At 38.2% G+C, this 72,089-nt stretch overlaps 1 long non-coding RNA gene across 2 annotated transcripts; it reads left to right on the top strand.

Moving 5' to 3' along the window:
* The first annotated feature begins 6,912 nt into the window (after positions 1-6,912).
* On the top strand, positions 6,913-42,412 carry LOC107321589. Of its 2 annotated transcripts, XR_001558604.1 has the most exons (4): positions 6,913-6,960; positions 22,364-22,478; positions 35,737-35,939; positions 41,943-42,412. It is a non-coding gene; the product is annotated as an uncharacterized LOC107321589 (long non-coding RNA). The 2 variants fall into 2 exon arrangements; XR_001558605.1 differs by lacking the exon at positions 35,737-35,939.
* The last annotated feature ends 29,677 nt before the right edge of the window (positions 42,413-72,089 follow it).

Genomic DNA, 72,089 nt, shown 5'->3' on the forward strand with positions numbered 1-72,089 from the left:
ATCATTTCAGTAAGCCAGTGTACCTAAGATATAAGCTGTTATTTTAAATTAGGTATTCTGAAGTGTGAAATTTTCATTCTATAATACTTGCTTGAAAGTCTCTGTTGGAGAAATTCATTTAACATTAGAACCAAAATTTTTCCACCACTTAAACATTGTTTCATCATGAGTGATTTCTCTATCACAGCACAGCCTTTAAGACATAATTCTCTCAAATTATGGGGTACGTTATCAGCCCTGTAAGTCAGGAACTGGGTATACAGATCTTCTGCTTTCATTAATAGCAGTTGCATGCCTAATTCACTGAGCAGCACAGAGAAAATGTAGCCCCAACGGGTCAACATCAGTGCATTCAGTGAGATCTTCACCCTCTAAAAGTGCCATTAGTGGGAGTAATAGCTGGGCGTGGGCAATAGTGTTCATACCAGCTGCAGCAAACTGTCTCTCTGAAGAACAAAAGTCTGACACAGAGGTGCTCAAGCTCATTTGGGGCAAGTTCCATCCATTATTTACTGATAGCCAGTTGATTTGGAGTCTCAGTAAGGCTGAAAACCTTTTGGAGGGCTAGACCTTCAGCCTAGGCAGACTGTAGACTATATTTGACAAGATACGAGTCAAATCTACCCCCTTTCTTCTTCCTCTTGTTCTGTATCACCAGCTTTTCTGAATGCATTGATAGAACCTAATCCATTGCCATGTACTTCCATCCCTCTCAGAACTAGATTTTCGTGCTAAGCCAATCTAGGTCTCAAGCTCTGTGTGTGTGTGTGTATGTGTGAAGAGTAGGTGGACAGGAATTTGTTCAGCAGTATTCCATTAGCAGGTGCCTTATAGAGGTTTTCATGCCTAGTTCAGTTGCAAGGCTGAAAAGTCTACTGGCAGGTTGGGCTGTGGACACTAGTCAAGGACTGAGGTGTGTTGTACGGTCAGGTCTAAGGCAAAGACTGAGTAACATTTTTGCCTAGAGGTGGTGAAGTGTGAGATCAGTTATGTCCATTTTCTGAGTCAAAATTGGAATCAGACCTTTTTCTTCTCATAGTGTGTCTATATTAAAATCTAATGTCTATATTAAAATCTAGCTTCCTGTAGAAGATGTAATAAACTACCCACAGAAGATTATTTCCATGGAAATTTTAAGGTACTATGGCTATAAATATGGTTGCTCTTGTTCTGCATTTCAATACAAAGAAAACCTGAGAACCTTTTTGCAGTATGTAACAGTTGTTAGTATTTCAACCCATGCAAGAACCTGAATGTGAGATTAAGGAGGGGTGGATGACCTACAAAAACACTGCATAGTCTTAATTCTTTTACAACAAATAATTCCAAGTTCCAAACATTGATATTGGTAACTATATATTATTTTATTCATAATGCATAAATTCAAGGTAGATTTTTATTACATTTATACGTTTGCCTAACTTTGCTGTCTCTTTTGATTTTGTAGTTGTTTGGGTTTTTTCTGTAATTATTTTCCACTTCTAAGTCATTTGATCTGTATTTACCTTTAGACCTCTGCCTCTTTGTATAGATTACTAGAAAGGAGTTCAATTACAATTTTGTCTCTGATGTGGGTATTTCCTTTCTGAAGACTGCACAAAGACACCTCTTTCTTAAGGCTCCATCTCAAACAGAACTTCACATGCTAAATAAAAATAAAATTAAAAAATAAAATTAAGATAACCGCCCTAAGCTAAACAGTTCAGGATTATATTTCAGCTTTCCTCAGCTCATGCTTGATACAGAAACATCAACAACAAATGCTTCACATTCTTCGTTACTCCATAGATTCAAGTAGTGCCAAGTCTACTAATTCTCTGTTTGTGAATTTTGCAAATGCTTCTCTAAAAAACACAGTAACCTCTTCAAAAAATGAAGGATATTACAAAATTCAGTACTAATTTTAGGATACAAAATTTCTTGGCTAAATATACTTTGTTTGTTTGTTTGGATGTAAAATTTCCTGTTAGGTTTTTGTTGTTTGTTTGTTTGTTTTTATTTATAACATATAGATCATTACAGTAATATTGAGAGAATATGTATATGTGAAACATATTTTCATAAACTGAACATATATAGTCTTAGTTAAAATTTTTGGTTAAAGTATTTTAAGCCTCATTGTCAGATCTGACTTATGGAAGGACTGTTCATCCTACACTTACAGCACTTACTTTGATTGCTGACTGTGTTTTGTAAGAATTTATGAGGAACGGTATTAATTAGTTTGAGTTATATGTTTTATTAGATATGATATTTCAGCAATATAATTCTTGAAATTTGAAAAATGAACATTAACCTACCTGGAATTTATACTAAAGTCAAAGCTATAGATTTTTCTCTTTTTTTATATGTATATTTTTAAATTTTAAATGTCATAATTTGTATCCCTTTCCATTCTATGTTGTAATATAATATTTTCTTTATATTACTTTTCCTTCAAATCCTTGAGAGTAGAGAGGCCATGCAGACAAATTAGAGGGCAAATATCAACCCCATGAAGTTTAACAAGAGCAAATGCTGAATTCTGCACCTGTGATGGGACAGCCCTGGGTATATGTACAGACTGCAGGATGAAAAGCCGGAGAGAAGCCCTGCAGAGTGTTACATGGGGTTCTGGCTGATGGCAAGTTGAATGAGAGAAAAGAAGATGGTGAAGGGTTTAGGCTGGAGGGGAAGATATATGAGGAGCATCTTAGGTCCCCTGGTTGGTTCAGTGCAGAGCAGAGGAGCAGAGGGGAGGCCTGATGGTGGCTGCAGCCCCTTGCTGAGCTCTGCTCTGTGTGACAGCAACAGGGCCGGAGGGAACAGCATGGAGCTGTGCCAGGGGAAGGGTAGCTGGGGGTCAGGGACAGGGTCTGCACCAGAGGGCAGTGGGGCCCTGGAACAGGCTCCCAGGGCTGTGGGGACAGCCCTGAGCTGCCAATGGGCATTGTTTGTACAATGCTCTTAGACAGAGGGCTTGGTTTTTGGGTGGTTAAATGTGGGGCCAAATGTTGGACTTGTTGATCCTCTTGGGTCCCTTCCAACTTGGGTTATCCTGAGATAGCATCCAACTGTGCTTGTTACTTGGGAAGAGAGGGATACACAACTCCACTTTCCCCAGTTGACTTAAGAATAAAAACTAAGAATATATTTTTCTTAAATAAAACTTGGCAATCCCTCATAGTAGCTAAACATTGCTTGACATGATGTTAAGCAGTGATTTCAGAGAGGGTTCCTCTTTGTGTTTGAAGCTGTTGACTACCCTGCATACTCAGAGCCAATTGACTAGTCTTCTAACTTAGAAAGGACAATCTTACTGCTAATCTGTTTTCAAGCAACTCACAGCTGTATCAGCTAGGCTGAATGCAAAACAAAACACTTGCTCTTCACAGCCATTCAATGGTGATGGGAGCTAAGCTGCGCTTGCATTTTGTGGGAACAGGAATTGCCATGCTTCCCAGAAAAGGTCACCTTTTTTCAAAATATCTGAATGCAAATCTGATTGAAAACAACAATATGCTAAATGACTACTGGGATGGGAGAGAGAATGCTTTAATATAAAATAGATTAAAGAGGAATGAAGTGGCATTTGCAAGCTGAAGACTAAATCCCAGCTGCCTGGTTAGCCCAAAATCCCTGGAAGCCAGGGGGCTCTGTGTACCTCTGGGCAGGACTTGGATTTCCTCAGCTTCTGCCAAGCAGCAATCTCCCCAGGTATCACCTCATGTTCCTGCTTCTTCTGCAGGTTATACCTTCGTGTGTAGTGACAGGATGTGGGGAAATGGCTTTAAACTGGAAGAGGGTAGATTTAGGCTATGTATTGGGAAGAAATTCTTTACTGCAAAGGTGGTGAGACACTGGAACAGATTGCCTAGTGAGGCTGTGGATGCTCCCTCCCTGGAAGCATTCAAGGCCCAGCTGGATGAGACTTTGAGCAACCAGGTCTAGAGGGAGGTGTCCATGCCTATTGCAGGGTGTGGGTGGAACTAGGTGATCTTAAAGATCCCTTCTATCCCAAACCATTCTATGATCCTGCGTGTTTTAGTAGTATAATTTAGAAGTCTAGGCAGTTATAGAAACAAATTGGTTTATATGTCTAAATTCTAAATTTGCTAATAAGATGTGAGTCTCTCTCTGTAGCTTTTGTATTTTGGAGCTGGTGTACCTGAACATTCAACTATGTGTGTAACTAAAAAACAGGGCAGAGGGGAAGAGCAGCAGCCATCAGAACTTGTTTCTGGAAGCTTCTTCAAGATATACATAGATCATAAAGCAGAGGTAAGCCTTTATACACAGGCTACTTACTCAAATGTTTACATCCTTTTTTTCTTTCAAAGAAACACATCATGCTGGACTTTGCAATATATTTTGAAATACATATTTCATATCTTTGTCTACATCCCTGTACATACTATTCATGCTGTAGAACTCACAGGTAAGTAGTTAATGAGGACATTTCATCATCTGTTACTGTCTTTCTAAAATAGATTTTAAGTTGAATGTTTGAAAGACATCTAATCACAGGTATTTTATGCTGTAATTCAGGCACATATTAGATCAAAACTGCCACCAGAAGAAACAAAGTTAGTTTACTTTCTCTTCTATTCCCACAAAGTACTTATGACATTGTGTATTGATTTTTTCAGTCTTGCTATGGTCTTTCTGCAAAATGCCCAAGCCCAGAGCCTTCAAACAGTCCTGTTGATAGTGAAGATTTATTTTTTTTTCCCTTTTGACACAGTTTACCATGAACTTCAGCCAGAACAGTTCTACTATTGCAAATTGCCATATGGAGATTGATTATAATGTATGAACAAACACTTTTTTCAGATTAGCATTTGGGAAGGCAGTGGCAAAAATTCATTATATACACCAGTCCTTGGATATTTATTGCAAATGTCTAATAATGAAGCTTGATTTTTATGTGCAGTTTCCAGAAATAAATGAGAATATTTACTCTATTTATACAAGCAGATTTTCAAGGATTTTCAAGCTGTCAGTTAAAAAAAGCCAGAAAGAAGGAAGTAACATGTTTGAGATCTGCTGGGGTTGCAACTTGTAAAACTGATTTTTGAAGGGATCAGCTGTAAGGGATATTCTCCAAAGCACACTCTTTTTCCAGAGGCAGCCCACAGGCTTTTATGTTCCACCTTTGCTGACAAAGGTGGCTAGGACAACAGTGAAACCCTTCGTATCTTCCAGTATTTTTTTTTCTTTTAGATAGTACCTGAGGTGGTAAAGTAAGAGGACAGTGAAGTGTGAATTTTGTGTGATAGAGCACGAAGCTGGCATAGTGCCACCCTTACTGGACTAAAACTCTGCTGTTTAAGGGCCTCTGTTTGTGGGAGACCAAACCTATCCAGTAAATCTCTTCTTATCTTATGTCATGGTCATAGAGAAGTGAACATTTGTCATAGCTGCCATTTTGTTAACTACAGGTACATTGTTTCCTCTTGTAGTCTTAGTAATTTTCTCCCACAAGATTATTATCTTATATATGATTATGTGACACTTCCACCTTCAGCACACGCACCTTTTATTTTTGGGTCTGGAATTGGAGATTTGCTAATTGTTTGGTCTTTATGAATATGCAAGAAGCCTTTTCTTTCCTTATCATCACCTTTCCAGCAACCCATAGCAAATGAGCATAGACCTCAGGCGTGCATTTTGCATGAAAGCATTGCTAATAGTATTCAGTTTATCTCGGACAATGGGGTCCTGCAGGATCATGACATTTTGCAAAGAAGATTCTCTACTCAGGGCATTCCTCAGTTTGTAAGCACCACTACAAAACTATTTCAAGTGTTTGACATCTTCTGCATTAGGGGCTGAGATAATATGGATAACGAACATTAGAGAAGTAAATGTAGAAAACAATAATAACAAATGACATTGAATTATTTACATGTAAAATATATTTTACTGGGTACTGTCCACTGTTTCACTGGTTAAATGTGCTCTTGATTCCTATGATAGTATACCGGGGCTGATGAAATAACAACAAATAGACATTTGCTGTGTGTTCATCAGATCGGTTTTGTTTCTCATCTGTGCCATAAGAACCAACTATTAAAACCTTTTCACATCACTTCTGCATATACAAGATGAGTTACACTGATAGTATAGGCAGAAAAACATCTAATGTAAGTTATGCCATATATTCCATTTTGGGAGACAAATTGAAGTGTATTGGCCTTATAAATATACACTTGTGCAAAACTGTCTCGATTAATTGTACAGAACCCACTCCGTTGAAATATAAGATTACTGGCCCTACTCTTACTTCATCTCTGCTGAGCTAACAAATCTTGTGAATGATATCAGATCCAAACAAGCCCAAGGTCTACAAGTATTTGCATGATCAGGTTGTCACTGATTTAATGCAGTTTCTTTAATTTTTGCAGCAATTTTCTATTAAAACCTATTAAGATTGGCTAAGCATCTGATAGAACTTTGCTTTGGCATACAGCTGCTCTTATATTCTGTAATGGCATCAAGTTGTTATTTTTCTCTCACAAACAGATGAAGATCCTAAATCCCTCACATGTTCCTTCGAAATTTTACTGAAATTATTTAAATTGATTTAACTCATTCAGTGTTTTAATGCTTACCTGCTAAGATTTTGGATGTGGCTACATGCATCATTACTACAAACACTTCAGAATGCTATTTTTACTATTTTATCTTAATCTTTTTTCTTTCTTTTTTTATTTTTTCTTATTATTTTTTATTATCCACCGTGTAAAGGAAGCTGCTGATCACAGCCTGAACCTCTGATTAACCATCTGAGGCAAGCCACGAGTCAGCTGTGGGAGCACAGATAAAGGTAATTCAGCTGTGCTACTGGAAGGGGTGGAGTTCAACTCCACCTCTCCTAGATCCCATTTAAGGACCACCACTAAGATAGAATCTTTTTCTGGAGATTGTTCCTTTGTGGAGTTCTTGTGGCAAGCCCCTGCCTTGAAGGCCTCAGAGTTGGTGAGTCCTTTTCCTTAGTTACCCTCTGGCTATTTATTTCCAACTATATTTGTACTATTCCAACTGTACATTATACTTGTATTATTTCAACTGTATAATACTATACTTGTGTTATTTCTATTGTATGCACCAGCAGCACTTGATATGGTGAGACTTTCTTTTAGTGTAATATCAGAAGTATTTAAGTAGATGACATGAACTTATTTCCAAGATAACGTGTTGAGCGCTTTCTACTCTTGTAATGTTTTCCATACAGTGTAGATTTGGAATAAATGAGTTGACACATACAAGGTAACATTCAAAAACTAGAACTAAATTATATTGCTTCTGGAAAAATGTGAGCCAAAAAGAATTCATCTTGATATTCTGATCATAAGGAGCGAATGCATAGTTTGCTGCTAAGAAAAATCTAAAAGCAAAAAGCTGAATTTATACTGCTTAAGGATACATGATGCTTTTGAGAGATGACCAGTGCATTTGTAAAGTAGGACTTTTGGTACAATGTAAACTTTATAATCTGTTTGAATGCATATAAGCAGGACGGTTTTTTTTGCTTTCTTTAAAAAAAAAAAAAATAATTGCTGATAGCTCTTTAATTTTATTGTATATGTGAAATGCTTGTACATGTGTCTGATAACAATGTCAGGATGAAAGCAGCTCGTGACATGTCACTATAATTTGAACTGGAGATAATAAGGGTTATGCTTACTTGCCGTAGAGATGCATTTGGCCTGGTGTTTTTGTAATCATTGTATAGACAAGTCTGAAGAGGGAAATTATCCTAATTGCTTTCTTTACTGTTTGATTTACAAGTGTTCTAAATCAGGGAGTAGGTTAAGTTTTCTTTCTTCCCCCACCCAAGATCTTCATAATGTCTGCTTTTTTTTTTTTTTTTCTTTTTTCCTACTCGTTAATGCAGAATTATTGTTACTGTTGTTATTACTACTGTTATTTTTATTACTGTAATCATTATTATTATTATTATTAAAATAAGAAATACTTTCCAGCACCTCAGCTTTAAGACAGCTTGTGGATTTTTTTCCTTTTGATTTTCACTCTTTTTCTTTTACCCTTATGTAAACTTGGGTTTACACTCCATCTCATGTTGGCAATCTGCCATGTCCTTCTGTGTTCTCATTTACTTGTCTCTTTGTTTTGCTGCTATCTTCTGGTGCATTTTCCAGTAAAATTAACAAGCTCTTACTACCCTATGACTGAATTTGGTCCACAGCCTGATATAAATATGCTGTTTGTGTCTGAATGTCCTTTGTGTCTGGAACGGGATCTGCTTTAATATTGCAATTACTATTAGAGCTGGTTGGGAAATCAATTTTTTTTTTTCCTTAGAGCATTTTCACAAAAAGGAACTTCTGTTGAACACTGTTCAACATCATTGTCTCCTTGAAAGACTGCAAGCAAGTTTTTGCTTGTGAATATCTTGTTGACATTTTGATATAAAAAATTGAAATTACATTAAGTTGTGGCTTTTTAAAAATCATAATGGTTACACAAATGTGAAAAAATATTCTTCTATGCTAAAATCTTGGGTCTTTATTCATGTGTATGATATAGGAGGATGCTAGCAAAGTATAAAATTCAGCATTGTATTTATTCTCACTAGCATATCTGCATATTGTGAACTAGTTTTGTGTCTCCTAAGGAAATACATAATAAAAATAGCTTGAAGATGAACTGTATAGTTTACTTTTATTTTTCAAGTTTGGGTAAGTAATTTTATTTAAAAGCTTAAAATATTTGAGTTTTACTACTGTCTAAAATATTCTTGTGGCAGAGTGCTCTATTAATTGCAGAGCACTCAGGGAATTAAATTGCAAACACAGGAGTTGTGCATGATGTAGTCACTTCATTTTATAGTTTATTATTAGAAATCTGGAAAATGCAACCTAAATTTAATAAAACAGATAATGAATCAGAGGGTGTATATCATCATTTTGCGTGGTGCTTTGAATATATAAAATATATTGCATTCTTATATTTCATCTTTCCACTCTGAAAAATGGGACCTCTCAGATTTTTAGTTTAATGTGCTGAAACAAGAGTAATTATTGAGAACGCTGACTTCAAAAATTGACTGTGAAAATTGAAATGTTTTTGGTGACTTTGATCCATTTGGTGGTTTATCTGAAAGCATGAAAATCAACTGGTGGTCTGGCAGAGGGAATATCTTCTTTGAGGGGGAGCATGGCATCACTTCAGCCTGGTGGTACCTCAGCACTGTCTGATGGGGAGGGTCTCAGAGATTCCATTCATGTTATATGTAAGCATATTCGTCCAGTTCTTGGAAGGGAGGATGGCAGCTCTTAAGTTCAAGAACCATTCCAGCATTTTCACTATCTGCAGAGGATAATGCAGTGTATTGTTTCTTCAGCTGAAGGAAAAAAATGTCCCTATGGGTTGTGCTTGCTGTGTGATGTGATTGTAAGGGTGTTATGACAAACTGTGTATGCCTTCTGTGGAAACTAAGCTCGAAAACATTGCACCCAGCTTTACTTAACTTTGAGGGATGAAAGCACTGATCTCCATCATTAACCCAGTCCTGATGTGTAGATACAATGTGAGAGCTAAAAAAAGAACAGTGGATGCTTTGTTCACTTTTGCTTTCTGTCTCTGATTCAAGTTTACATGGAGCACATTTATGTACATATTACATGATTTGTAACAGAGAAGCTGACAATACAGCCTTACAGATGCTGTTACTGAAGCTAGTGTTTGCCATTCTCCTGTTTATTCACCATAAAATGTATAACTCACAGGAGTCATCATAACGTAAACCCAAGCATTGTCAATCTTTGTTTCTTTCTAGCCTTTATCATGCTCAAAAATAGCCTGTCAATATCCATCAGCTCTCACAGCAAAGCTATGTGAAAGCATATGGAGGAATTTTTGGCCGGCTTCACAGATGGGAAAACGAGGCAGTACAAGAAAGGACCTGCTGGAGGTCATATGTCCTGCGTGTGACAGAAACAGGATCAGAACTCAACACTTGGTTACTATATTTGCTTTCTCTTTTTATCCTCCTCAGTATCAGTGTGTCTTCGGGTGGGGTAGATTGTAGTGACCAATTTATTTTTAGAATAACTCAGGGAGACTTGTCATTCATCGTTCAGTACTGATTCTTGTTGGATCATCCTGCTTTGTATACTTTTTAGAGAAATTTAATAGCATATAACTGGTATTTATACTGAAACAGAGTTTTGTTGCCAGGTAGGTAGGAAGCCCATTATATTGAACTCTGTGTCTGAAGTGTAGCGAGTAAATAGTCTAAGCCATAAAATATTACTGCTTCAGCTGTAGTGACTTCCCCAAGAAAGATACCACAGTAATTCTTGAGGTTCTGGTCTGGAGCCAGGGAGCTCAATGTGCCATCATCAGCACTTCTTGTGCTATCTTAGGGAATTCATTTTCTGCTTTTCTATCTAATTTCTCCACGAGTAATAAGGGCAGTAATGGTTCTCTTACTTTCAGGACCTGGATGAGGGTCTCAGATGTTGTGAGGAGTAGCTGAGTAATTTGATAAATTTGTCAGAGTTCTTCAAGGAAAATTAACCAGTGATGAAGGAACATGCTGTGCAAGAAGTAATGCCAGCTTATAGACGGACTAGCTGTTTCTTTTTCACTTCTATATCATCCCATAGAGAGTGCGCAATGGGAAGACTTACTTCTACTTCATCCACCTGGACATTCCAGACCTCTAAAGATGTCCTACTGATGCGTGACTGTTTAATGTTGCTGTTAATATTTAGTTTAGAACTAAATTCCAGGATTTTATTTTATTTTTTTACTCAGATTGGTTAAATCTGCTTCTGTTGTTCAGCAACAAAAGCAAGGAGATCTGCCAAATTATTCAAAAATAATTAGAACAGATGGCAAAGTATGGCAGCTCTAACCTTCCAGAAACACCTAACATCCTGATTGCATTTCACGGATTACACATTGACTGAGATACACACAGTAGGGCACTTCTTATAAACTTTTACTGACAGTTATTATTGCTCACAGACAGAATTTTGATCTAGTTAGATTGTTAAACACAATCTAAGGTAACTTTAAGGGGAATTTCACAAACATAATAAGACGGTGTGACTGAGTGAATTCTTTGAGAGTTTTTGCATGACTAAGAGAGAAATAATTAGCAGTGTTTTTCTGCTTACTGTACTTTTTTCTTTTCCACTGGAATAACTTTTAGTTCTGTCAGCCCCAAACCTCACAGCAATGTCTGGTGGAGTGAGTTGGCATGTTATGAGAAGACTTGTGAGGAGTGAATCATACCCTGGAATCTGAAGTAGCTCTTTGGACCCTTTCAGCTTGTCAGAACTTCCCAATCTCCCACTGTGAGGTAAAAGTAGATCAGCACCTGTGAAGAGGCTCTCCATCACCTCATGGCCAAAAATGGCCTCTTTAATCACAACTTGGAAGGTATTTCAGTCCCAGAAAAGCCAAAAGTTTAAAGCTATAAAATAGCAGAATGAAGGAAAGAAAAAGAAGTTTTTCTGTCATTCTAATGGCTTTCAATCTCATTTGAGGACCACTTTCTGGCTTATATAGTGAGATGGAGAGATTTCCAAAGATGAGCGATAAGTGAGAAGGAGGAAGGTGAGGTTTTTACTCCATCACTAACTTTCAGAAGCTGTAGTTTTAAGAAAAGTAGCAAGTAAGTGCTGACAGTGTCAGCAATAGACAGATTCCATTGGTTCCAGTATACTTTCAATCAGGTAGTGCAGAAGAAAACCCATTTTATCTGTAGGATAGATGTAGGTGAAAAGATAAATTCTGCTTACAGATGAAGCTTTTTTAACTTGTAGAACTAAGAATATCAGGCCATCACCAGCACTTGTACCCTAGGGGCAAGATTTTAGCTAGCAAGCCCTGGAGTATTCTCTCAAGGTATAGAAAGTGCAAATAGGAAAAAAGCTGACAGTTCTAAACCAGATGGGGACAAGGGACACCCTTGTTTTCTGCGTGCAGAGTTCTGGATACTATTACATTGTAGAAGTTGCACTGAAGGAAGCTGTGTCTCCATGGGAGGGAGCAGTGTGGGAAACACTGAAAATGGAGGTTATAGTAGGGTTTTTGGAAGGAGGAGTTTCCAGAAGCATTAATGTTTGCAGACAAGCTGAATTTGTAAGCTTAGTAAACTGTTAATTGAATTTACTGTCTTGTAGTGAATAAGTTTACTGTCTTGTAGGGTCAGAATGGGCTGAAGTTTTTGAGTGGATATTATCAGCATGTACCTTCACTGATGAGAGAGGAGAAGGCAAGCACCCACTGCAGGTGCTGTAGGAGAGAAAGAGCAGTAGATGCAAATTCCAACCAACTTCTAGTGTTTCTCTAATTCTGGTGGTACTTATAGCTCATTAAGGTGGATTAGTAAGATAGAGTGCAACTGCCTGAGCTACTACCAAAGCCAGCTTGTCAGAATGGATTCTGTTGCAGGAACATGTTTCTTGGAGTGATATTTTCAGAAATAATAATAATTTATGTCTTGAACAGAACAGGCGGTGAAAAGGGGAAAAAGGAGAGTTGAACCTGTCACGTGGGAAAGCAGTTTCAAGGACCTGCTTTGAACTAAATGTAACATCCTGGGAACTTCATAGTGAGCACATAGTATATACTGTACTATATAAAGATGCCCTCTGAGGGGAAGAGCTGCTTACAGAAAATGGAGCAGCAAAGATGACTTCTTGGCAGGGCAGTATGAACACATTTTCGAGGTACATTTTAGGCCCTTATGTTCCAGGTTTCTTTGTATCAAGCACAGCTGGAAACATAACCCGGATCACAGACAGAGGCTTTAGCTCCAGAAACTCAAAAGCATCTGTATTGGCATAAAATGACCCCTAAATCAAATGTCAAAACTTTGAAGTATTTTCTGAAAATGGCTTTTTTTTTTTTTTTCCCTCTCCCTTTCTTTTGATACTCTGCAAGACATTCAGAAATGATTTGCTTCAGGTTGATTGCCTCACCTGTTGACAGGCTTGGACTCAAGCTGAGATACAGTGAACAGCTCAGGGAATGAACTGGTTTCAGAAGAAAATGCTTAAATTGAGTGTGTGCAATAACACTTTGTCCTGATTTCTCATCTGTTCTTAGGGTACTCATTTGCTTGAAGAGGGTTAAATCCTGGGGAAGAAGGGGTTGGGAAGTACAGTCTGTTTGGGGTCTCAGTCCCACATACCTATGGAAGTAGAGGGAAAAGACCATGAGTTCAGGCTTGGACATGGGAAAAGGTCAGGAGATAACACAAAATGGCCGGAGTCATCTGGAACTACAGAAGGAGGGAGCCCCGGAAGAGATGCAGAAGGTTTTGCATCTTTCCTGTCTAAAGCAAGAAGTAAAGCATCTGGGACAGAAGCAAGTCCCTGGGAGGGAGAAAGGAAGCATTGCTCATTTTCTCTGGCATACAAACAGGGAGGGGACCAATGGGAATAAGGGAAGACTGATGTCCCCAGGTGAAATAGTCCTGAGGCATGGTTTTCTGAAACCTTGAACTGTTTCTGTAAAGCTGTAGGGAAATCAGAGTTGATGTACAAATACCTGTGACTACCAAACTGACAGAAGAATTCATACAGGATATGCAGAAGGGGCTGTGAGCCAGAGGCTTTGGGAATCTTCCTACTAACTCCAAGGAATGTATCTTAATTTCTTACCTCACTTCTTAATGTTCTGCAGAGCCTCTTGCTTTTGCTCTACATGAGCAACTCCATGAGCCTTGTGCTGAGGAGACCCAGGAAATATTTTGGGCTTGCTAGTGAAGTCTCATTGCTATTGCTTGGAGGGTGGAAGGGGAGGACACCATGCTGAGAGTCTTCATCAGTAAAGAGCCTTGCTTTGTATTTATTTCTTGGGTTGGTAAAGGTACCTTGGCTAATGCTAGGTGAGACTCAGGGCTAGTTGCAGCAATGAGACTGGGGTGTCACTGACGTTGCCGAAAGGTTCAGAAGAGCTGCAGGATCTGATGGGTACAAAGTCTGCGTTTATTTCTGGAGGTGGCATAGTTTTATCTGTGTGAACTAGGTATCATCAGACTGTCCTTAGGCTTAGCAGCAGATGCTCTTATCTAAGCCTTGCATATGCTGTGGCATTAGACCAGCTAAAACCCTGCTTTATTTTTATGACTTAGACTGGAAGAATCTCAGGTAGAGAGAGGCCTTAGGAGCATTACCTGTGCAAAATTTAAAGCTGACTGTGCCTGGGCCTGAGATACAGAGAGAAAAAAATTACAAACCCAAGAGAGTTGGAGCAAGATGAATCTGACTGCATTTTATCTCTGTGTTATTTAACTCTAGATGAATAAATTGGTGCTGAAATAATGGTACATGCGGCATAGGAGTGCTGATACCACTAACCGCACTTCCACTTTTCAGTGTAGCAGCTTATCTAAGCTTGGTCCCAGTGGTTAGTTTTGGGCTCAGGAGATAGCATGGTAAATGGTGTGTGGTATACACAAAGCATGCTGCCAGCTTGAGTTTCTTTTTTGTGGTGTTTAATTTTTGTATTACCATAATTGAAAACTGCCTGCATTGTTTCCTGAAGCCTAGGGAGAAGCAAGACAGTTGCCAAAGTAACATCATCTTTACATTTCACCAAGTCACTGTAATGCAATTGCCTTGCCCTTAACATCTTAAAAGAGTAGCAAAATGGAATTTTACTTCAGAGGAGAAAATAAGTGCAAGTTGCAAATAGAACAGGATTCCATGCCGTTAAGTGGATTATACTCCTGTCAGGGTACTGCAGATTTTACAGACACAAATCTAAATTTAACATATGGCCCCAGCCCTAGGCCAGGGTCCTGTTTGAATTATTCCAGGCTTGTATGTAGAAAGCTGTGCTCCAAACATGAATCCAATTACCAGCTGTAGTCAGGCAATTGAACGGCCACAGAAGAAATACTCTAATAGATGGGGGGGAAGGAAGCAGGGGGAGGAGAGGGGAGAGGACTATGATTTGTGTGGTAATCAAGAAGAGAAGGTCAGTTGTAATAGAACAGGCTGGTTTAGAAGACAAAGCAAATGCAGGATGCCTTCCACTGCGTTGAGGGACGCTAACAATAGATCTACTGCTTCCATTACAAAAAATGTCACTAACTGGCGAGTGGAATATAGGTGGGGTAAGAAAGGCTTTTGATGGATCAGGTGATTAAAATCTAGACTGCAGATGAGCAATTAACAAACACCATACTGATGACCTGTACAGGAACTTAAGACTATAAAGGGAGGAATGGAGAAGGTATAGCGGTGTGCACACATGCAGCTGTTTTTGATTGATGACACTGGAGAAGCATTTAAGCATGTTTCAAACTACTGTAAAGTACTGAACAGAAAGACCAAAAATGCCTATTGTCCCCTGTAAGTATATGGTTTTGTTAACTGTGTTACTGAAACTTGAACAGCTAGCATTCTGCTCTTCTACAGGCAGCAGGACCACAAATGAATACCTATTGATCACTCTTTGCATGATGACTGTGCAGAATAGCTGCTCAGAGCCTGGCTTTGAAGCATCTGCTATGTCAGTGCACAAATTATACGTTTCAACTGCTCATTTACTGACAGCAGCCAGGGCAGCTGACACTCTGACTCCTAGAAAATATATGTATTTTTTCCTCCCCATCTCAAAAGATCAGGATTTCTGAAGAGATCTGAAGATGTACTTTCTGCTAAGTTTGAGAAACATCAGCTAAATGTTCTGTGCCCTCCCCTATGCTACAGATCAACCAATAAATCAGAAGGACAGTGTTCTTGGTTACTTATATTTTGTTTACTGCTGTTTACATAATGTTATATGTGATTCTTGAGATATGGTAAATGAGCTAAGGCTTTCATCAGGTTTAAGATGTTGGCTTTGATCAATGAGAAGAATTGATGGTCAGAAAGCTTCTAGAGCAGCGAACTCTGAATTTATGGTTGAAAGAAATGCTATGGATTCCTTGAAATATTTCTGGGGTTTTAATTAAATTTTTAATAGCATGAAGTGCTTAACTACGACATTTAGGGGGAACATAAGGAAACCTAAATGCTTTGTTGGAAACATCTGCATTTTCCTTTCTGGAGAAAACAGCTTTTTTAAAAAGTGGGGCATCAGAAGTTTTAATGAAATGTCGAAAGCTATTTATTCTATAAAAGCATATGGTGTTAATGTATCCATCAGTGCTGATAAATCCATCATGGCTTAATCTGTTGTGCTCAGTGAGGTAACAGGACAAGAAACAGCCATCTGCTTACCATATTTGATTGCTGTTTCTTTGCAGAAATACAGTCCTGCTTTCAGCACTTAAGAGTGATTAGCTGTAACTTATGGAGCTTGCTGTGGCTTACCCACTGAGTAATTACTGGAGAAAGCAATCGCAAGAGCATCTGAACATGGGGGCAAATTGTTAGCAACTACATTTGTGACAAGTTTAAGGTCTAAAAAAAATCTTCCTACAAGTGTGCCATAAGGGAAAGAAAAAAAAGGGCAGAGCACCGTCTGTAGAGGATAGGGGCGCCTATTACAGATATTTTCCAAAGCCTAGCCCGCAAAAGCTTGAAAAGCCCGATTTCCTTCCTCTCCAAGCCCCCAAGGCAAAACAGTCCTTGATTAAAAAAAGGGGAAAGATTTTAATTGCTCTTTCTCTTGTGTTCCGAGCTTGCTAATTTATTTTTCCAGTAGCTGCGCTGCTTCAGGGATGGGGCTTCATGCTACATCTCCCTCCCTATGCAAACTTGGGGCTGGGATGGAGACAGGGGCCAAAACAAAAGCTTCTGTCCCACTGCTTTAATAGGTCATTTTATTTAGCACATACAAAGAAGCTAGTCTTTCTCTTTTTTTAGGATGGTCATTTTGGAGAGACCTACTCCCCAAACCCAACCTCCGTGAATCCCCATCCTGTCCTGGCATTTCATCAACCAAACATTTATTTACACAGCACCAAATAAAATGTATGGCAAAAGAGAATTCATTTAGAAGAATAGCCTAAGATACTCAGAACAAGCCCAGGGTGCCTTTTCAAACACTGATTTTTGTCCTATTTTAAGTTCTTAAGTAGCCTTTGAGGTCTTCTTATAACTACTTACGACACTTAAGGCAATTTTCTTTTTGATTGCCTATAGCCCTTCTCCTTCTGCAGCATTTTACTACTACTTCTCCCTGCCACTAACAACCCCAAATGTCCTCCTTTCTGCCCTCCCACTATAGAACTAAGGAAAAATTAATACTAAACTTTCTTGCCTGACACTGGGCTTTCCTCCAAAAAACGTCTTAACGGTGACTTCAGAATTGCAATTGACCTGACACAAAAAAATAATTTCTCTTAAATGCATGATGTAGCTCACTGAAGTGCTTTGGGATACATGCAAGATTTTAGTTGTCATGCAAATAATTTGTGTGTATTTTACCTCTCTGATAAGAGTCATCTCAAGGTAGTGCTCTCTTTGATCACTGAAATAGACTTCCTTCTGAAACAAGGGTAACCTTCATCAACCAAACAAAGCTGTTAGAACTGCTGCCATGTTTGAGGGAGCTGCCTTGAGGGGGTTTCCAGAGATAAGACAGGTCTTTTGCAGTGCAAGGTGAGGCTGAGATCCTGTCTTTTTGTGTAGTTCTGCCCACAGAAAGTCCCTTAGAGCTTAGTGAGTTTAATCCCCTTTACATATCTAGTGACAAAATTCTTGTGCAATCTAGAAGAAATGAGAAGACATTTTCTCCAACTAGTCCTCACTTTGCCTCATGATAAGTCCTTTTCATTCAAAACACCTGAATTTTCTTTCCATGCCATAACATGCTGCAGTACTAATTCCGTCTTTGCTTTAATAGCTGGAGTCACCAACAAAAAGCGATTGTGTTGTTGCTCTTTACCATCACTATTGGTGACTTTTGTTTGCTGCCGTTGTTGACTGGATTTGTGCCAGAGCCATACAGCAAATTAAATATTTTCCATCACCCATATAACCCCTGGCTAATTTAGATCCAAAGTAATTGCTTTTAGAGTAATTGTTTTACATCTATAGCTGATACTTCTGCGTGTCTTTTGTCGTTTTAATTATCTAATGATCTGATTGTGCAAGCAATACGGGAAAAAAAATCTTCATGTTTATTTGCTTTTGCATGAGAGAAAGTCAACAATTTGAAAAGCAGAGATTTACAGACGAAATTACACAGAACCTTTAACCTGGCCATCAATTTTACCTGCACAAATCAACATGCATTTTTAAGTACATACACTGTACTTAAGTGATATCCTCTACTGTGCTGCAAGATCATAGGATTTGCTCTTAGACAAAGAATGATTCTATGTTCCATTTTATTAAGGAAAATGGATGATTGAGGAAAAGCTGGTGTTTTTTGAAGGTATTATGATTTGATATTTGAAGGTGGGGATTATTTGATGTATCATCATTACATCTGAGAATGTAGGATGCAATCAGATCTTAGCTGATTACATCCACTCATTCATTATTATTAATTTGCAATTTGGCTTCTTCCAGTGCAACAAGTTAAGGTCTCAGACATGACTACAACAGTGAAAAATAATGTAACAAAAGAGCATAGGATTTCTGGAAGGATGGAAGGTAATATTGCTTCATTCCATCACTGCTGACTGCAGAATCTGCTTGTGACAACAGGTAGAAAGCCTGTCATCAGCAGGGGCTGGAAGCTGGGAATCCATTTGCAGGCCAGACTCCAGTAATTATGTGAGTCTGAAAATGAGGAGGCAAAAAGTTGATGCTTTTGTGGAAATTAGAGCTGAATGGACTAAAATCCACAGGAAAACTGAAGTTGTGAAAGAGGACTGTTAGAATGAGAGAAGGAGTAAAGGCGATACCAAAAAAATTCTATAAAGTACGTGAACCACACAGAATGCAAACTGTTTTGACATTCTGGGATATCAAAAGCATTCAAAAAGGAATGTTCCTTCAAGCACCTTGTCAGTAATCATATCTGAAATAAGCTAAACTTTCACTACATTTGAATTCATTGTAATCATGATTCAACAAGCATTTCTGGAGGAGAATGGCAAGACATTTTCTCTGGCAATATTCTAAGTCATATTTTTTTGTTGTTGTTGCTGGGACATGGGATGTATGTGAGCAAAATAAGGCCGATCATTGTCAGAGCCTCTGAATTTGGTCAGAATCTTGCAGATTATGTTCCTGCTATAAAAGAGATCTGATAGTATTTCCTCTCTTCTTGCAGTTTTCTGTTATTTGCACAGAAATAAGGGTGCAATTGTAATTTACACCACTATTGGACCTTTCACAACAATCTAGTGCAGATTTTCAAGAGATGCTTTTCTGCCATACTGCTATTTAATCTCTTTGGCCTTTTAAGGAGCTGCAAGTAGCTTTGTAACCACCAGAAACTTCTCTATCCTCTACAGTGTCCCTTCCAGAAAATTTTATGCATATTGCCACCAACTTTATTGTTAAATTTTCTGTAGCTTATATTTATATTATTATCTTTGTAAATACTTTTTTTTCCCTTGCTACTTCCCACTGATGTGTGCTGTGTATATTGTTTTACAAGGTTTTACGAACTGCTTCCATAACTGTAAAATCCATGAAACGAAGGGTTTAAAATAGAGTCACATAGTGCTTTGAAATAGTTGCTCTCATTTTTTAGTAGTTTGTCAGGTAATCAATTTAAAGGTCTTGTATACTGCCTTTTCAATGTGTAGGTATAACTCCTGTAAGCATTTATAGGAGTTACATTTCCTAGTCACCGGAGACCGTATTTAATTTGCTTTTCATTCTTTCATCATATGGATTACAGCAACCTGATGCAGGTTAAAAAACTACAGTGTATTTGCAAGTATTTTCAATATTCCATTGTAGCAACCTTGTCTTAAAACTTATTCTAGCTTGAGAAGTGAAGAGTATTGATTTTATCACATCTGTTTCCTAGTAACATGTTCAAAGATAACATGGCACCCTCTCTGGGTTTTATTTCATAACTAATATATTTAGAGGAACATAAATCTGACTCTCTGCATTGATTACCCACCCCAGGGAAAAAGACTCAGTGGATTAAAATTCTGACACAGGAAGCTCCTGAGGGAGCTGCTGTCAAAGCAACTGTCCGGGCAAATTAGAGGTGGGCCCAAAGCATGGTGAGCAAGCGGAGAGCTCAGAGGTCTGTGGGCATACCAAAAGCAACACTCCAGCAGTTTTAAGAAGAAAAATGATTTTGAACACAGTCTTGAAAACCCTGGATTAAAGAGATTGAATTTAGCCCTGCAGCAAGTGGGCATGTTGTATGTCTCCCTGCTGTCTTGCATCAGTGCTGAAATTGGCATAGACATTTGGAGGCTTCTAGGTTATCCAGATTTTCCTAAATTTTACATATATAGAGAGACTTTTAGATGGACAACCTTGTTCTTTCATAGTTAGGAAAATCTTTTTGCATAAACAGGTTTCTTTAGGGAGACTGAGATTTAGACAGATAGTTTTGGTATAAGAATATGGAAGAAGACAGCCAAGTGAGTTCAGTTGCTGTTAAAATTGTAAAGAGCCGGTATTAAGACTTCAGCAAATCTGCCACATAAGTAATGCTAATAATTTTAGATCATTCTACAGACTCCATTTAAGACAATATGCTTGTTAAGATTGTCAGATCTTACCAGTGGAAATTCAATGAAAGCCATAACAGTTTTACAGCTTAACAATTCCACAGTCATTTTTAGGCATTTGATATCTCATGTGGTTATTTAAGAGTATCTTACTTTTCTTTTGGTTCACAAAGAAAAAATATGCATTTGCTAGCTAACTTTCCATCCCTGCCTCAGAGCTTGACTGATCATTTCTTTCATCAGAGGTCATCTGTGCTTCTAAAAATGAAACCTGTGTGGCCATTGTTTGTTCAGTTGTTGCATATTAGCTCCTCAGTGGTTAAAAAGATCTGAACAAATAAGAGGGCTTACCCTACATTATATTACCCTTTATTAGTAGGAAATTGAAGTCTAGAGATTATTATTAAGCCTCAGCCACTGAAGGCTACCCATAGTCTGATAAAGACCCCTCAAACTGACCCTTGATCAGTCTGCATTAGGAGGATTTTACCCTTGTTACTAATTAAACAAACAGATCTGATGGTATTATTCTTTTCCATAGCCATTTCATGACATCAGCTCTCCCTTGTACCCATGGACAAAGAGAATCATGTTCCTCTTTGAGATGCAGCGGTATATTAGGGGCCTGACACTGGGCCATCCAGTGCTCAGTTGCCCTTTTTTGTTTAACATAGTGGTGTATCAGGTGTCAAAGGGCTTCTCATTGAAGTTCTGGGGAATAAAGACAAAGTTTCCATTAAAATAGAAACTTCACAGACTTCATTTTTCAGATGGAAGAAAAGCAACTAAATACCTGCCAGAGAATGCAGGAAAGGATATCTTGCTAAGTGAGAAGCGTAGGCATAATGAAATAGGGCGTTTGGATTATTTGGGTGTCTTTCTGTTACTTTACTTGTCTTTTTATTAAGGCTGCATCTTTGCAGATGAGTTTATTCACTTCCAGGTACGTATAACGTTAAGGTAATGAACTCTTCAAATTCTGCATTATTGCAGATAGAAATTTAATTTTGAAGGTTACAATCTCTGCGCCAATGTGAGTTAAAAGTAAATAAATTCCAAGCAGAGTATTTATTATTTTGTGGGTAAAGTCACCTCTACTTTATACAAATAGAGTTCACTGGAAACAAAATAGGAATGGGTCTGAGGCTTATTTTGTTCCTCTGATTTTGACTGCGGGATGGAAACCCAACGATTTATACAGAGCTACGGTCAGATCAGAAGGTCCAGCCTGGATAACAGAAATCTGTGTTGCTCATTGGATGACACGACAAATCATTCTGTCACCCTGCTACAGATGCCACCAGCTTCTAGTTCGTATGATGGAAAAGATGTTAACAGGAGACAAAAAATCATATGTGCATATAATTAAATAAACAATCAGCTTTTCTACTCAGCATTATTGGTTTTATTTTTTTTTCTTTGTTATGATGTGCTCCTAGAGAAAACCTGTAGGCCAGGGGGCCAGGGGCTTGGTCCTCCATGCATGGGGAGCTTGACTTCAGCTTTGATTTACAGAAAAATAGTATCATAAGTAAGAAGGAACTGTATTATATTTTTCTCTTTAGTTATTTTTATTTCAGATAACAGAAGTATTATGACTTAAATAACGTAATAATGACTTGAATTCAGATGAATTAGAAAACTTTTTTTTTTTAATATCAATTGAAATGTTAACATTTCTAGCCAAGAAAAGAATGTATTCACAATTGTTGACATCTTGCTCTAGTTGCTATTTTTCCTCTCTGTTGGAAAGAAAAATTGATTGCATCTTACCTTTTTTTAAATCCTAATTTCTTGCATTAAGTTTTATCAATAATTCTCCTTATTCTTTTTGTGTTCCAGACTGCAAGCAAGCTGCACAGCCAAACTTCTGATCCTAAAGAATGTCTTTCCTTCTTATCCATTTTCATGACTGTGTGCATTGTAAGCCCCTGTAGCAGAAAGTCAACACTTGGAGGTCAGTGAAATCCTGTGTTGGTGTCGCCTGCCTTAATGCCTCCTTTACACTAACTGAGGTTATCTCCATTTGCTCTCTCACTTCCAGCTTACCCATCTTAGCCATCACATTTACCACATCACAAGATGTGTTCTTCAAAGCAGTGTGCCCTGCATATGAGTCACAACATAAATTTCTCTGGGAAAGAAGGATTTGCCAAAAAATCACTAACAATCTATACATCTTTATAAAAACAGGATCAATTCTGAAGAAACTCCATTTATTTTATTGCTCTGATGACATAGGAACTTGAATTTCAAGAGAAATATTTTTTGTCAAACACTATAAATTGTCATTAGTGCAGCTCAAAATTTTTTCTTTGAAGTGTCTTCTATGAGGAAATTAAATCTTCCGGAGAGCAAAACATTTTGTAGAGAAGTTAACTTGGGTCAATCTCTTCTGTAGAGGAATTGATGAAAAGAGTAAATGGTTGAAGATTATGATTTCATTATTTCTGTAATATGTTTTTTCTTTGGGTTTTGGATAACATTTATAGTTTTATTAAGACTTCAAAACTGAAAAAGGAAAATTTAATTTTGTAAAAAGAATTTTTTTTATTAACCTTAAATGAATTTTAGGTTTCTTTTGTTTGTTTAGGCTTCCATATTGCAACAGGAAGTTCTAAAAATCACAGAAAATGTTATTTTGGGAAGTTTGTATTTGCTTACACTGTTGAGATTTTAACATGTGCTTTTGCTTGAAGCTATGGTGAGGCTGAGAAACTTGTTTTCACAATCTGCTAACTTGGGAAAATTAGATACAGGAAGGGAGTTATCTTCAGTTTGTGCAGTGAGGACATCAGAGAGAAGAGTCGCATGAGCCTCAGGGCACGGTGAAACTGAACCTAAGCTCACCCATGGATGGCACTGACATTGTTATGGACCTTCTGCAAGGGCTTGTGTGTGATACAGTGTATGTATATAATTGCTTTCTCATGGTTTTCAAGAGACCAAAAGTCTTCAGGTAAGAGAAAAGCAATTACTTCCTATGGATGTGATATAGAGAAATTAAGGTTATACTTCATGTCACAGGAAATCTATGGATAGATTCATGATTAACCTGTTTTTCACTTTATTATGGTTCCATTTTTAAGTTGATTTTCACCTTCTTCAAGGCATATATACCTACACGTCTTCTGAGGCAAGCTTACTGTTCTCAGTTTTTGTTCATTTATGATCTCTCCCTTGTTCTGCTAGGATAATGATTTTATGTAGAAGAATCGGCACCCATTCATTCATAATTATAAAACTGTGGTACCTGAGATACTGCTGTAATTATTTTTCTGAATATAAGCTGTCCTTTGAATAGCAACAGTCATAATTACATACTAATGAAAGTGACAAAAGTCTTGAAAATACCTTCTTTAGAGGCATCCCATTTTAATAAGGACCATGAGTGTGTATTTTTCCCTAGCTTAAAACTGAGCACATAGATTACATCAGAATAGTATATAAATTCTTTCTTTGTGTTTCTCAGTATCATAGTATGATGTTTATACTTACACCTGATAAATTACAGAGTCACAGAATCAAGTGACTCTGTCCCAAGACAGCCTGTACTTTTTTGTTTGATTGTTTTCCTTCCTCTTTCATGGAGAAGAACATCCCCTGAAGCTGGTGGCCTACCAGCCCCAGTGTTATGCACATGTATAATACAGCCTATAAGCTGTTACCGTGACATTAGGTGCCCTCTATGTAAATCTCTTGAAATGCAGATGTGCTGTGAGCAGATGTAAAGGATGAAATGTTGTGAAGCTGGAACAAATCATACCTGTTGAGCTGTATCCAGAGCAGGGCCTCAAGAATGATCCATAGAATGGAACCCCTCTGAGGACAGGCTTTTCAACCTGGAGAAGAGAAGGCTCCAGGAGAGAGAGACCTGATGGCAGCCTTTTAGTATCTAAAGGAGGGCTATAAGTCAGAAAGGGGCAGACACTTTAACAGGGTCTCTTGTGATAGGACAAGGGGAAATGGTTTCAGACCAAAAGAGAGGAGATTTAGATTGGATAAGGAATATTACAGTAAGGGTGGTGAGCCATTGGAGCAGGTTGCCCAGAGAACTGGTGGATGCCCCATGCCTGGAGACATTCTGGATTGGAGCAGATGGGGCTTTGAGCACCCTTATCTAGCTGTAGTGTCCCTGTTCATTGCAGGGGAATTGGGCTAGATGACCCGTAAGGGTTCCTTTCTAACTAGAGCAAAATCTATGATTCCTGTGTAATAAGATAGTTGTAAGGGATGGGAGAAAGTAAATAAACCAAAGCAGGTATGTTAAAGTATTCTTTTATCCATAGCATTCCCAGAAAGTGAATGATGGAGGGAATATTGTTGGCATTATTTTATTTTTAATATTCTGTGTGTCAGTTGTGAAACTGTTCTTCAGAAATAACCTGGGCATTAGGATGTTGTGTTTGAGAGAGATCAGCAATGCACTTCTATATCCCTCTTTTTTGTTATGTTCGAACACTCAATTTAGAGACAATTCTCTGTGTATCCGAGGAGGGGGAGAAATCTTTGTTCTTTACCGAAGACTTGCTCTTAGGGATGGCATCTACTGGAAGGAAAAATTAATCCTATCTGTGTAATTACAGACATTATCAGTAGTGTGAGGAAATGGGTTGTTTGGATCTGAATTCTTCAATTTGAGCCAATCTGTAATTCAGGAGGAAGTCGCCTGCAACTCCTGGGAAGTGTTTGCTTTGCAATTTTATAATGTTTTGTATCAAAGTCTTCCTTAACTGCAGCCCTTCAGAAAGAACAAAGTATGGAAAGAATGTTGGGCATGAAATTGTCCATGTATAGCAGTTTCCCAAACATGCTATTTATTTTACTTGCACATCTAGAAAGTGTGAACAATTCTAAGTCTACAGACTTGTGTCTCCTTCTTGCTTTGGTAGATCAGTAGCTGTCTTAAATTTTCTCTTTTTGTTGTTTTTTGTTTGTTCTTTGTGGTTTGTTTGAGGTTCAAATTCAGCAGAAAAAAAATAAAATTACAGGAGTTTGCTATGCAAGTATGTGTTTGTATGTGCAGGTGTGTGTGTATAGGTATATATACTTATATGCATGCAAATATAGGTAAAGGTATATGTTTCGTGTGTGTCTATGGTATATATAAATATATACATGTAGATAAGCATACAGATATGTGTACATGTCTCCAGGTAGCTTGTAGTAGGTGGTTGGAAATGATGTTTCCATCATTGGACTCAATCATTGCTTTCTCTTTATCTTCAGATAGTAAACATTTTGCTCTTGTCTGTTTCCTTGTATAATTGTATTGGCTTTTGCCATGTGTTGATTTGAGTCTGTTCCCAACTAAATCATTTGGGAAATGAGTTTGGATCTTCTCGTGTTACTTGGATTGGATAAATTCAAGGAATTCATACTTACAGGGTAAATTCAAAGAAAGAGAAATTGCACTAGTGGCCTTGCTGTTTACTTCCCTGCATAACTCTTTTTGGCTTCCTTATAGGAAGTTTTCAGTGATTCTATTTTTTGGTTTTAGCTCTTTGGAACAGTGGTGAAATAAAATTTTATATTTTGTGAATACAAATAGTAGTCTTTACAGAGAAAATTGCTTAGATTTTCTTTCCAGTATCAAATGTTGGTTTTAGGCCATGATGTTTAAAAGGCCTGTGAATTTTATCTGACGTTTTTAGCTACCGAGGTTGGATTAACAAGTTGCTTGAGGAATAGGAAAGGGAAAATATCTTTGTCTCAGATTTTTGTATAGTATATGTAAGTTAAGTCTGTGATTAAAAAGGAGGTTGTATGTTTTGAATTACTTCATATGTGGTGCTTCGTCCTTTGTTTCAATAATTCACTGTATTGGCCTTAGTGCATTGGATACTTCATAAACACATATAGTAATTGATAACTGGCTGATGTTTTAAAGCTGTGATTCAAGAACATATTTTGGCACATGCTGATTCCTGATCAGGTAATAATATGGTAAATTAAAGCACCACCTTGAATGTAGTGAAGTGTGAGCTCATATGCCTTCCTGAGTCATGATCAAGGTAATACTCTCTCAAGTTAAACCAATTGCATTCCTCATTATTTTAGCACTGAAAAATGTAGATCTCTAGTCTTAGCCATTTTGTTTCTAAATGACTTCATTTTATTCACATCAACAAAACTTTCCCCAAACTTATCACCACTGGAAGGAGGACAAGGGATTGGTACCAAGACTTTGATCCATCTGGAACAAAACATGATCAGCAGCATAAAGAAAATGACTTTTCCAATGTTGTTGCTATGGAAATGTCAATAAGTAGGGAAGTAAATTAAATGATCTTGTTGCACCCTTTTTCTTTCTGTTGTTCTTTCCTAGCTGGGTATGCAAAGGAAGATACTCAGAACAGTGACTGTTGCTTGAATGTCATACAAAATGGCCATTAGATCAGTAGGTCTGACATGGAAGAAGCAATCTGCCTCTGTTTCTGAAATGAGAGATTGAAAATCAGCAGTGTCCCTTCAGAAGCTATGCCAGAGCAGAGGCCTCCCTGCCCAAAGGCAAACAGTGTTGCAGGATGCTCGGCAGAAGCCCTTAGGTCTGGACTCACCGCTGTGGCAGCAGGCCACTATTTGGGCCTGCCAGCAATGCCCAGCCTGAAGGATCTTAATTGCTGGCACTGACTGCCCTTTTGTTTTTATGTATTCCCCCTCTCAGTGTGCCTTCCATTATGGTTTGTTGGCAGCTCTGAAATGCTCATAGTTCCAGCCGTGATTGCTTTCATAAGAGTCATGAGAGAGTGCACCTTTAATATTATCTGCACTGTAGGTAGAAAGCAATAGTTATCGTTGGCAGCATGCCAGTGAATAGAAAGTGACATTTTAAATGGACACTACTGGTGCATCAAGCAGATGAAATTAAAGGGAGGCTGTGACAGCTAATGAAAGGCTGGTATGGGAAATGTCCAGGGTGAATGTGTTGTTTACCAGCAAGTGTACCTGATTGGATGGGGATACAGCTGATTGCAATTCACAGTGGGAATAAGGAGCTATTGCGTGACAAATGCAGCTCTCCCAGGATGGAGTTAGTTGGTCCTTGCCTGTGGAGATTCATAGGTTAAGCAACATCATCTGAAGTGCCATCAGCAGCAACTGGGGTTTCTTTGGCTGAGAAAGAACTTTTTGCTGCTTCACGTGGGGAAAGCAGCCTCTTGCAGCTCATTTCCATAGAAAATGCACAAGCACACAGAGAACAGGTTTTAAAAACAAAAAAAGCAACCCTGTATCTTGCCTTCTCTGAAAAGGTTTAAAAACTATGAAAATTAAAATCCACCATAATAATTGTTAATATCACATAATAAGAATAGTTAATTGTATTTGCATAACTCATATCACTTGCCAACAACAGCAGAAACTGACTTACAAAAAAAATGTTTGTGTAAAAGCATAATGGAATCTACATAGGCTTAATAAAGCCTGTGTGCCAATGTCTAGTCTCTGTGAAGTGAGGAAGGCCTTAAGTGACAAGGAGTAAGGCCTCAGTGTGACAAGGAGTTGCATCACATTGGCTATCCAATGATACGCCACTGCTTTCATCAATGTATTGGATAGCATAGTCAGTTTTGAATACAGCTGTTTCTACAGGCATTTATAAAATACTGATTTTGAGAAAGGTTACAAAAATTGGAAATGAAACTTATCTATTGTGGCCTTTCTGCATTTATTTTTAAGATCTTTAAAAAAGTGATCCCATTTTCATTTATATACAATCACAGTTCAGTGTTAAAATTACAACAAAAGAAAGGCTATATCTTGAAAAAAATCAAGCACTGCTGGCATCCAATAATTGATTTCAAGCCAGAGTTCCCAACACAGAGATCCAAGCTAGATTTGCAAAGGTATTTAGCAAATGTTAGGAATGAAGACTACATGTGTCCTAGTATTTTTGCATGCTAAAATAAATGTCATCACACTTCCTGAGCTTTCTGAGTACCTGCTAAGAAAGAAGGTACAATTTAAAAATTTCTCTGCTTGTAAGTATTTCAGTGTATATATATGTATGTGTTTGCTTGTGCATGTATATATGAAAAATATAAATTATATGTTATCAGTAGCAAAATCCAAAATAATTTATTTCTAGATGCACAGCTTTGTCATTCCTTTACACAGAGGATTAAGCCAGGTATTTGATGAAACAGTGGATTTTTTTGTTGGCTTAAGGTTTTTTCCTCCTTTGTGGAGTTGAATAGCTGGCAGATATTGAACCGCTGGATTCTGTGAGTTCCTAAATAATATTTATCAAAGAAGACCCATGTCCGTGTCTTCCCAAGAATCATGCATGGTTGTATCTGCCAGTGTTTCAGTATTCAACTAATCGGTGGCAACTACAGGAAACTACATAAAAAGAGACAGTGATGTTATAATCTCATAAAATATAGCTTTAACTAGTAGATAGCACTGTTTCAAAGCATAATGTGAAAGGAATTTGCAGGTATGTTCTTTGGTTTTTTTTTTTTCTCTCAAGCAGCTTTATTCTTCTCATCAAGGGCCTTTTACTAGTCAGTTATTTAGGATCAAGTTGTTAGTTGTTATTGAACAGAGTTCAGATTTAGAAACCAGCAGGCTAGTGAAAATGAGAAACTGGGACGTAGAAGAAATAAGGATTTCAATCTACAATTGAGTTCTCATTCTTCTCGTTTTCTTTGGTTGCAAAACCCATGAGCATGTCTGGCATTCAGAAGGCACGGCTAAGACCAACTGTATGGATTTTCCAGCATTACAGCTGGCTCACCCTGCAAAGGGCAGATGCTGAGACTTATAGTTCCCACATACTGCTTATCTGGAACAGTAAGAAGAAATCTGCTTTTGATTTCTTGTAACTTCATCTGTTCCTGACTTGGTAGGTTGGTTGGATATGATGGTCTTAAAGGTCTTTTCCAGCTTAAGAGATGTGATGATTCCATGATTCAGCTTGGTCCCTTAAGTGAAACGGGAACAAACAGAAAAGACCAGGCTGATTTCCAGGCCTGGAAAAGGCAAAGACTTAGATAAGTAAGGGTCATAGGGCTAAGGGTATTATAATAGATCTGCTCTGAAGGCTGGGAAATCCTCACTCTTTGGGAAGGGAAGGCTACAGCAGCAGAGATGGACTGGAAGACTTGATTTTCTCTTAGTGTTCATTGACCATAGGGCCAGATAAATCTGAAGATGCAGCAATTCAAATCCAAGTTATCTTAACAACTGTTGCTGCAGCATAGACATTAAAACACCCTTAAAAAGGATCAGTGCCCTTTTCTAAGAAATGGACACACAAATGGGTCACACAGATGAGGAGCTCTGGATGTATTTGGGTTCCCATCACTGTGTAGAGTATAGCTCTGTTGAGTGAAATTTTTGCTTCGGTCACAAACTGTTGATTTATTCTCAAATACACATTGGTTTCTGGGAGTAATTTCTAGTTGTTTGACATTTCTAACAGAGAACTAAAAGATTCCATTCTTATTAAAGGCAAACAGAATTCTCCCTGATGTGTGGCTTGGGATTTGGGAGCAATGTAGGGTGTTGAAGTGTCACTTGTCTACAGTATTTCTTCCTGAAATACTGTATGTATAAGCTGATGAAAAATTTGAATGCAAGTATTTTAACTGGTACAGAAATTTATTTTTTCATTTTCTGAAAAACATGAGCTGTGTCTGGAAATTGCCAACTGTATGTATGAGTCCAAATGTTTGCAACATAGTGCTTCAAACTGAAATTTTAATAGATATAGCTATGTTCCCTAAGGATGTAGGAAACCATAGGCAACAGAATGGTATAGAAAATTCACAAATTGAAAACTTATCTTTTGCACAGAGATTGTTCAAAGTCAAGTCCATTTATTGTAGAAGACAAGGAGCATAAACAATGAACTGAATATATAAATTTGTTTTCCGGCAAGACAGGTAAATGTTGTTTTCCTTTGTTTGCATTTTATAGAAACCAGAGATCCTTTCTTAGTATACACAGCAAATTGAAAATATACGTGCTTATTTACCATCTGAAAAGATTTATGTTACTATTGTAAGTGCATTAAATGTTTAGGTTGGATGTTGCAATTGGCAAATATCTGAGTTGCAGTAGGCAGGTGAAGAATTATTTGGGAAAAGTAACTTGAACCATCTACTCAGAGCACGTGAATTGCATTTCCTGTGTTTTCCAGATGTGTGTATTTCCCTGTGCATGTTCACTTCTCATCAGTTCAGAAATCATTTAGTTCAGAAACAGTGTGGCTTTTTTTTCTAAATCTGTATTTAAAGCAAGACAACAACAACTAAAATCTCTTCTCCAAACCAAAGTTTTAGGAATTTCCAACTCAGAAGCAAGTAGAAATATCATCTCAAAAAAAATCAGAGCACCTTCATAAGCTTGGATATATGGTTCCTAAGTGATATCTTTGAGTTATAGAAGTCAAATGGAAACATTTGAACAATTTGAATTTGAAAGCTCATATGGACCCTAAAGTATTTATGCTGACTTATTCCTAATTCATCCCATGTCAATGTGCAAACCAAAATAAGCATGCTGGGTAGGTTCAAGAGTTGGGGAGGGAGGAGGAGGAGAGTGGACACAGTAGAGATCTCCTGCAATGTGCCATGCGAACATGGCAGCATGTCTCAGTGGACTTGTGGCAAACAGGTGACCTGTTATTGTTTAACGAAAAGCATGGAATTAGCTATTATAGGATAGTTGGCAGTAAAAATAATCAAACAAGAAACAAGACCCAAATAGAGCAGTTTGTATTTCTCTTCATTTGTCATTCCTTGGTAGCGTCTTAGATTCATGTGCAGTTTCTATACTTTCGTGACTGGAGAAGGCAGTAGGAGAATGTCACTCATAGCCTGATTAGCATGAACTCCTTAAACTAAGGCTTCGTCTTTGACAACTGTGATATAAACTTATTCTTCTAAGAGTAAAAAGAGGACAGGTACCTATAGATGCCATCCATCACCTTCACATCTACTGATTCACTTGCAACTGCCTTTGCAGACTTGCTTTGAATTCCATGACCTTGGTTAGTTTTTCCTTTTAAATTTGAACTCTGTGCTGGTCAAGTTCTGGCCTGAATAAAATTTTCACATCTTAACAGGAAGCTGCACAGACATAATATTTGAGATAAAATCTTCACCTAAATTTACTGCATGAGTACTTTAAAAAAAATTGCAGTCAAAATAGAGAAGTGCTGATGAACTTCCAAGAGATCTTCAAATCCCTGAGTATGGCATCAATTTTTTTTGCTTGCTCTGGCCAGGTAATGGGCCTCCTTGAAAGTTGAACAGGGCCGTGCTGAGAATGCAGAACAAGCAATACTGAAGACAAGGATGTTTGTGAAGCAAGAAGCAAGGCATACCATAATATTACTCCTGTTCTCCTTGGACCACAGATTTCAAGGATGCTTAAAGCAAGATACAGCTGCCTCTCCATAGTCTGTGTACATATCTGATAATAATCTTATCTCAGACATAGATGCTGTTTTGCAATTGGGAAATGGCCAATACTATATTCTACTGGTTTGTGTTGTTTGCCTACTTTGTATTCAGTGACTTGGATTTTGTTTCAGACTGTCTTTGTTTCATCTTAGGAGCACATGGTGCTTCTGAAGATCTGGTGATCCACTTTCGGGCTGAAACTGAAAATGTAAGATATCACAATGACACTGTAGAAATTTGAGCTCAAGTAACTAATCTAAATCTCTGAATCAAAGTAGGAATCAGAAACAAAACCACAGTTCTGGGATATCCCAGTTTCCTTGTTCAGGACCTGGTCTTGTTCTCAGCAAAGTGAATAATGGGAATATTCGCATCTCATTTGTAAAGGGCTGAGATGGGACCTGTTATGCAGAGCCATAACATGTCTCTCGGCACAGTGGTCTCTGAATTTGTCTTCTAGTGTAAGATCTCTGGCTCTGAATCCAGACTCATAATATTCAATCCCTCAACATTTCCATAAGTTAGTGTGACAAGAAGGTGCAATGCAGAAATGTTGCCAAATACCAGGACATGGATTTGGCTGCTTCCTGCCCAAACTCTGCCAGCTGTTGCTGTGAGCAGTGCTCAGCACAGCCATACATGTTCATCTGAATTTCAGAAATTGTTTATCTCGTTGATGAAACAAATGTACAGTCAAAAGTAAAATTATTCATTAACAGCAAGGTGGGACATGAAGACCCCTGCACCAGCATGGTATTGAAATCCAAGCTCTGTCAGCTGCTCAGATGACTGGTTCCTAAGTCAGTGACAGGCACAGAGCCTCCCTAGGTATGTAAATAGGACGAGGCAATTGTGTCTGCTTTGTGAACAGTAAATTACTGTCTTTGTGAATGTTTATTTCACATACAGGCAATGTAATTCCTTCCCAAACCCCATGCTTGTGAGTTTATTTCACCTCTCAACCCCTCCTTTACTTTAAACAGCAAAAAAAAGGTCTGAATAGAAGGAAGGAAAAATCAGTTGGAAAATGAAAATAAGCATCTGCACACAATCATATCCTCCATCAGTGTGAATATAAGGCACTTGAGTCTTATACAAAGCTGTGAACATTATGTGCCAAATTTGTTGCAGGTGTGGGCACAAACTAGAAAATATTCAGAGTCAGATAAAAGAGGGTTAAAATGCAGGCATACAAACATTTGTGAAGAAAAGAATAATTCTGAACATGTTCCTTAATATTAAACCTGTTACAGCTCTTTGAGACAGGCTAACAGCTCTTTTTTTTTTTTTTTTTTTTCTTTTTCTCTCTGATTATGAAAAATTTTGCAGCCAATAGATATTTAATGGAAAAGTAACACAAAGACAGATGGTGCAGATGCCTCCAACAGTACAGCTTTTATCCAGATGTAGTTTTTTAGAAGCATATTTACACTCATGAAAAGTCTTAGGGACAAATTTTAAGATAAATTAATTTACCAGCATATTTCAGTTTAATATGAATTTCCCCTACGGCTACCATTAATGTGTTGCTTTATCTAAAGTGTACTGTATATTATATCATCACGTAGATAAATTTACAGTGATTTCGAAGCTGCTTTTGCAGTGTTCCGAATAACATGTCTCCTTTATTTTCTTTTAAATTAAAAAATTTAAAAAGCAGGTCATACTTTTTTTGGACCTTAGCCTAATAAAAACCAAATTCAGGAAAAACAAGATTTCCCCCAGTTTGTTTGTTTGTTTGTTTTTCTTCAATTAAACATTTTTTATTTTTCTTTCAACAAAGAAGTTTATTAGAGTTGAGTGCCAAAAAGCAAGGAACTGGATTTAAAATATCAGATCCTGATCCTACAGTTGATTTTTATTTGTAACAGACTTCAGCAAATAATTTTAATGATAAAAGCCTCTAGAAGAGATTAAAATCAAGCATCTTTTACATTTAGAAATTTTCAAAGGCAGCCTTAGTCATCTTTATATCCAAAAGGGATATTTTCTAACACTTTTTCTTCTTTTTCTTTTTTTTTCTTTTTTTTTTTTTGAGACAAAAATTAAAAAAAAAAAAATCCTTTGGAAAGAAAGAGCTCTGCTTTTGCCATGGGAAATGTTAAACATTTTGCCTAACAGTTGAGTATGGAATGGCTTATGTCCAAAAACCTGCTAATTATTTAATGCCTGGTGTGATTTGTACTTTGGTACTTCATGAATTCATCTTCTTCTCTGGATCAGGCTTTGCATGTCATTCCACAAGAAAGGAGGTGACATTGGAAATACAGCCTGACCTAGTTTTCCAGCACTGAAGGGAAAATGGGAACTCTTCAAGCTCTAAGTTCTATAAATTGCCATGTTAATATTCACTAAAAAAACCTTTGAGATCTGATTATTTCCATCAAAATGTACATGCTGGTGCATGGAATACTGGGAATGCATGCATAAGATTCTTTGGGGTTTATTTCTCCCTCTATTTTTTTTTCTTCAGTATATACCATTCATCTAAAAAATGGAATAAGAATTGATGGGGATGGCTGATAAGTTCTGACTGCAGCTTTCTGCAGATTCCCCTAAGAGGGCTGAGTATATTGTTCTCTTAGTAAACTATCTAACGTTATCATTGTTGTTTCAGATTCATGAGCTAGCTCATGATTTCCCCTTCATAATAAACTTATCAGTTGTCTTTTTTTTCTGCTGGTTAATTAACACATGTAGCTAATTGGCTTCAACAATATTAGGCACAGTTGCCTTTATCCAGGGCCATTGCTAAAGCAAGTTGTTTTCAGAAAATGTGTATCTAAACTAAGAAAAAAAAAGTAACAGCTTCTTTTACCTCCCTCTTAATAGGAGCAGCCTCTAGAGGACAGACAAGTGTGCTTTGTGAGCGTGATTATTTCAGTGGAGTTTGTACATTTGCAGCCTTCATTGTTTTGATTAGGAATATAACCTCATTTGTTTCATTATTGTGAAGTATGTTGTATGGTTTGGTTTGTAGCTGCTCACATCTACGTAGGCTCACACATATGCAAATCTGCTTTCCAGAATTTCATTTAAATGACTACATATGTTTGAAGTGGAATGTCTACACAAGTAACACAGTAAATCCACTATATTATTAGGATATTTGGTGGTATTATGTTTTCTAAAGGCTAGTATCTCTTTATGAGATGCTATTTGTGAAGTAGCTTTCTCTATTCACAGCAGTCAGCTGATTTCAATGGGTACTGCTTCTGAACTAGAGAAATGCTCACTGTAATGGATTACTGCATCTGAAGCAGTAATAATCATCCATATGTCTGCGTTCCACTCATTTGCTCACATGCTATTAGAGAAGAATATTATCAAATAGCAATAGAGGGGATTGAATCAATTAGAAATGCCAGTATTTGACTGTTGTGTAATGTATGTATTTCAGCCTGAGCCTTAGACTGACCATGTTTTCCTGTAGCCCTTGACTGTACTGAAGTACATACTGTTTTGCTTCCCTGTTACCTTTGGGCTAAAGATGCTCAAAAGACAGCAATGCAATATTTTATCCTCTTCTCTGTGTTATGAATGTAGGTAGTCATACCTCCTTATAGTGTAGTCTTCTGGATGGGGAGAAGGCGACCTTTTTCTCTGGACACTTCACCTGAGTTTTTTGACAGAAGAATTATAATGTATCCAGTCTACAGTTTAGACCCTGCAGAAACCTGAGGAGTTTGCAGCTACATCTGATAGAAAAAGACATACTCAGCTTCCCTAGCTTTGGAGACCTAAGCTGTAGACTGTGCATGTAGTGGTAGTTTTGTTTTCAAAGTCTTATTTCTTATTCAGTCTACAGGCATTTAGAAGAAATGGAAAAAAAAAGGAGTTCTCCTGAGATGGAGGTCATCTCTGGAAGGTCACATTTACCTGCTCTGACTCATTCTTAGGAGGAGCACTGCCAAAGAGAAGGTACCTGCTCATACAGACCTTGCTGGATACAACTGGATCAATTGAATTTACATTTGAGAGAGGTACAAAGGAAGTAAGTGGAGGTATGTAGTTTATTTACAGGAAAGTTTTAGCCAAAGTAGCAAGTTTTTACTAACGTATAATTAGCCAAAAGTGATAGATTTTCTTCAAGTGTTGGGTAACTTACTAGTTAATAGGCTGGACTGTTTTTCCTGAATCTGTTCAGACTTGAGTAGGTTTTTGAGTCTTCTGTTTCTAACAACAGACAGAGCAAATTTTAAAGAAGAAGGAAAAAAGCAAAGCGAAGTACATGCACATGCATACAAAATATGCAAAAACAAAAACAGCAAGCAACAAAAACCTCCATTGGTGGGTTTTGGAATCTCTTAATCCTATTTTTGCTTGTCTCAATACGATGTGCATTTCCTGAAGGGGCTTGTGTGCTGATCTGCACTATTGCCATATGTTTCACATGTGAAAATAATTCAGTGAGAGTAGTTGTCTATGTTTGTATGCGGTGCATATACACAACATACAAACACGCACACACACATTCTTATTTATACTCATAAATCATTTCTTTCAAGAACAGATGCTCTTCTACTGCTCTGTACCTTGGTGTTTCTACACTCAAGAGTGCCTTAATTTGGAAAAAATTGCAACTGTCACAGCTCTGCTGCAGTAATGGTTTTGTGAGAACCAACTTAATAAAAACATCAAGCCTCTCTGTTCCAAACAATTTTATTATAGTTAACAACTCAGCCAGTTATCAAATATTTTGTCGCCAGTGCACTCTGTCTCTGTGAATGATGACATGGATGAGCTCTGGATTTCTGTAGTGTTTTATACATACAGAGTTCCTTACAGCTGTGTAGAAGTGTTTCCTTAAGGAATAAAACTGCACAGGAAGTAAAGATAGATGTACCCTGTGATAGCTATTTTTTGATGAAAAGCTTCTACAGACATCAAACTGGTTTACCTGAACTAATTTAAACAATGGTAGGCGAAAAAAAAGAAAAAGAAAAAAAAAATTGACTGGATCTTGACTTTTCTAAAATAAGTATATAATTTTTAATAATTTTGACCTTCACCTTCAGCTCTGATCTTTGCCTCTCCAAAACATACCCCTTTGCTGTATATGCATGGATGTCTTAACATGAGTATCACAGAATCACAGAATTGTAGGGGTTGGAAGGGACCTCTAGAGATCATCGAGTCCAACCCCCCTGCCAAAGCAGGCTCCCTACACCATGTTGCACAGGTAGGCATCCATGAGGGTCTTGAATATCTCCAGAGAAGGAGACTCCACCACCTCCCTGGGCAGCCTGTTCCAGTGCTCCATCACTGTAAGGAGTAACATCCTTAATGTAGATATTTCTATATCTAAACTTCACAGAGACTTTTATTTACCTCGAGTATAATTTCTATGTAAAGTGTGTGCTCATATAAGAGCCATAGTCTTTCACTTAATACTTTTTTTTTCTTTAAAAATATGTTGATGTCACCTGCACTTTGCCCACTGGTAAATCTCTGTTTGAAACTTGTTGCCTTTTTATTGTTATTTTTCAAGAATATGCTACAGAAATGTTCTCTGTGCATCAGATAAATGTGAAGCTCAGTATTATGCTACTCAGCCTTGAACTGATTTGCAGTTTTCCTCTGCTGCTTAAATATTTGATATTTCAGGGACAAGTTAGTTTAGAAATTGAAGCTAAGAAACATTGAATTGAGAGCTGTGACAAGATGTCCTGTAGAGTTTTACCTGTAGAAAAATACAACTGTGTTTGACTCACTATGGTTTCTGGTAACCAGCATATAGAAAATACGTTCTTACTGATTTGATATTTTTTTTCCTGTCTCCAGAGACACATTCAGTGTATGGTAAACTAAAGCCATTATATTATTCCAGAAAACAGATGTGATAATTAGGAACAGGAATAAGTTTCAAAATTCAATGGAAAAAATAGTTGTCAAGTTTATTTCTGAAGTGAAGCACAAACAAAATGCATGCCAATGTGTGGATGATTAATGGGGGGAATGCCAAAGTCTTTCTATTAGTTCCTTTATACTGCTGTACACAATCACGCATGCTTTGTATGGCCATCAGAATTTTACTCAATATACTTGACCATAATGCTAATCAACAGTTTCTCCTGGCAAATGGAAAGTGATAATAACTCCAATAGAAGAAGACTTTTTCTGCTTCAGATTGAATGGTAGAGTCTGTTTGTCGTTATTCACTTCCTCCTCAACCTACTCAGTGTGCATCTAAATTAATTCCTGTCACTTACGTGCTCTCCTGATAAATACCTGATCTATATTTAATGTCTCTTTATTCTCATTTTATTATGCTTGTATGCAGTAGTGAAAGAAGATAACTGGCAGAGCAGTGTACCACAGCAGAGAATTTGCTATTGCTTCTTTTCACTTTTTGGTGGAACAGCTATATTTAGAAACACAGACGGTCAGCCACAAATTGCCTACCTATGTGCTTACTTTTTCCAATCCTTGATATAGAATTCTCTGTACTACTTTGATAAATATTGCCACGTTTCACCCATACAGCCATAGTAATTGTTTCCATAGTAACTGATTAATTTACAAATGTTCTGAACTTGAAGATTAATTGGAAGAGGAGCAGAGGCGTAAATCCAGTATAGTGGGTGCTGTAAGGCTTTTGGTGCCTGTACCATAGGCAGTGCTTTAGTTAAGGAAAATTAGAGGTTGAAACTCAATATTTTAGGTGAGGTGTGATTTACAGTTTTAAACATATAGGGCTGCAGAAATCAAAATAATAAACCTTTGGTAAATTTGCACACTTCTCACACACTTTGCTATATATAATTGTTTCCTGTCTGTGGTATCAATGCCTTGGAAGTAAAAGTTTCTCATAACAAGTTCTGCTGCAGTGTTGCTAAGTTCACTTATTGGATACAGTTGGTTGTGTGGTGTTAGTTGTTTTTCTTTGTTTGTTTATGTATGTACTTTGTCTGAAAAACCATTGAGTTTTTCTGTTATGGGCAAGGAAATTTAAAAGTACCCATTGTTTTTCAGTGCAGTAAAAATATATTGAGAACTTCCAGTGCATGCACTCTCCATTTAGCATAAACAGGAATCACAACACTTGCTCTTTGTGAATGACAAATTACTTGAATTTACAGCATTGTTTTTTGTTGTTTCTTTTCACAAAGGGGAAGACATTGCTGAGGCTATGATCACGGATTTCCTTGCAAGACTGTCTTTCAGGCTCTTTGTTTTCTTCAGCTGGTGCGAAGTAGTTGTAGTAACTTACAATGCAATAATCATGTGTCTCACAAAGTTTATTTGTTTGCTAAAAACAAACTACCTTTTTCCTTCCAGTACTTTGAATCTCTTCTTGGATACATCATTAGTGAAGTGCTTTCTTTCCAAATCTGAAAAAAGAAAACCCACAAAACACCATCAAGTATAGGCTTTTAATTTTAAGCTATTTCTGTACAGAAGTAATGATGAGAATATAAATGTTTCACTACATTGTGAAACATATGATTAACCTGGATTTCAAAACCTGTCTTTACAGCCTGTGCTTTCTATGTTTACGTGCTCAGGTCTTGTAGCAGCAAAGGACCACTTTGCGAAACTGCAGGTGCTACAAATGAACAATGCAGTCTGGCCAAATCTCAGCAACCCCTTCCTGTGGATCTCAGGCTGAGCACTGTGAATTAAAAAAAAAAGTACATCTCTGTGTGATATTTTGGTGCTCCAAGAGGATTTCCAAAATCCTTTTTCCTGGATTGGGAGCTTTACTGATGTCAAAAGACAATCAATAGAATAGATACATGAGAAAAAGAGGTAGGCATTGTGGTCTCGGTTTCAGGTGTTCTGAGATTCATAGAAAAAGATTCATTCTGAAAAGTGCATGCAAAACATGATTATTTGGAAAATCAATTATTTGGATTCATTGATGTTTAACTATTCAGAGGGCATCACTTTAGTTTGTGAAAAGTCAGAAAAAGTGCAGGAGATAGTAGGATGGATAAAAGTTTGAGGCAAGTATCTTTGTTTATATTCTGTGAGATGGGAAAATGTTATCTCTATTGAAGTTTCTGCTTTGGGCCAATGTTAATAGCCAGATCATTATGTTGCATAAAACCTTTTTACATCAATATGCTATTTATAACTTTTTTTAAATATTGTACAGGCATAAGGACTAAACGCCACAGTGGTTTGTTAATAAAATTGCCACTTTGCCTGATTCAAGACTAACATAAATAATGTGGAAAACAAGATTTCAAAGTCTTTCAAATGCTCCTTGCTGAAGTATACATGTAATTAAGGCTGACCGATCTTGCAGTCAGTTATAGTAGGTGCTGAAGTTATTTTCTTCCATGACAAAAGGCAGAATGGATGAAATCCTCTCAGAGATTTCCTGATAATGGGGCAGATTGTGTCTTTGAATGGGAGACCCTGAAGTTATACAGCACTGATACTCCAGCTGTTCACCTTCTAATCCTCCAGGTCAGGAATCATTCTGTGATTCACAGGCTTCTGCTGTCCAGGCATGCACAAAACATACAGTCTCTCCCCATTTTGACACGAGGCTGCTTTTGTACTTGTGAGCTCAGCCTGGTTTTATGCTGCATCTCTTTGCAGAACACCTGCAACTCCTTTAGGTTGTTGTAATTCCACAGCACATCGCTCTATTTTGCCAGCAAAAATATTGAGTTCAGGCACAGCTGCATCAATTAGCTCCTCAAATCTGCAAATAGTGATACTGGTGACATTTTTTTGGATGAATGAGGGACCTACTGGCAAGTACATAAATGAAATGATCAACCTTCTCTTTCATATTTCTTTGTGTTTAAACATTCTTTTCCCATCGTGTACTTTGAAAGTGACGGTCTTCTGCCCTTAGCTCATAAAACACTAACAAATATTTTGCATCTGTCACAACCGTGCTTCATATGTGCATGGATGTGCATGCTGATTAAGTATACAAGATCTGCTCTGAAAATAATGCCTCTTACTTTATTTTATTGGCCATGACATCAGAAATAGATGTTGGTAGCATGGCAGTAAAGGCTGAACCCTCCCAACATTTTGCTGCCATGCAACAGATAGCAGCAGAGGGGTAGTCTGATGCAATGGCATCTGACATGGAAGTGCATGTGAAAAAAGAGGTGTTATTGAAGTCCTCTGTATAGAAAAAATGGCATCCACTGACAATCATAAATACTTGCTGAATGTCAGTGGAGACCAAACAGTGGAAGTGAACACAGTGAGGCAGTGGGTGGTTCATTTTAACAGTGGTGACAGTTACATGAAAGATAAGTATGGCATGCAAGCTCTTGACAAAAAATGCATAGCTAATGGTGGTGACTATCCTAAAAACAGTGTTTTGCAGCTGAGAATTTTCTCCACCAAATAGTGTTAATGTGCTCTTTGTATCTCTTGTTTCCATGTAAATTAATAGGAGGCATTACTTTCAGAGTGACCTACATGTATTCATATGTATTTGCCTTGGTCAGAGATACCAACTGCTGATACAACTAGTATCTTATGATCACTGAATTTCATAATGTTATTCTGTGCTGTTCCAGATTAAGTTTCTCATCTTGTCTATCCATAGATACCCAGTCAAAGCTAAAGGAACTGAAACTCACCATATCATTAGGAGGATCAATCTCTCCTCTTGCATTATTTCTTTTTCATTTGCTTGGTTTTATATTTTTTGTTGTTGTTGTTTGTTTTATTTTTGATTTTGTCTTTTCTCTTTTTGGTAACCCAAACCCATATCTCCTAGGGCACATTTTGAAGAATAATCTGTTGGGATGATGGGGAATATATCCATAAACAAGATGAGGAAAATAGGACCAGAGCCCAGGAAAGTGGAAATCATGTGGGTGGATTGCGCAGGTGGATTAGAACTGCAATAGTAGTAAACACTACACATTAAGGTTTATGACTGACCTCACGGGCCAGTCACTGGGGCTGACAGTTGGAGAATAGTACCTATTTTCAGATGAGTATAAGGTTTTGATGTGTCTTCCTTCCTTTCTCCCTTCTTTCCTCTCTCCCTCCCTCCTTCCCTTTTTCTTTTTATCCAGGTTAATGCAGAAATAAAGCAAATCTTCTGAACGTTTGCCCCTAGCTGAAGCCCTGGGAGACTGGAGAGCATACATGCATTAGGCATCTACTCTACCCGGCTGATTTCAGGCAATGATTTGGAACAGAAGATATGAAGATATGAGCTCTGCCCTGCTTGGCGTGACACAGAAAAGAGATTTTCTGTTGATATCACTGTTGTGTAGAACTGGAGCTTGACGTTTTCATTAAAATAACAGATACAGCTCTACTTGCTGCAGTAGCTGCAGACTCCCTTGTTTATACTGCCTCTGTTTTACTTTCAGGGCAGGAACTTCCCCTTGGTTCTCAGACTGTTTAGATTCAGGGAAGCAGTGCATGTCAGTGTGTGTGTATGTATTCAGTTCCCTCTCTGTACATTTAGAAATTGTAAAGGGAAAATTATTGTGAAGAGGAAAAAAATAGAGGACTGGTTTCTGTCCCTTTGCTGATATTATGGTATTAACATAGATGATTTGCTGATGGTTGATATGAGCCTAGGTTCCAAGAGGACATCCTTCTAGCACCTTGAATGCCTGGGCCACCCCTCCAAGCAGGCTCAGCAGGCAGCCCTGGCCTTTCTTGTTTGCTGTTTTGTTGTTTCAACTCTCAGCTGGAGATTATTTCTCCTTTCTGCTTCCTCTTTCCATGATACATGAATGTGCTGTGTCAGGCTCCCCTTCTGGTCAGTGTCCTGGGTAGGCTTTGCCATGGTGTCAGCAGTAAGCAGATCTGAGAAGGCCAAAGTCAGGGCATCAATGGAAAATGTGCCTAACAAATGAGAAGCCAGTCCAAATGGCCACACGTTATGTCTTTTCTCTCACGAAACATGACAGGAAGGCACAACAGAAAAAGCTGCTTTTCCTTATCTTTAGCCTTTCACCTGGGTTTGTTTTTTCCTCTGTCCTAATGGTTCCTTGTCAGCTTTTTCTGTGTCCTGACTTCCTTTCCCCTGAGCTTCTCTTGAGAGGCAGAGGAACAGGGTCTGATCAAGGAAACAGCGGGCAGCAGGCTATAAATTTGACAGATTATGAACATGCTTCAGTGTGCTGTGTAATCTGTAAATCGAAACACCCAATTTGAGATAGCAATGAATACCTGTGTATCAAAAAGCAGGAGATGTAAGAGACAGCAACTGCCTATTCTAACAATAGCTCCTCCAGAAACACACTGTGCAAAGGTTCTTGTATTCATCATAAAAATTGTTTTCTTTCTTCCCTTAGCTGCTATGCAGCGTGTATGTATTAGAAGTTATTGCTAGTATGACTTCACTGATAAAGCTCCATTGTATCCAACGTGAAAAGAGAATAAAAGAGGTAATATTCTCTGGCATATCATGTGGATTCCCTTTGTACAGCATGGACTTCAAGGTACAGAAATATCTTGTTAGGTTTTCTTCTCTGCTACTGAAATCCTGATGAAATCCAAGCTCACAACCTGAACTTAAAACTGAAAGGGAGTTGAGCACGTCAAAATGCTTCATAAGCCAATGACACAGCGAAGTTTCAGAGATACCTTTAAAATATGTGCATCTCTTTGATATTTTATAGTGGGAAACTGTCACTTTGGGCAGACAAAAATCACCCTTCTCTGCTTCAGCAGACAAACACACATCCTGCCTGGTTGCCTTCCTCAGCAAGAGATGTGGATGGGGACTGCTTCTAGCTGCAAGGAGGGAAGGCAGCGGTCTGCATTTCCCCACCTCCCTTCTGCTCTCCAGACTAAGAATGAACACCGAAGTACAGGACATGAGGTAAATAGAATCACTATGAAACAAAACTTCAGCTCCTTAAGTACTTTTAGTATCACTTGGTCATCTATTTATTTTCCCAAGAAAGCTAAACTGTCCAGAGGATGCTCTGAAAAGAACAACTACCCAGAACTGAACTACCTGATGGGCCTGATCTTGAAGCCAAGAGAAACTTGGACTGGCTGTTTTATCTGACCAGAGGAGAACCATTTAAGAAACAGAAACACTCACCATGGAGACTTAAACTACCTAAAAATGCCAGATGCAGACTTGAATACTTGAAATCATAAGACAAGAAGCCAATTTCTGCTTTATTGACTCACTGACTACCTAAGAGTGCTGTATTAGTGCAGTAGCCATCAGAATGGCAGACATAAGAAACACTGTAATTCATCCAAGTTTAAATGCTGGAGCTATGCTGAAGGGCATCTAAGCCATCTGCAAAAGAAGACTTCAGTCACTGCAAAGCAGGTTGCAGAAAATAACCATTTCCAGAAACCAGAAGGTTTTTTTTTTCATGGAAAGACTTCAGTATGTCATGATATCAGAGCTGTCTCGTAGATTCCAGGCCACCAGCATCAAGAAGATTGAAGATACCAGACTAATATGTCAATACGATAGTTTGGGCTTTGATATGTGCTTGCCAAATCAGTAAACTATGAGGAAAATAGAAAAATATTCAGATATTCTGAAAATTGTTACCTCTGAACTGTATCCCAAACAACTGCTCACTCAGGTACCTCTGTGAAGTCTTCCATTAAAAAGAACTCAAGAAACACGAGGGTCTTAACAGCCTCCTCAGGATGGACACAGAAAGACAACTTCCTATTAACAGCTGCCAGGCAAGTGTTGTGTCATATTCTCCTCTTTTTAAGCAGTGCTTATGTACTTCAGGGAAGTTAGGGATCTATTTCAGACATCAGATAAGTCTGTAGTTATTGTCTTCCTTGCTTTCTGGAGGACATTGTTGCAGGACTTAATTGTGTTTTCCATATGACATTGCTGCAGTGGCAGGCAGACCGTGGCCTGTGTGGGATGGAAAAGTATCTTGTACACAACAATTCCTTTGGGCTCGTACTGTCTAGAAGATGGAAGAGGGTGAGGGGAGATCAAAGGCGCAGTATCTGCTAAAAAATAGTGATTACAGCTGTGCATATATATGTTTGTGGGGGTATTCTGTTTTCTGTTTTGATTTACTTATTAAGCTGTTAGGAAATATCATTTCAATTTCAAAACAATTTTTTAAATTAAAAATATTCTTTCTTACTCAAACATAAATGTCTTTCTGTGTGCGTTTACATTGTTGCAGATGCCCTTCCATTTTAAGGGTAAACTCAGGTTCGTATGCATTTACATTATGAAAATTTGTGTAAACATGAAATGGTTTATGAAAGGGAAACAAAAAGATTTGTATAAAGATTCACAATCTCTTACTGGTCTTATTTTAACAAGAAACTATAAAAGGAAACATTTATTTTCCATGTTAAAAGTAAAGGTCACTGAGTACCTTTAGGTTTTCTTTCCTTTTCTTTTTTCATCCTCTTCTTGGCACTAAAGTTGGTTTCTGAAAATATTTCATTCTTTTTTCTTTCATTTCTCTCCTTTCAAGCTCAACATCTTTCACTCTAACAGCTTCTTTCTACTGTACTGTTATTTCCCAGCGAACTAATATCCTTAGGGGTTCTCCTGCCTTTTATTGCAAAGAGTTCATATAATCTGGCCTTATGAACTGGAGGGCAGACAAGAAACTATTTTCAGCACTGTAATGTTCTGGAAAGAATCTGCAAACCAATCCAAACAAGATTCGTTCTTCAGTTATTGCTAAACTTTCTTTTCTGTAGAGCTTCTGGCGCATCTCTGACAGATGGCAGAGAACCAGTGGCCACTTCCACAAAATGACTTGCAAGCATCAAATATTACATACCCTTGAAGGAACAGATGCTACAGGCACTTCACTATTTTATTGAAACATTGGGTCAGCCACCACTTATTTTTAAGAGGTCAGCTTCTCTAACTTTGAAGTAGTCAGAGAATCTATAGAATAAAGCTCTCTAACCCTTTGGGTCTCTCATAGGTCTTTAAAAATCCAAGAGCATAAAATATATTAAGTGGCTACTTTTAAACAGAGTTGCTTCTGCTTTTCTGGCCAAAATCTATGCAGTCAAGTCCAGGACCAACTAAATAACTTCTCCTTTTAAAGTATTAAAATTTCTGACAAATGGAAGTCATGGCATATGCACTGCCTTTTCAAAGTGCAAGAGCTGACTTTATTGCAAATGTCCGTCCAAAGCACTCTGTATTTTTAATGTATTTTGTGCCTTGAAATTCCCATTCAGTTTTCAGCACTTAGATTTTTGCTATACAAGCAGTTCATAGGCTTGAGAATTTAATGAGATTATTGATTGATTAGACGCTACAAAATCTTGTGTGAGATTTTTTCTCTCTCTGAAGATAGGCTTGTTGTTTTTTGGTTTTTGTTTTTGTTTTTGTTTTTTTCCTGCTTGTGTTCTATTCTTTATGTTTATTGTTCCTAAATATTCTCAATGAAGAAAAAAGCACATTTCCCAGTCCAGTTCTGGTTCCAAAGTTTGTATTTTCAGTAAAAAGTCTTTACTTTAAAACAATATCAAATTGAGCTTTCAAAGTTTCCTTTCCTGTTCTAGCAATGCTAGTGTAGTTTGTAGCTGGTGTGTCAGCTTCATTTTACAAAATATGTACTGTGCTCTTGTAAAGCTGCAAACTTCTAGAACTACTACGTGTAAACATTTGTATGACTTGAGGGTATTTGTGCAGTAGTTTATATGTAATTTAGTTTTTAAGAAAATGTTTTTTAAAAAAATTGTGGTGAACTTCCTGGTTTTCTGGGAAATATAGAGGAAGTGAAAATTGGTAAAAATATGTCCGGCAAGCATTCACTATATAGCACCATTATCGGGGGGGGTGGAAGAGCCATAACCAAATGCGATCCAAAGTGCATCAGTGTCAAAATGATACCCAATACACGCAAACCGTATCATCGAGGGACACTAGAGGTCTAGGATAGGACGCAACGCAGGAGTAGTCCAGGCTTCCCCTTCTTACATTTGAAATAGAAAAATGGAAAATCTCTTCCTTATTTTCAGTTTATTTCATTAATTTCATTCATGATTTGTCTAGTTAGCGTTCTTATCACCTCCTTCATTTTGAGTACTTAAGGATAAAAATGTCTCAATATTATGGACTAATTTTACTAATGGATTGGTTTACTGAAGTAGTGTTTGGCTTGCTTTTTTCCTCCAGAAAACCTTATAAATATTTTTCAGTTGTATATCTCTGTCACCATTGGTGTACTTGCAAATAATCTCTTCCAAATGAAGGTGATCTGCTGGGTTGGCTGTGACTATCCTGGCAATATCTGCAATGTCAACCCTCCTCTTCCCTCCCCTGGTGACCAGCATGATTCTTCATTACTCATGGCACTTGCTCATTAGAACCCCCTTCACTGTGCTACCAGCACTGTCTCAACTTCCTCCACATCCTCTTTCCTGCCCTTCAGCAGGGAACTGAGCCTCCAGAGGGCAAACCTGGGGAGAGGAAGCTTGGGGATTTCAATGATTTACACTACTCATTCTTTTGGATAATTTATTTGGGAGAATTTATTTAAAAGATATCGTTTGTGATTGTATTGTTTGCTTTTTTTTTCCGGCCATCATGCCAGCTGCCATCTCAGATACCTTTGGGTCTCTGGCAGGATTGTTTGGAAAGGAGTAACGTTGGCCATGAGTCTGATGAGAGACTGGTGTGATGGTGTGAGTTGCCCTTTGGATTACAAAAGAGAAATGAAATCACTGGCACATGCTGTTGCTGGCAGTAGTTGCTAGTGCTTTGATGGATGTCAATACATTGGACCATGCTTCCATTTTACATAGAAAATTGCATCTTCTCCCAGAGCTCATTGTGATCTGTGTTTAAGGTACGTATTGCAGAGAAATTCTGCTAAAGTAATAGCTGTGAATAATGTAAACACTATAGAACTGAAGTTATGTCATCAAAATTTTTTCATGACTCTTTTGGCAGGAGAGTTTTTTCCATGCACACAGCTCTAGATAACTTTCAGGGATTAGATTTGGATCTCGGAGGCTGTTTGTGCACCTGCACAACAACAGAAGAGAATTTCCGAGGTGTTCACTTTCAAGAAGAATGGTGTTAATACATTTTTTAATATTTGCTGCAAAGTGAAAAAATCTCGCAACTGTTTGGAAGCCTATGGCTCCACTGCATATCATGCCAAGTAATCTGGCCTTAATCAGCTAAAGCAGTGGCTAATCTTTTTAAGCACATTACTTACTATGTCTTTAACCATAGTGCCAGAGGATGAATGGACTCTGCCAAATTGAGAGGACTGTAGAGAGGATCCTGGGAGCTACATCCTAGTAAGTCTGACTTCTCTTTGTCACTGACAAGATGATACAATCTATTATCAATGAAGTCACTGACCACACAGATAAACATTATTTCCTGGGAAAGATGCTCCTATGAAGATAAAAAATTCCACCAGCTCACTGAGGTTATATTAATATGACAGTGTGTGTGATGGACTACTGAAAATCATGCACTGGGTTTTCAAAATCTTTGATGAAATTTTGTACCAAAAGTTCCTAAAGAAATTAAGTGAGCACAACTGTAGGAGTGGTATTTTATGGTCTGACCAATGGAGGATATCTAGGAGTATCTAAGAGTAGGGTTTAATGCAGTATTTTTGGCACAGGTCAGTCAGCAGAGAGTTCTCTTAGATATTTGTACAGGGACCACTTTTGTTTATACTTTCATTATTAACACATAGAGGAATGGTAAATAGTGAAACCTCCAAGTCTGCAGATGATACTAAACTGCTTCAGCTAGTCAAATATCATGCTGATAACAAGGAATAACATAAAGGTTTCATATATCCAAAGGAGTGGTCAAAATTGTGGCATACATTTCACTGCACAGAAATGTAAGACATTTACGGAAAGTACTCTGCATCATGCCTTGTGCTGAGTTTGGTATGGGCTTTTATGGCTGAGGAAAAAGATCACAGAATAAATACTGGTAGCTCTACCTATATTATAATGCACTTAGAGAACTCATTGCCACTGGAAGTTGTGGACACCCACAGTATCAGCAGATTCAAAAAGGTATCAGAGAAATCCATGGTCAAGAGGCCCATTTAGAGATACTGGATGGAAGAGACCCCATCATCCTCGAAGCACTCTTTATGGCTGCTGGTGTAGTACAAATGGAAGGGACTGCAGACAGTGATGAGGGTCATGATGTCTTTCCACGTGACCTCTTCTAATTGCTTCTGGGTTGGATGATGCAGTGGTTTGATCCAATATTTAATCATTTATTACATATAAGCCACTCACATTAAAAACTGCTCCTAGATTCAAGCCTGGCTAAATACACATAAATATTTTGAAGGACTGGGCTTGTTATAATGCAGGCTAGTGCAGAGTACAAAGTACCTCAATTTTATTTCTCACATTTTTATAATTCTTCAGAAGAGGTACTGTAGAAAACTAAGATAGCAACAATTGTGACAAAAAATAAAAATAATTTAAAAAAAATAAAATCCAAAACATTCCTAAGCTCTGGTATGGAGAAAATCTACCCAGCTGAAATGCAACTCCAAACATTTGAGGAAATTGAGTAAGTGCATCGAAGCAGAAAGCACTGACAATTTTGACAACTTGTTCTAAAATGCCACTAAGTAATGCAGAAGAGAGCAGACCAGATTTCTTTTGTGCAGGCATGTCTTCTCTCTTTCTCACAGTTGTCTTTGTCTACTCTTTATGCAAATACCTATACTATATGCCTCGTGAGTTTTCTGGCCTTTTGTGCATTTACTAGGTACTTCATTATTCTAGGGAGGTTGTGGAAGTGTTTATGTATGTTTGTATGCACAGTGAACAATGCCATAGACTATTCACTGGAGTGATAAATTGTGTTCACTCTGGTGTTGGGTACCTCTCATTGACTTTAGTTTCTTTCCTATTGGATATGCTTAAGATTAACCAGGCATTAGGCATTAATCAAGGAGGTATCTGCAAATAAATTTTTCATCATAATGAGCTGTACAATTGAATTAATAGTATTTGCACTTTCATTATTTGTCATGATGTATTGGTAAGGGACCAAGGTAGTGCTTCCATCTTGGCTGTTGGTGTTGCTGTGAACTCAGTAACAAATAAAAGGCTCATGTAACATGTAATGACATCTTTCAACAACACAAATAATTTACTTTTGATGTTTTAGGCACTTCACTAAAGTTTTCTCATACTAGATATATATGTATTAACTAGTTTATTTGGTATTGATGATGTGCTGCATAGACAAGTAGTGAGCTTTAACCTGAGGCAGGTAAAAAAATTTTTTTTCAGAGTTTATGATGTAGAACATGAAAAGATGTTGCAAAACATCTTTTAAACCTAGATGTAGTTGTTTTATGTACCTTTAAAGTTTCACTGTTCTCTGATTCTGCAAGTTCTACTTGTTGCAATGAGTCAACAAAATCTTTTTTGTGATGGAAGTTAGGTTTTTAAATTCTACTGTTAACTTTCTTTGTATACTGATTCCCCACATTTAAATTTATATTGGCTCTGCCTAACAGACTTGCAACGGAGCCGATATTCTTCATGAAATGAGAACTAAAGTCTTTTGCAAGAAAACATCATTCTTCTCTTCTATGCTTTGCTGTGTAACTTACTGTAAGATACCCTCTTTAGCAAGGGGTTGGACTCTATGATCTCCAGAGGTCCGTCCAGCCTCTGTGATTCTGTGAAATGTTTGCAGTAACTTGACAACATTGACAATCTTCATCCTCTGTGAAAACTGCATTTATTCTAGCACAGTTGCTGCTGATGTCCTTGTGGATGTGTTAGAGAGAGATATGATTGAGGAGAGCTAGTCCCATGGTACTTTTATGCCAGGATTTCAGTCCCTTTGTGGCATTGCGAAGATCACTCATCTGTTGCAGATGAGGCAGGAATACTCAGTGCCAGGCACAGCTATTTGAGGTTCTCTGTGAAAAATATCTTGGTCTTAGATTCTTTTAGCAGTGTCTGATTCTGACCTATAGGATAGGATAAAGATTGCTTTACATTTCTAATTCATATTCTGAAGCAACTGGGCTCCCCAGAGAAGTATATGGTCTTCACAGGATATCACTGGGTTGTCTTTAAAAGAGAAGTTCTCTCTAGGGGCACGTAAAGATTAAATCCATTGAAAAGTTCTGTATGATCAAGATAGCTCAGCAAACACAGCTAGCTACTTCGGGACATAAACCAATCTAAACTTTCATATAGAACAATATAAACCTTTAAAATTGTGTGAGTTATCTGACTAATCTTTAAATAAATATATAGAATTGGTTTTGTAAATCAGATATCCCTCTTCTCTCTGCTATCTTATCCCCTTGGCTGACTGAAAGTGAGGTTACCCTGTTTTCCCACAGCTTTTTTCTGGAACTGCTACCCAGTCTTTTTTTTTTTTTTTTTTTTTTTTTGTAGCACTTGTTAATCGATGACACTTGTACTCGTGACACCTCTCTGCTCATTGCATGTCTTCTCATTCTCTGTTGCTAGAGCACCCTCATGGCCTCTTGTGTTCCCCTGCAGCAAGCTGTGTCATATAGCTGGAGTCTCAAATTCATTCTGTGTGCTTTGCCTGCTGGAGAGTCTGGAGCCATGGAACAGCAGGTATGTTTCTGGAAATCTTTGCTTACAGTAGTAAAAGCTACAGTCTACCAAGAGGAATAATAGTCATAATTATCACTGAGGTGTTTTGACATATGTTTCATAAAACTCCTTAAGAACGTACATGGAATGTTTTACTTATTTTAATGAAATCCTGTCTAACTTAGACTATTACTCATTCTCCCATCTTTGATTTCTGTGAAATGCCATTTCAGAATATGCTCTTAAAGATGAGCCTGAAAAGCTGCTTTGGATTTGCAGACGTGAGCTTCTCCTAGCATGTCTGGGTTTTTATATACTTGATGTGACAGAAAACCCTGAATATGGAGGATTACCAGCAGAGAGGAACTCTCCCTGTGATATAACTGTTTTCTTGTAGTAGAAAACCTAAAAAGAGTTTATTTGGTACTTGTTGCACCTAAGGGGCAGAATACGGGTGGGAGAAAGAAAAGGGAAAAGCCTTTTTTGAATCCTTTGAATCCCCTTGCCTTCAGGATCGAGTGGTTCCTGTATCCCTGTGTTACAGTTTGTTGTGTGTTTTCAATCACAGTGTGTGAGTGAGCGTAAAATGACAAATATCTCTATGGCTCAATTGCCACAGTGGTCTGTAGACTTTTATTGACAAACGGACTCTTGGCGTAACAAGTGCATAGCATGCTACAGTCACGCACACTCTGCGGCCCCTCTGCCTAGTACTGCAGGTGATGGATGGATGGGTGTACTGAAGAAACCCTCAGCATCGACAGTGCATGATACCTTCTAGCCAAGGGAGTGATGAAAAGAGATAAGGCTGCAGCAGCTGGTCCCTTAGAAAAGATATCACCTTGTTGAATGAGATTTAAATCAATGTAAAGTACAAATTTCAGCTCTGATTTGGGTTTTTATAAACCTGACATCTGTGTTTCTGTAGAAGGAGCAGTTAACGGGTTGACGGATAGCCGAACTGCTGCAGGAAATGCTGAGGAAGAACATTGGGAAATCAGATAATATTTAATCACGAAAGTTTTCAGCACATCTTTAATGTTCCTATTAATTCTACCTTTTTCCCCAATTCATAAATAATATTCCATATGGAGAAACATAGATACATTTAGTTATGTGTTATTAAGCAGGAAATAATCCTCTGGTCACACTTTTTTAGGAAACCACACTCGGCTTTATCTCCTCTTTCCAAGGAGACCAGAATACATACATAGTAAAATCTCCTTCCAGTTATCTCAGCTACAACCACAGATTTTTCTCATTTTGCTTTCTTGTCAGATCACCTGAGAATAAACCCAAGCACCAATAAAATTTTGTGTTTACCCTGGATGTCTTGAAATACCATGGCTCCCAGGAATTACTTTGTTGTTTTATTTAAAGGGTATGTACTACGATTGATTCCAGTGCATCATGACATTTACAAAAGTGCTTTTTGCAAGAAGGCTACTAAGATAGGTGAGAAAATAATGCATCTGTAATTTAAGGTAATTCTTGCCATTTTATGGTAAATTTTATGAGTGTCAAAGAAATAAGCCTTCTGGAAGGCACGGGGAGAGGAGAGTTGGTAACAGAGAACTCGTGGTGGGTGTGCAATCAGACTGAACTTCCCCACAGGACAGGATGGCACACACTTACCTATGTCAACCCCAAGTCACCGTACCCATGGACATCCTACACATCCTCAAGGCTGGAATAGTGTAGCACCATCTGTGAAAGGACACTGTCATTTCCTGTCTGTAGGATGTAATGTACTGCAGCCCTTTTACCCTTTCAGTGTGTCTTCTATCAAGTGCTTTACATAGCACTTTTGCCAAGTAGCAATAAAAAACTTCCCAAGCTTAAGAAGATACAACAAACCCGTGCATGGCTATTGTAGATCAGATCAGTCAACTTATTAGGGACCATGAGTCCTGCCTGACCCTGCCCAGGTTTGTTTTAAGTGCACAGGTAGTTACTGTACAGTACAGCATGCATTTTATTAAAGAAATAAATGATAAAATTCATTGCTGATGTCCACTTCTCTTATGACTGAATAGGAATTACCTTCTGAAAGATGTACAAATAGTTCTGGGCAGTTTGGAATTTGAGGTAATTTTAAAAATAAATCTGAATAGGGATTTTGTGCTTTGAAATGGTGTTTTAAAAGAGGTATTTTCATCTCTTCAATTGGTAGTAGAGGAAGACAGATGAGATTTTTCTAGCTATCTGTCATACAAATGCCACTTAGCGATCTGTAGTTAAGGCTGAACTAAGCTGCTTTTTAAAACTGTAATGGTCCATCTGACCAGCCAATATGAAGTTTTCTTTCTTCCTTTCTGAACTTGAACTTTAATTATGGTCAGTTGAAAATTATTTTAAAATAGATTCTTAAAGACTTACACCATCCACTGTTATACTACTTTGTTCAATTACATGTTCAGTTGTAAGTTCAAAATAGTAAGCCCTTTGAAAAGAAGTTCCTGTCTTGTAAAAAACTTGGCATGCTATATTGTGAAATTTTGAGAAATTAATAATTTTCAGAAGTAATTTTTAAAGTGTAAGCTTCTACTTTATCAGGAGTTGAATGATGATATTCTCTTGCTGAGGGCTTGTAAAAACATCTGTCATTTTCTTTGAAGCGATGAAGAAAGGGTTGGAACTTTAGATGGACCTTAAATGTAAGACAGAAAACTTGTGCTCTAGTCACTGCAAGCAGAGTACGTTTTAAAGAGGAAAATCAATGTCTTGTATTTTATATCAAAATACAGGTACTGCAGAAGTTATGAGAAAACTCTGTTATGTGTGGTCTGCTTTCCCATGGCACTTTGGACACATCAGCACCAACCAAACAAGTTATTGTTTTAGCCTATCTTTGAAAAGCTGTCTTCCCTTCATCCTTTTACCTCCCAACAGCTTATACTACACCTGACAATTTATTTATTTGTTTGTTTGTTTTAATCAGATATTACTGATTAATTAGTTAATTAATGTTATTAATCAGATATTAAAAGGCATCAGAATGGGATCACCGATTGCACAGTGCTCAGATTATTTCAGTGACTGCCACTGTTGGTGCTGCATTTCTTAGGGTGGCAATTGGGAAAAAGACTTGGTCAGGGTCACCTAGAAAGAGGCTGATAGGGACAGCTGCATGCAGAACTCTGTCCAAAGAACTGCTTACAGCAAAATTACTAATATAGGCAAGCCTAATTTGCAATTCTATTGTTTGAATGACACATCTGTACAATGTTAGATAAATGATTTGTGGAGGCAGAGCCTCCAGGCTGTACAGGGTGCTCTCACAATGCATAGAATACTTTACATGTACAGATACATAACAAACAGCTAAAGAGAGTAGTTTGGGAAAATTGAACCATAAGTAATGTTTTTGTCTGACCTCATCCTCTGAGGCACATTTTACATTTATTTATTTTTAAGTGGTAGACAGTTTGTCTATATTCGCTTTTAGTTTTCTCAAATGATAATTCTCTGCTTCCACCTGACTCTCAGAGTCATTAGTGGGTGACAGCTATCTGAGGCATCCATATAAGTCTTCTGGCCTGTCTGTTTGAGCTGCCATGTTTCAGATGTGTTATCAAGACATTGCTATTGTGCAGATACAGATTAGTTCTTGAGACTGATTTTTCTGCTTCACCAGTTCTTTTGTAGCTGCCAGAACTAATTGCTTACATTACATTACCAGTCTGTGCCTCTATCACTCCTTGGATGATGCCATCCTTCAGAATACAGCTGCACACTTAAGCGCACTTTTTCACTACTTCTTGTTATTCCTATGTACACAATTTACAGAATTTAGCCTGATTTTTTTTCTTTGACCTCCACTACGTGCTAGAGATTGTATAATGGTTGTACTGCTTCATTTGTCTTTTATACCTCTGAGTTTTTTGAATTTTCAGTCAATTCCTGTTAGTTAAACAGAGCTGCCTATAAATTCTGTAAACAGAGTATTTCCTTTCTGAGACAAGGCGAAGCTGCTCAGTATCAATACTGTAGTTTATATTGTGGTTATATGTCAGTACTGTAGTTTTATGTCAGAAATGTAAAATGTAAGAGAAGTAAAATTAAAAAAAAAAAAGAAGAAGAAGAAGAAAAAAAAAAAGAAAAAAGGAAATATGTCAAAGCTTACAGAGTAAAGAAGTTATTTATTTCCATTATGGTCCAACTGTACTGCATCTTAATTCAAAGACATGAACGTTCACCAATACTGATGTGCCTTGCACAACAACAGCTGTGAATACAAACTGCTGGGGGATGTCTGCACACCCTCAGCCACTCAAGATAATGTCAGCTTAATGTTTCCTTAAGTGATGCAAGAGAAATATTTTGTACGATACTCTCTGTAAGACCTACAAAGAAGGCAAAATTTCTGGACAGAGCTGAACAAATAATGCTGTAGTCTGCATTTGAGGAAGAGAAAACCACTCCATTCTTTCAATACTTTTAGTTCTGCAGAGTTGTTTGAAATTATGAAGAACTTCTTTTTGATGTGAGGTGTGTTTTGTTTTTTTTTAATGTCACCATTACATCAGACTGTTCTAAGGTTGAAAATTACTTATTAATAGTGACTGTAATAATGATAGCTCTTGCACTCTTTGATACAGAGTGAATAAAGCGTATATTTAAATGACGTAGGAGTAAGACCATGCTAATTTTTGTGACTGGAGATTTGCTGCAAGAGATATATCTTGACCATACACATCCAGAGCAACTCATGCAAGGATTCTCTTAATGTTTGTAGCAACTGAATTAACTGTATTCATTTTTAGGATAATATTTTTGATGCTAAAGAGTATTTTTTTCCCTATAAGTAGTAATATAGGAAAGCTCTTCAGTGTGAAGTGTTACATATTTGTAATCCCAGGTTATCTAATTGCAGGTCTTATGGACAACACCACTTATGCTGAGAAAGGGCTATGACAGTTCTACAGAGGACCTGATGCTTGCTAAATTACCTAACTGTGGCACTCAGAGGAATTTGTTCAAGCACTGACTTTTTCAGGAGATATGATGCAGACTCTTCAATGTCTGAGAGGACACAGCTGGAGGCATTTCACTGGCTTTCTTGCTATCTGAGTTACTAGACTCTTGCACACATATTTGCTATCGCAAGCTGAGTTTATTCTTGGATAAAGACAGAGACTGAAGAATATGAACATTTTGGTAAACCAGAAGTTTTTGTTCTTATGATATTCAATTTCAAAAGCTTTTGACTTTCTCCATTACTCATTCAGCATTTGCTCAACAGTCCATCCGCTTTCTTTGGTTTACTGATTGCTAATCTGTGGAACCTGGTGCTTTTCCCAGTTAATGCTTTTCACTGTTTCAACCTGAACAATTATCTACCTTTCACCTAGGTGTGGGATGGAGTAGGGCTCATGCTGGTCAAGTGCTATGCCCAACCTTTTACCAACTGACTCTAAATCTAAGCTCCTATGATGATACCCAAACCTGTAACCAAGAAACTTCAACTTTCCACTGTGGGACACTATAAACAAGTTCTTACCTAGACAGTGGGATTCCCAGCATTATCTCCACCACAGAAAATACAGAACAAAAATAGAGAAGGTGGAAGGCTGAGCATAAGGAAGTCTGCTGATGTCGTGGAATAACATGAGCTAGAAAGAGAACGCAGCATCGCAGCTAAGCTGTACTGTAATTTCCTACAGACTGTATCTGCTCTAAAATCACTGCAGCTATTTTCCCATGGGAGGTGGGGAGTGAAAATTATTCCAGTAGTTCCAGAATTAGATTTCTCAAAGGGAGAAAGGAGTGGGGAGAAACACAAACTGCTGTGGTTATATTGGATGCTGATTTAATTTACATTTGTGGTGATTGGATTGCAGTAATTTCCCTAGGGAGAAGCTCCTGACATAATAATTTCAATAGAGAAATTCGGCAATGGTGAGCTGAGAACTTCCTGAAACAGGATGGTCTGCAGGAGAAAATCTCTTTTTAAAGGCATGTGGGTTCAGCCAAATTGAATAGAACTTCAAAGAAAAAGAGCGCATAAAGGAGTTGTCTTGCAGGCAAAGCCAGTTCATTTGTGGGAAAAGTCTATGATTGTGAAATTGTTTGCTATAAAATTATCTTCCAGGGAGTTACATACTGTGCTCTTTAAAAAGATCTTTGGGAAAATCTGGAGGAGAGGCTACTAAAGAGCCTCGTATGTTTTCTTATGAGCAATCCATGTCAAGAATTAAAAAAATCTTTGTAGCCATTAAGTGCCTGAAGCACAAGCGTGGACAGGGCTTGGCCAGGGATCATTACCACATTCCCACAAAGAATGGACCACGTCTTGATTCTAGTTTTGATTTATGTTATATATTTTTGTGCCAACGTTGTCACCTGTCACCCTACAGAGAGTGGTTTCAATACTTCTCTTCAGCCAGAGGGCTTCAGTTTAGTATGGAGTGATCTATCTCAGCAGTTATTAGACACTTCTCTGAATAATAAAGAGAGAAAGGCTGGAAGTAATTAGGGTTCTAATTAATGCTAGCACAAACAAGGAATGAAGCCAAACAAAACAAGGAAATATTGTATTGTCTGTCTTGGAGCAGGATACATTAGAGAGTGTGCTTGAGACAGATTTTCAGGTATATTTGGGCTGCCTTTTTCAGCTGGACAACAGAGCAGAGCTGCAGAATGTGCCTGCTCTGGAGTCCTGGAGTAATAGTGATTCTGGCTCTGTTACAAAATCACTTTTGGTGTCTCGATTAATTAGTCTGCAAGGCTGTCATGCTGACTTAGCCATGATCCATTTGTTAAACTCACTTTTATGCTAAAAATAGTCTCTTCTTGTTAGCCTTAGCTTCTATTGGGTAAGTCTTACTTGATTTGCAGCTCCATGTGAATAGACAGAGATGAGCCAACGTGACAATATAGGATGTCAAGCCAGGCAGTCAATCAGATACAGATGTAGAAGACAAGGTCGAGAAAATCCTGTGCAGCAGGAGAGACAGTCCTCAGAAAGACCTTCCTTCATCTCACAAAGGAAGAAATGTTTCCATCGTGATCAGCAAGTTCTCTCTCATTTCCTCTTTCCCAAACTCAGTGGTAGAGATGCTGTGGTGGGTCTGTCCCCATGCAGCACTTCCCTCACCCCACTGAGCCAAGTGCTTGTGATGGCATTGGCCAAGCCAGTGAGCAGCACACTGTGTACAGATGATTGAAGTGACAGTCATGTGCTTTGCACACCAATTTTACTTATCACAGAGTGTGTTTTGTCTCTGTATTTGATCAGTTTATTCCTTTTCTTAATGGTTCTACAAATATGGCAGTACAATTGAGAAAAAAACATGGGTTTTCTTTTATCATTTGCAAACTCAAATGGAACAGCCTCCTAAACCTAGTCATCCCTCCCTGAAACTAGGATCTGGCATTGTTTTTCTCCTTGAATCTCATATTTTTCCTCTTCCTTAGTCTCTATCATCTGGAAAATTTGATCTTCAGTTTGCTTACTGGTCTTTGGCTGCGTGTGGCATACAATAAAGATATGCTGCCAGGGTATTTGATGTTCTCTCACCTTTTCCTTATGTTACAATGCTGAAGTCCCACAATACTTTAAACATTTATAAACCTAGCAAGAACACAGAAAAGCACCCAGAAGTGACATCGAGAGAAACGAGCCACCTTACTCAAACACAGCAGCACTGTACCAAGCAAGGATCCAGCCACCACAGTACTTCTGCTTCGCAGTTGAAAATCTAGGACATGTTGATTTTTTAGCTCTACGGATTTTGAGCACAGACTATATTCCTATGCCATAAGAGGAGGACTGGGTATTACAGAATATTTCTCCGGCAATTTGGCTCAGGAGCTGGCCAAAACACAGCATACTGATCGCAACTGTGAGTAGACCACAATATGGAGTTCATAAGAAAAATGATTCCCTATGAAATTCTGAGTGAAGTCAAATTATTTGCTGAGTGTTGGCATTGTACACTGTGTTACTGTTACAAAGGCTAAGTCAGGCTTAACTAGATTGGGTAGCTGTCCTGAAAGAAACCCCTGAAAGTGTGAAGCTGATATAACTGTATCAGCTTGCTGACACAGGGTTATTTCCACCATAATCAAGATGGCTAAGAACACTCATAAGACCAGATTTCTCCTCCTGACCAACTTTCTGGAAGGCATGACAGATACAAAGAAGGCAATGAATAGATGCAGCAGATGCAACTTAAACAAGCACAGAGACCTCTCAATTTTGCTCACCTATGGAGTGATGGCATCACTGGACAAATGAAGGGCAGATGATGTCATCTATGTGGATTTGTGCAAGGCTTTTGCTGTGATCCCCCTCCACATCCTTATCCTTGAATTAGAGAGACATGGATCTGAAAGCTGGACTATTTGGTGGTAAGAAAATGGTTGGATGAATGTAGCCAGAGGGCTGTGGTCAACAGCTATATGTCCAGGTGGAGGTTGTCTCAAGTGGTGTCACTCAGTATCCATCTTGCAACTGGTGCTTTTCAATATCTTTTTCAGCAACGAAGATTGTGATATTAAGTGCAACCTTAGCAAGTTTGCAGGTGACTTGAAGAGTGCTTATAAACAGGAGGGAGACCAATATTTATAAAGTCTGATAGTCATATTGAATGGATTTATACTAAAAGAGAGGAGACTTAATTAGATGCTAGGTGCAAATTTTTCACTCAGAGAGTGACAAGGCAGTGGCACAGGCTGCCCAGAGACACTGTGGATGTCCCATCTCTTGAGGCATTCAAAACTAGGTTGGATGGGGCCTTAGGTAGTCTGATTCAGTGTGTGGCAACCCTGCCCATGGCAGGTGGTTGGAATTAGACAGTCTTTGTTTGAAGCCCTTTACAATGTAAGCCATTCTGTGATTGTAATTTCTGTGATGGCCAGGAAAACTGTTGACATTGCATGTGAGAAAAGATGGGAAGGAAAGGGAAAGGAGTCGAGAATAAAAGTGACACAATGCACTGATGTTTATCTGTTTCATTTTAGCATAGCCTTTACAAGATTCTTTCTATCTCACTCATGAAGGTATGACAGTTTTGAAAGAATGCTGTCAATTACAACTTGGTGCTCTAAATAATTAATGTTATGAGTACCACAAAAATGCTTTTAATAATATCTCATTTTAAGCATACATTAAATACTTCTTGGCTTTTGCATAGGTAGCATAGACATTATATATGTAATTTAAAGGTGTTTCTTCATCAAAGCTTTAATCCCAAGTCTCTTATGTGCCTAGGTGATATGACCCATCTAGGCTGTTGAATAGCAGTGCTTAACAATCTCAAAAACATGGTTATGAAGAAGAAAAAATGACACGCGATCAATATCTCTGCCATCCTGCTGTCTTTTATGCTCTCGCTGTCACTAAAAAAAATCTTAAGATGGAGGTGTGACCCTTACTAATACATTCCCATACGTGTCTAACACTTCTGCTTAACAACCCCAGACTTCCTCATGCACAGCCATCCCTGGAAGTGTGGATTTATTCTCTTATGAAATCTTAGAAAAAGGTGTAAACTGAAGTGTAAATAACATTCATCTCACCAAATCGACTGGAATACGACTGCTGCTTTTAAGGTGGATCAGAGCCCAGGAGAAAGTTAAAAATTTCTAACTAATGCTGAGACTGGATAAGAGAATGTTAAAGTGCAAAGGCCCCATGTTAGCAGAAACTAATTTGGCTCTTTGCTTTATCTGTAGTGTGGTGGATATTATTTGAAGAAGATAAGACTTGGCTATGTGCAGGAATATTTCATATTATAGATGCAAAGTGTGTTACTTTTATAACCCTGTTGCTTTTTATTACTAATCAATTGTCATATATACAAAGGAAAACCATTTGGTGAGAGATGAGCCAGAAACGTAAACACTAAAATGAGAAACCAACACTGACAGCTCAGAGATAATTTCCTGACATGGAGGAGAATGAAGCAATAGTATCTCTTTTGCCACGGTGTCCTATCAGACCTTGAATTTATTTTCAGATGGTTTCAGAGCATCTCTCTAGCTGTCAACACATCAAGCCTGTTCCAGAGCCTTTCCATTCACTCTGCCTAGCTTTGATCATACTCTTGAAAAGTTCAGACCACATAAGTGAATTTAGGGCTTTTTATGTATAGAATTGGATCTCTCTTATTTCCATGTTTATTAGTACTCCTAGAACTCCTACTTATTAAAACTCTTGTACCATGGAATTGTAGCTATCTGTGAAACATATCTTATTACAGGGAAGATTAATGTCAAAACATTTGATATCAATTGAAGCCCACCCAAAGTTGCTTGAGTTTTTCTCATCATTTATGATATAGTATTAAATATCTTCCTGTAATTTGTCATTCTACAATGATGTGCCACTGAGGAAAAATGAACTCAATGTAAAATCTGCTAATTGGCAATTTCCAAAAGGAAATCTGAAACCTCTATGACCCCTTCTGAATTAGCTACTGTACAGACATGCATCCCACATTACAGATATTTTCAAATGAACAGGAAATAGGCCAGTATTTATAGAAACTAAACCTTCCTTCACAGTACTGAAAATCTTTCTTTTCTTTTGCTTGAAGATGTTTAACCATTTCATTTTTGAAAATGGAATTTCTAAGTTGTTGAGTACCAGAGACCTAAGTATTTACAAGGAAATTGAGGGACTTTTCAGAAGGCCGAAACAGTTTCAAATAGAAGTTACCTGATGATCAGACTTCAAATAGCTGTATAAATGGGGGAAAAATAATCTGTACTGCAAATCAGATTATCCTCATGAGCAAGGTACATTCCATAATTTTATTACTGAGCTGTAGGACATGTTTTAACTGGAATGTTTGCCCTCCTAACCTTTATCTTACACATATAGAAAACTGAACTGCACGCAGATACCATTTTAGACTTGTAACACTTTTTGCTGACTATCCTAACCTTATGTCATAACCTCAGCTTTTTAATGAGACTGATAATTTAAATCATTGTCAGCAAGATACAGTTCTAAATCAGTGATTTATTCCACTGTGGACAATAGAGTATTTTTCATAAAAATCCAAATCCCATTCTTCACTGCTTAATCAGGATGTGTTGGAGCTAGATCCCTAGATAGACAGATAGATAAATAGATAAGAAAGGAAAGAAGGGAAATGATTAGCATTCTCTTGCTCTGGTATTAAATATTGCAGATTCAAAGATTAGCTGAGGAGTTGGTTTAGGAAGATACCATATCAATGCTATTTGGGTCTTTATGACAGGTATTTTTTGAAGCATTTACAGCTGAAACATGTTTGGCTGTGAAACAACATGAAGGTACTATAAAAAGTGATAGCAGAATAGCATGAACAAGTCATAGCAAGCCTCAGCCAAAAACCGCTGGATGGACTTTTGTCAATGTCCAGTAAGAATTCATGAACTAGAGGTGGCAGAAGAGGAAGGGGACTCAGGTGGATTAACTCAGTGATATGTTTATATGATGGCAGAGCTGCAAAACAGAGTTATAAAAAATCAAGGATAAACTTTAATAGTGTTCAGGATACCTAAGTGTATATTATAGTGGTAAGAAAAGGAAAATTTGTAACACACATAGTTCTTGTCATCAGTGCTGAAGAAAAATAAATGGAATCAACAGAGATGCAGACAAAAACCTTACAGGATGAAGAAGTGAATGGAGTTCTCTGTTGGAGTTCTGTCTCACAGGAGCGATCTCTTGTGAAAGGAGAATTTAGTTTATGAAACAAGAAAAAAGCTGACCAAAGAGATGTGAATATATATATAGGGGGTAAGGAGAGATTATCATTATAGAGGAAGAGACAATCAAGTAGTTACAAGCAAGTTTAGACTGGAAATTAGAAGGTTTCCAATCACCAGAACAGAGTTCTGAAACTTCACTTACACTTAGAAGAGAATAAGCTATTTTCAGATGGAGTTTTTGAGACTGGATGAGGAAGCTCTATTGTTAAAAGGAATTTAAAGTAGTTGCAATCACTGATTGCATGCTGTTTGTTTTGTACTGGTGCTATTTGAAGGCCTGTATTAGTTGCTTACTTTGTCACTTCTCCCCCATTTACATCTTTGAAACCATTCTTTTCCCCACACTCTTTTGACACAGTGGAAGAGCTGACAGAAACATGATGAAAGGACAGAGCATCCCAGTATTCCTAAAAGCTGTAGAAATTCATATGGTGATCATTATTTTGTATCCAGTTCACAAAGCACAGCTGACAAATCTGGGACTAGAAGAGGATTTTTCCTTCTGCTCATGTTACTAGAAAATAGTGTAGGCCCTAGATTTTGTTCTTTTTTTTCACTGCCTTCTGTGGTATGGAACATAGCAGTCTGCTTAGAGTTAGTTGGGACTTTTATTGATTTTTTTTTCCTGTTATGTTGGGAAAGTGGCTTATTGGCTTCTTGGCAATAATTCTAGCTTTTGGGCTTTTATTGTAGGCTTTAAGTTTGTTAAGGAAGTTAAGAAAGTTTTATGGCTTATGTCAAGTGAAATAGATGTTGTAAAGTGTTCTACGACCAAACATCTATGGGCATAGTTGCCAGGAATAGAATCAAGGCTCAAAACTTTGTCTACTCAAATAAATCCAATCCAACAAAACAACCTGTTATTTTCAGTCAGATCTCATAATATCTTTTTCATTCACTATTCTTACGTTATTTTATTTATTTTTTTTCTTCTAGAGCTTTTAGTTCTTTTGCGTTATTTTGTGATATTTTCTCTGATTACGTGTGGCTCCATTTCAAGGTAGAATATGCATCTGGAAAGCCAGTTTGGAAACTTAAGACATTTAATAATAAAGGTCACTGAATAATAAAATTACTCAATAGGAAAAGTTTTTCAGTTTTGTTTTGGTTCTTAGGAGAAAGTTTTATTTTGTTTATTGTTCATTGTGATACATGTGATACTTGCTAATGATGGGATGAAATGCAGACAAGGGGCTTTTTTTACTGTTATGTATAGAGATTTAAAAGCAGGAAGAGGGAAATAATGTGAAAGCATAAAGATTCAGTGGCTAAGAATTGTTCCAATATTTCCTATGCAGAGGAAGTGAAATCTGCCATCAGTTATTATAGTGGCAACCCAGTGGCTGGGCCAGGTCACTGCCAGGTGCAAGGCTCATGATCAGGGCTGAAGTAGTCCTCAGAGGTCACTGTGCTGATAGTAGCTGTAGTTCCTCTGAACTAGCATGAGACCACTGACTCATTTCAGAGAGATCTCCAAATAGCCAGGAAACAGATGAAAACAGATTCCCACTCCTCAACAGTACAAAAACATCAAAAGATGACAGGCAGTCTTTGTAATGTTTGTATTTCTTTACTACATATAGCAACTACTTCAGCATCAAATCTTCAAAACAGGAACGATGCTTTCCTACCGAGATGAGTGCAAGGAAGACGTGGAAGATGAAGAGTTGCATGCATCTCCTCTATGTGAATCTCAGCTGTCCACCTCCAGAAGAATCAGGCTGTTTATTCAGGCTGATATAATTTTTTTTTTTTTTTTTTTTAAATTTTTTTTCTAGCTGGAGATACTTGTATTAATCTGTGTAAACAAGAATTAATCTTGCAGAACATGCCTGGAACAAAGAGCAAGACAGAGACAACACCCAGTCAGGATAGCCCTCCTTTAGAGAAGACCTAATTAATAGTCTCATTACTTTTCAATCTAGGCTTCTGTGCTTCTCAGAGGAAGAGCAATACAAAGGGAAATGTCCCAGATAGTACGACAAAAAAAAAAGGCCCGAAAGGAAGAGATTTGGCTGCTAGTAATGCATCAGCATGCCTCAAAATTGATGTGGCTGTAGCCAGGAACAGAACCAGAGCCCTGTGCCAGAGGTGGCATATTCATAATGAGACCAAATGAAGGGGCTCATTAGTTTCACAAATGGTGGAGGGTTGCTTGTTCCTTCTCTTATTATCTCTCCTCCATCTCCATTATGAGGGCGCGAGCATGAAGGGGTGGGGAAGAAAAGCAAGCACTACCCACTCAGACAGTGAGCTGATCTGCATTGCCCTTCCAGGAAATTAATGAACATCCTGGTGACTCCAGGCTCCTCCCTCCCCTCACCTCAGTGGAAAATTAGAAATAAGGAAACCTAAGCGAGGAAAATATTACAGATGAAGCCCTTCTGTTTGTCTGCAATCACAAAGAAAAAAGAAAAATACGAGAGAGAATGAAAATACAAAAACAAGAGCTCTGCAGGAAAACAGAAATAAAAGGCATGATGGAGTTTCTGCTCTTTAATTTAGATGCCTGATGATCTGTGGAACTGAGACAGGTCATAACATGCAACAAAGCCACCCTGTGTGTGATTTACCAAAGCAGAAATGAGTTTTGACCTAGAGGGACTGGAAGGCTGTGCGAATGACCCTTGGATATGTCAGAATGGCACTCAATAAGTAATTGCAAACTTTTTTTTTCCTTTTACAGTTTTTGTTCAGAGCCAAGCCAGGCAAATACTCCATACTAATCCCAACACAGAGCAAATAGTAAAAGCAGTCTTCGCTGGTAGTGCTGGGAGAAAACATTCAATTAAGTTGCTGCAGTGGCTTAGTGACAGCAGCCTTTCACCTCTGGAAGCCTAGCTGCTAGTTATCTGTCTTGGGTCACCAAGGAAAATGAGTCAATGCTCTCAGGCTAAGCCCTAGGGCACATTTTGCTCAGAATCACCAGACCACGGCATAATTTGGAGCTTTTGTCCGTGTGTACTTAGCAAAGGTCTATGCCTGGAAGAAAGCTGAAATTCAAGATTAGGGCGCGCTAAGAATGATACATCTTCCCAGAGAATTAAAATACTGACAGTGCTTTAATTGACATTAGGTTCACTAACTCATTGAAACCAAAATAAAACTGTGGGCAAAACAATGACATGGGCATTGTATAACATTCCTAGGTGCTGGGGAAAAAAGGCAGCATTCATCAATGGAAGGAAAAGCCTTACCACACACTCAGGGATCTGAGGCAGCTAAGGAAGTCTGACTGCTCTCATTGCCCTTCAGCTGTGGCTCACAGTGCCTGAGCTGGTTTCAGGTGGGGAAGCCCCACACAACTACCCTGGTTTGGTTTAGAGAAGCATATGTATGATGATTTCCAAAATCACCAGAGCTCTGGAAAGAGCCTTTCCTTTTAAAATTGCTTCTTGAGAGCTATCAAGGACTTCCCAACTTTAAAGTCACATTTGGGGCAAAACAGAATTACCAAGTACCAGAAAAAGGAAACTCACAAAGCAGGAGCCCAGAGCTGCCAGATGAGCAGAACAAGACCAGGTTGGGGTCCTGGAGCATGTCTTTCCTCGATGCCCACTGTTCACCCAGCAGCTCTCAGCACCTTCCTGGTTTGTATATATGCATCCTTGTGTATCCCTGCAAAAGTCTCCTTCTTTCCAACACCTCTGAGACCTGGCTTTCTGCCTGCCTCTCCCATTCACACTGCAGCTGGCCCCAGTACCACACACCTGTCTGCAACTTCATTAGATGTGACCTATAAAAAGTGGGGAGGAAACACTCAGTCCTCTTCCCCAGGTCTGCACCCAGCTCAAGTGATAACTACCACATATGTGAAAACTAGGAGCCCTCCCCTCCCATATGTGCAGCCTCTCAAGTGGTAAGTGCTGATGTTGGGTGGGTGGTGGGACTTGCTTGTCCTCTGTGTCTTGAGTGCATGAGAAGTAGAGCAAGTGCTTTCTGTGGCAGAAACAGGAAGCTCTACCTTGAGTATTGCTCAGTGTAGAGAAGTTAGAGTCCGTTATGGTGCCTGGACAGGGCCCTTATCCCTCTGCAACCTCCATGTGTCCTGCTCCATGCTGGAGGGTGTGTCCAACTGCTTTTGGCTATGACAAGGGTCATCCTTCATAGGGAAGAGACAGGGTGAAGTTGTAGCACTGTACAAAGCCTGGTTCCTGCATAGGTGCCACATCTCTGTCCCTGCAGCCTCACACAGGGCAGACAATAGGAGCATGGCCTGAACATGCCTCTTGCTTTGGAGGTGCTGGGCCCCAGTGCTCCTGGTTTGGGTGTCACCACTCTTAAAGTATTGTTTCTCTGTGTTTTATTCCACTTAAATCTCTCTTTTGGGAGAAAGGGTGATGAAAGTTAGGTTTGGAGGCTGTAGTGAGAGCTGACAGGTTAATGCTGCTGTTGTCCATGGTGGACTGTGGTCTAGGGGTCCTGCCGTTCATGATGGGTCCCACTCCATGTGTGTTCATGTTTCCTATTGTTGCAGACACAGAATGCTATCAATTCCCAGGCTGATTAACAAGGCAAAGGGGGGGGGGGGGGCATGAGGCTGTTGAAATGGCAGAACTGTGCTGCTTCTCTAAGCTTACTTGCAATTTAAACTCACCAACTTTTCCTCTCTATAGAAACTCCATCAAAAGTTTTGCTTTGTTTCTGTTATTTTTCAATAGTAGAAGAAAAATCAGTTTATATGTCTGCATATTGCAGTTTGTAGATATAAGCCAGAAAGCAATATAAAACAATCTTGGGAATGTTTTTTATGATTTAGATTTCTGAATCTTTGTAATTGAATATTATTTTTTTTCAATGATGTTTTCCTTTCCTTACTGGGCGCAGAGCTCTTTCTCTATGCTATGTGCTGTTTTCACTGATGTTATAGTTTGCTACTACTTTTACAGCTGAACATCAGCCTTGAGTAGAGGACTAGGATCAGGCACAAATGATTGCTGGCCATTGCCACAACTGAATTTACCCTTTCCTATTTCAATGGAAGTCACGGGAAAAAATGGACAATTAAAGCAGTTGTAGTAGCAAGGCATTATGCTTTGCCAGATACCTACAAAACACCTCACTTCCAAACGACCTGATTATGGCATAATGTAATTTCTGTAAAGGAAGCACTCTGGCAGAAACCAGCCCTACAGGAAAGAGGGTACCCAACAGCAGAATTGTTATCCTCTTCCATTGAGTTTTGACCATAGGTTGTTAGCAAATAGGCTTTGGAGTTTAATTACATGATCAAGATTGCTGAGGAGTGTGAAAGTCGAAAGAACGAATAAGTAATGGAAAGCAATTTTTTCCTCCTCCCTTACTCTGGGGCAGCCATAATTAAAGTTAAAGTGCTGCTGCTTTGCTGGAAACTGAGTTAGGGGAGTGAATTGTAATTGCAAACACTGTTTGCTCAGTCACTCTTGGCAACAGCATCATGTTAACTCAGTCTTTGTGTCTCCTGTGAATCCTCTGGGTTGACGAAAACATCTTTTCTTATCCAATTTGTTATCACTGACTTCAGAAAGTCATTAAAGAATATCAGTAGAGCAGATTGGGATCTGGATTAAGAAATCAATTATTGCCAGGAAGTACTTTTATAGATGCTAATTAGCCTTGACTGACATTTACGGTATTCTTCTAATGGTACCTTTGGTCAGTTTTTAAAGGCACAAGGCAGCTATCAGGGCTGCAAACAGCACCCATCTTTTCTTTTTCTTTTTTTTTTTTATCCAGATGTCCTGATGCCAGCTTGTGCTAGATAGACACATGCAGTGAAATATATGAAATGTGAATTTTCATGCAAGTAAAAGTCATTGATCTGTTCATTTAGCCGGAAATTAAATGCTACCCCTGGCCCCAGATAGCTAGTGTTGGTCACATTTAGCAGGATGGCTCTGCCATTCACAGCTGTTCTGCAGATTGCTGGTGGCAGATAGATTAGATCTTCACAGGAAGGGCTTAATAGATATACGACAGGCGTATATAGGTTTAGACATCTGCACAAGAAAGAAAGGCCACAGGATAAGTAATCTCACCCTGTGAAAGATGGAAAGCACTACAGAGACTTGTAACAGAAACAGCCCAGACAAGTATAATTTTACAAGGCGAAACACAGAGATGGGACAATGTAGGGGGACTGAACAAGAGATGAGGTAGGAACACAGCTTGTTTGTGCTTGCTGATCTCACTGTGGCTGGCTGCAAAACTCCATCAGCTTGTCCTCTGCATGGATGGGCACTGATTTGCTCTGCCTTCCCTAGCCTCAACTGAAAACATTATTAGTCTCTACTTTAAGCTTCATCTGATTTCTCCCCTCTTTCATATCCCACTGAGGAAAATTTAGTATTTTTGTATTTTATGCTCCCATCCTTACTCTTAAAATACAGCCAGTCCTACTGGCTTATAACTACTGCTGGTGTAAGGAAAAACTGGTTTGAAGACAACTGCTCCATCTGCCCTGATAAATAACCACCACCACCAAGAGTAACAATGATCACCACCATCAAAAATGTCAATCACACACTTGGTAAGAAGCAGAATAGGAATATTCAGTACAGAAATAAGTGAAGCATTTGTGATTTATATAAAGGTAGATGTAATCAGAAGATTTGATGAAGAGCTAATGAAAATTCAGCATTAGCTCTTTTATTTGGCCAGCATGGCAGTCACCTATAATAAATATTTGTGCTACACAGAGATGAATTTTTAAAGGACAATTTAAGTCTTCATTTTCTAGTTCTTTTTGGATTGAAGTCCTGAGCTTTTGCATTTGCTTTAGTTGCACTATTGCTAGAGGACTGTAAAAGTGCATATATCATAAGTCCTAGCCTAGATTAAATACTACGTTTGGTGTCTGTAACCATCCTTTAAAAGATAAACTCCTACATCTTACTTATTTGAAATATCTTCTAACATTGTGTTATTGCAACTCATCGTATTTGAAGTGTCTGTGAGTGCTTCAGAAGATGAAGCTCCCAATATAGTCAACACAAAGACAGAAATGCTTCTTCTGAGAGCAATTCAGGACTCTGAAGTTAGGATCTATCTCTGATGATAAGACATGGGCCTGAAATTTAGCTGTCCAGAGGTAGACTATCTTTCAACCTATAGTTCACAATAAAGAAAAAAACAACCTAATTCTGGCATTGTAAAATGCTGGTGAAATGAACAGCAGGCCTGTGAATAGTTATGTCTATGTACTGGTTTCTGTTACCAAGCGTGATGAGTACTGCTAAATGAATAATAGAAATATAACTGTGCTGCTTTAATCTAATAGAAATATAAAAGGGATATTACCTTCTTAAAACAAAGGCAGAATATTAATGGAGTGAGACAGGGAGGTAAGACTGAGCTCATAAACAAGTGGGCACTGAGATGACAATATATACATCCCTGGATGCTGTTTAAGAGTCCATTTGGATGTGGTGCTGCAGAAAGCTATGATTTAGCAGAGGGTTGTTAGAGTTAGGGTACTGTGGTTAGGCTGTGGTTGGACTTGAGGATCTTCAAGGTCTTTTCCAACCTGGTTAATTCTATGATTCTATATTATCATTGTAGCATAACTCTGTATGTTCTATATATGCTGTTAATGCCCCATCCCAGGCAGCATCCAAGGCCAGGATGGGGATTTTTTCAGGTAATGGAATGTGCCCTTGCTTATGGCAGTGGAGTAGGAACCCCATTGTCCCTACCGATCCAATTCATTCTGTGATATAGAATGTGCAGTTCTGTGTGAAGTATAGAACTGAGAATGTCAGTTTTGTAAACTGAAGTAGAAGTAGCTCCTGTGGGGATTTCTTTTTCCAGTATCTTCAGTGGCTTGCAACCGTCTTCTGGGCTTGTTTGTTATATCATCGTTACCATAGTGTAAACTTGTTCTGTTGTTGTTTGTTAGATAGCTTTCTCCTGGCTTCTACTTAATCCAGAACAGGTGTACTGCTTGCCCACAGAGAAATCACAAGGTCAATGGTACCTTTACGGTACTGGTATGAAATTTGTGTTCCCACACATTTAACTCTGGAGAAGTTCTTCAGATCTCTATCTGATATATTATTAGCAATTATACATAATGTAAAATACACTGCAATACCAATAAATATCCATTCTTGACCTGGAATATATGTTTAAGGCTGGGTACATCAAAGCATCAATATAAATCAAGGCTGGATGTGTCTCTGGGCAGCCTGGTCTAGTGGATAGCAGCCCAGCTCACGGCAGGGGGGTTGAGACTAGATAATACTTGAGGTCCTTTTCAACCCAGGCCATTCTATGATTCTATAATTTAGGTGAAGCACCAAATCAATAGTAAGTACCCTCCAAAACTATCTAATCTGAATATAACTCAGTAGACTTCATGAGGCATTTTTTCTCCAAACCACAAAGTAGAAGCAAGGGATGCAGAACTGTTCCACCCCAGGAAAACCAGCAATTTGTCTTTAAGGTAAAATCTGAATTTGGTACCTAGCATTGGCTGCATGGTTCTCAGCCTTCAGATGCACTGACCAAGTGGAAAGCTACTTCAGAAACATGCTGCAAAATCCACAGCACAAAAGCACATGGATTTAAATTTATCTTTACATGAACATAGATGACACAATGCATTGTGCATTCCTAAAGAACAAGTCCCTGTTTTCCATCTCAGAGGAGGAAGAGGTGAATAGAGGGGAGTATCTGCAGCTTCCTGTCTCTTTTAAGATCAAATTCTCCAAAAGTAGATAAGTGGATGTGTGGTTTTGAGGATCCGCCTGTTTGTGCAAGGAAATGTTTTCAAGCAGAACTTACAGATAGGAGCCTGTGCAAAGAGGTGTAGTATTTCCACTACCTCTATAAGTAGTGGAAAAGAGAAGGTACAGCAATTTCTGGCTTAGAATTTCTGGAGTTTATAATCAAAGTCTTTATTCATTTGGTGAGTTTATTAGAGCATGCCATTAGTCTGTGTTTAGGCTGGAAAGCTGAATGATAATCAGTTCTTCAACAAAATGCATTTCTCATGG

Source organism: Coturnix japonica, chromosome 1 (assembly GCF_001577835.2).
Source record: "Coturnix japonica isolate 7356 chromosome 1, Coturnix japonica 2.1, whole genome shotgun sequence".
NCBI classification, from domain to species: domain Eukaryota; kingdom Metazoa; phylum Chordata; class Aves; order Galliformes; family Phasianidae; genus Coturnix; species Coturnix japonica.